The 72,089-nt window shown below is 39.1% G+C and overlaps 1 protein-coding gene across 2 annotated transcripts; it reads right to left on the bottom strand.

Moving 5' to 3' along the window:
- Nucleotides 1–23,295: 23,295 nt before the first annotated feature.
- Nucleotides 23,296–69,202, bottom strand: LOC146697183 (E3 SUMO-protein ligase ZBED1-like). Of its 2 annotated transcripts, XM_085475744.1 has the most exons (4): nucleotides 67,799–69,202; nucleotides 24,637–24,789; nucleotides 24,208–24,460; nucleotides 23,296–24,044 (listed from the first exon to the last, which is right to left on the bottom strand). In XM_085475744.1, exons 2-4 carry the CDS (start codon nucleotides 24,768–24,770, stop codon nucleotides 23,628–23,630), a joined length of 804 nt encoding a protein of 267 aa, XP_085331870.1. In that variant the 5' UTR covers nucleotides 24,771–24,789; nucleotides 67,799–69,202; the 3' UTR covers nucleotides 23,296–23,627. The 2 variants fall into 2 exon arrangements, with proteins under 2 accessions (XP_085331870.1, XP_085331869.1); XM_085475743.1 differs by lacking the exon at nucleotides 67,799–69,202 and having other exon boundaries at nucleotides 24,637–25,984.
- Between the last annotated feature and the right edge of the window lie 2,887 nt (nucleotides 69,203–72,089).

Here is a 72,089-nt window from a genome sequence, read left to right as displayed (position 1 = left end):
ATGCGACCCATATCCGATCATGCTATGACAGTGTGAACGGCGCAAATCCGATATTTTCAAATCCGATCTGGGTCACTTTCGTATGTGGTACTGAATCCGATACATATCCGATGTTTTAGAAAGCGACTGCTGTTTGAATGGTCAAGTCGCATTAAATCCGCCTTTTACGTCACCGACACAAGACTGAAGCCAATTATCAGCGCCAGAGAAGCGCCCGAGAAGACATCGCGAACGCTTCCTGGCCATCCAGTGTAGATGTCAGTGAAACTGTTGGGAAGACAACGTAAACATTTTATTTGTACTGTATAATCTGCAGATTCTGACAGAAATCTACAGCTATCCTTTGAAGCACCGCTCCTCTCTTAAACGGCAATAAGGATCATTATTAGGTTATTTACATTATTATGTAAATAACAAAATAACTTAAAGCAAAAATTGGGAAACGTGAAGACCGAAGTCTTTATATTAAGGGCCATCAGTCAAACAATACTGTTGCTCTGGGTCTAAACAGAGCGCGTTGTGTGTGACATCTTCTTTTGCGCATGCGGGCCGCTTTGAGCGTTCACACTAGAGAGCGTTTGCTGTCGCATTTTAGTGTGAACGAGCAGATAAAAAAATCGGATTTGATCAAAAAATCGGAATTGAGCATTAAGACCTGCAGTGTGAACGTAGCCTTAGATTCTTTGACTATAGTTAAAGGAAGAGGAGATACTCCACAGTAGTAAACATGGCCTTGTCCCAACTTTTTTGACATGTGTTGCTCCCATCAAATTCAAAATGAGCTAATATTTTTCTTAAAATGATACAATTTCTCAGTTTAAACATTTGATATTTTCTCTGTTCTGCTGTGAATAAAATATGGCTTTCAGTTTACATTTACATTTTACACTGTGTCCCAACATTTTTGGACCTGGGTATACAGTATTAAATATTTTTCATTTGGCTCACTTTTTTACACATCTTTGAAAACAAAAATTACATTGCAACAGTTTGAGTACGTTTATTTTGGAAGTAGAATTGAGGCACCCCTTTTGTTGTCAGCTGTAATGTTTCCTCCCTTTTTTCGTCTTCCTCTCTTTCTTCTTCACCCACCCGCTTAGTATATATGACCATCTGTTGGAATTAAGCTATTAATGTGTTTTTCTGTTCCTCCAATGTGCCTGTGGTTACAGCTTGTGTGTTTCCTAATGTTACTTTACCGGGAATTTGAGTAAAATATTGTGCTGACGTGGCAGCTTGGAGTGACTCACTGGATGTAACCGCAGCATAGTTCGAGCCTATGACATGAGAAGAAATCCAAACTGAAACACTAAGTTGTTGCTGAATTTTACTCCAACTACAGTAAATCCCCGCTCCCACCCACATTCTACTTTTAAAGCATGTTTCTGAAATGCTAAACCAAACCGAAATGTAGCTTAATCAAATACAACACACGCCTCCATTAAAGCATGCTGTTTCCAGAGGTCCACCCTGTCTCGAAAAGAAATTACATTCACTTTACTAAACTGTTTTCCATATATGTTGTGGTGGCAAAACATCATCACAGATGGAATCATTTCAAAAATGGGACAATTGCTCAAGTATAAGCACGACAAATTCAAACTTTCAAAAATAATAAAATGTAATCAACAAAATGAATGATTTTGTTCGTTTATTTGTTACATATTTGATGCATATGTAACAAATAAAATACAAATAAACTATCTATTTTATTTATTACATACGTATTGCTGTTTGGGTTATTATTTTATTTCCTTTTATCCCAATTAGCTGTTCTTTATTTTCTAAAATGTATTTTTCTCTAAAGCATTATTATCAACTTTTATTTCTATATTTATTTCATTATATATATATATATATATATATATATATATATATATATATATATATATATATATATATAACTACATAACTAAATGACTTGACAACAAATACAAAATTAAATACAGTCCGAATCAAAGGTTTAAGACAACTTCAAAAATGGCAAAAATTCATATGTTGCATGGTTGGACCTTAACAAGGTTCCAAGTAGAACTTCACCATGCAACAAGAAGAAATGGGAGTGAGAAAAAAAGATTTTTTTGATCATGCAATTTATTGAAAACAACACTTAAACTGAAACAGGCTGTTTTACAACTAAACAAAAGTTTAGGACCACATGCCTTTAAAAGGCCAAATCTGTGCAAAAATGTGGATTCAGTATCATTTTCTGTCAGGCAGTCACACTGTCATGACGTTCTGATGGCAAAGGAAAAAAAAAGTTCCTTTTTTGAACGTGGTCGAGTTGTTGAAGGTCAAGTTGTCTTTTGATTGGGACTATATATATATTTAGCATGTCCAACCTTTGCTTTATTTTCACACATTTTTTTAAGTAATTGCCAGCCATTTTTCGCACGTCTTAGATGCTTCACAGGTTGTTCCACCAACAAAATTTCTATGGCACAGGGGTCCAGATGATAAGGTTACAATATACTGAATTTACATGTTGCTAGACAGGGACCAGCCGTCTAATCAAGACTTTACGTACTGACTCATCCATCCATCCTTGCCTATTTCCTCTTATAACCTTTATATGACTCTTCCTGTCATTGAGTACTTTTTTTCCTTCTTTGTACATTTGAGCAATTCAACTGCCATTTAGGCCATAGAAATATGATGTCTGGTGCTCTAATGATTTGCAGACCATAAGTGGAAATGCCCACCATGAATCATGAAAATGCATTTTTCGATTTCCATTCTGGAGGAGAATACATGCTCAGCAGAGAGATTTACACTGTCATTGCTTTCTCATTCACTTTTTTCTTTCTTTTTCTCTGTCTTGCATCCGCCATCTCTTCTTCGTTGACGGTCTTCCTCTTTCCAATGCATTTTCATGCTAGACCCATTTATATTCTCAATGGTTTTGTATTTTATGTGTACCAGTAAAAGTCAACTAAAGCCCCGTAGTGCATATGTTATGGACAGAAGTGAATATCTAAGACACCTTAATGAGTTCTCTTGAGTTTTCCCAATGTTTCAAACTGATTAGTTTACAAATCCATCACAGAATCCCTTTTTTTCAGTTCCTAAGGGATCTACATGCAACACAGAGACGCCTGTGACTAATTATGCTATACTATAAAAATTATGGCCATGCAGTTTCAATACAAGGCCCGAGCTATTGCAGCACAACACAAGGTTTCTATTTCAGAGAGTCTAGTGATCCTGGTTCAACATGAGGACATTTACATGCTTATTAGCACCAAAAGCATTATGGCTCTGCAACTGATTAAAAAAAAACAAAAAAAAACAAAAAAACCCAACATATCCCAGGCTGAAGCACGGTGATTATAAGAAATAAGGTAATCTTGAGTTTGTGTTAAGTTCTAGAAATGTATTTAGAGTGAAGATGCACAGCATACTGTTGCCCTTACAGTTCCCATATCTCAAAATAAACCTTGTTTTCTGCAATTACAGAAAAAATAAATAGATCTCATAGGTGAAGATGGCTAAATGTACTTTAATCTCAGATTACAGCCTCAGATCAGCTGAAACATTCAGTTTATTTAAATCCAGGTTGAAGACTCACCTATTCTCAGCTGCATTTGAATAAAACACCAAATACACACTTTTAAGCTTAAATTTCAAAACTTACATTTTAACTACTGATTTTATCTACTGTTCTGATTTTATCTACTGTTTTTTTAATCAATTTTAAATCGTGCTTTTTATTTGTTTTTGTTTTTAATGTCTCTGTAAAGCACTTTGAATCACCTTGTTGTTGAATTGTGCTCTATAAATAAACTTGCCTTACCTTGCCTAATCTAACCGTGTTAGATAAGGAGTTGTCACTGATTTGACATTATGCAAGTCATTATGTAGGAGGTTTCACCAGAGAAAAAAATGGTTAAACTCTTAAAGATAGCCTGTGGCATATAAACCATTAACCGCAGCTATTTCAAATCATGATGTCTCTTAATATTCCTAATCTTACACGTTTAATCAGAGTCATTCAGGGGAATTGCACATGTAAGAGTTTTAAAATATTCATTGCAGCGCATTGCGTTATTCTTGTATTGAATGTGACTGTGCACTCAGATTTTTCCTTTTTTCCCCTTTCGCCTTCTTCTCTGGATGTGTCATTCCTTTGTCTTTTTACTTTCTCTTCCCCTGTCTGATTCTTTTCAGAGGCAATTATTTGGGACAGATCATGTACTTTCAGGTAGGATGTAAGTGGAAATGCTTCTTACGCAGCTAACCAGAGCTCTGATTGGTCTCATAGCAAACCTGTCAGAGATACAGGTCCAACAAAATGACTGGTTACCTAGCAACCAGTGACCAACATTCCTAATTCTGGAGATAATTCTATCCGGTTGTTCAGTGATGACGCGACGAATCCTACTTCCGGGTCTAAAGTAGTCTGCGTTTAATATGGCTTTTGTGTTGTTAACATGTTTAATGTTATGTATTTTCTTCTATTTGATCTCAAAAAGCTCCTAAAACAGTCAGTGATCCCTGTTGACCTCCCTCGGCTTTTATTACCACTAATCATTTATTTAAGCTCAGTCTTTAAAACCTTAGGATGTAACTACAGCCCAGCCCATGCAGCAGTATATGAATGACTAACCTCGTATTGTGGATGGATTATCTCAGTTGTTCTCCTGGCTGAAGTTTGGTCCTTTTACAGCATCCTGACATGCGATTACATTTGTTCCTGACCACCGAGAACACTCACGGTAACTTTTATCGAGTGGAAAAAAAGTTAGCTTGTTTATATTATGCTAACATAGCTGTGTCGCTAGCGGTCACCTAGCACATCATTATATACCAGCTAGCCCAACTTAAGTAACCCTACAAACGTCACTGCTGTTTAGTTTTCTGTCTTCATTTATGCTGGAAGTGATAACAGAGCTGTACGTTTTAATTTGTTTCCAAAACCCCACAGTCAGGACATGCTATATTGTATTTAGATAGAAGCTAGCGAGCTAACTCCCTGCTAACTTCTAACTCCGTTAAATGTCATAAATTCCGTTTTCATGGATGCCTGGATGTTAAACTCAATTGTTACACCTGGTAGAGCAGAACGCTGATCATTTTATTAAAGATGAAAGACTTTAGACAGTTTTTCAACTCTCAGTAATGCCATAGTGATCGTTTGATATATGGACCTGCAGCGGAGTTTAGACCCAGACACGGCTAGTGACGTCAGACTGAACAACCGGATAGGTTCAGGTTTCATAGACACTGAATGCTTGGCCAGATGATTAATCTTGTTTGCTTACTCTTTTATCAGATATTCTTTTATTAGTAATAACTAATCATATTTAATACTAACTTTTAACGAAAACACTCTAAAGGTGAATGAAATGTGAAATACTAACAAAAAACAGTCTATGTTTTTGTGTTGATGGACACAAATGTCACGTTTTGCCCTTTTAAAACTCTAAAAGTGTATTTCAGTGGAAAGTACACATCTGAAGAGACACATTACTCTGGCAACCAGTAAAACAGAGACTGAAAAGAAATGGCAACTGTTGTATTTTAACCTAAAGGTTGATCCTTTTCTCAGTGTAATCAAGAAGTTTTTCTTGTCTGAACTTAACTGAGTTGTTTTTACAGTACACCCTAGCCCTAACCAAGTCATTTTAATGTAAATACAACTTACTTTAAATTAATAATAATAAAAAGAAAATACATATAAAAATCTTTCACGTCTGTGACTCAAACTGTGGAGTGAGTATTGAAATGATGTAGTCCACCACTGACCACTCATGTGCCAAAATGTGGCACTGGAGCCCTTTAAAAGTGGAAAAGATTAACTTTAAATAGGTATATTATAAGCTCAGGGACAATAAAATAACATGGAACCTGGAAAATACTGTAAAAATTCATGTAAAAAACAAAAAACAAAAACCCAAATCAACAGATTAGAGCTGATTGTTTGACAAACTTGCATGAGACTACTGAAAATTTTAAGACCCCCTGGGTTTTGAGCCTTAATTTTGTAAAACAAAAAAAGTGTTGCCATGATTATATTATTTGAAGGGTAGCTTTATTCATAGTCCTTATTTAATTTCTGACACTAAACACTAAAAATATTTAAGCAATACCAACACAGAAGTAGCATGATTTTTACCATCTTCTTACTTGGATGTAGACTGATAAAGACTCCATATTTTGCATTGAATAATTATAGTAGTATATAGTAGAGTTTCTTCAACATTCTTACCCTTTCTTAAACGTGCACATTTAAACTGAAATTAAAATTTAATTGAAATTAAAACAAAATATTGTGCTAACCCTTCTTAACCCTTTAAAGCCGGTTGGAGCGGGCACGCTCCGTTATCCCTGTAGAACCGGAACTGCGTAAGCTAGCGCAATATTTTTTTTTTGCATATGAAACCGGAGGAACAAAAACATAATATTCCAGAAACACGCTTTGCCGATCCGATCAGCTGTTCGTAACACTTCCCACATTGAAACAGACATCAGCGCTAACGATCGCATGTCCGCCATTACCTGCCCGAAACCGGAAGTGATGTCATTTCTGCAGAAAATGTAGTTTTTTACTTGTAGGCCTTAAAAGCTTATTGTTGCTGGGATGCTTAGAAATTGCACTGCTTAAAATAGTTTATTTTGATGCACATGCTTTTTTCTTTGCAAATTTGCATCATAGGATTGTTTTTCGTTTTTCCTGCAGTATATAAAAATTGGTGTATCTCAAAAATAAAACTATGAAGACACTCAAAATAAATTTCCTGTTGTTGTAAACTATTTTTTTGCAACTCTTTTGTATTTAAAGTTTTGAGGGATAAACCTCTTAAATTTGTAAAAAAACAAAAAAAAACAAACAGAAAAACAATTTTCAATTTTTTTGTAGTTTATTGCACTTTTGCAATTTATGTAGTTACTATGGACTTAATGCATACATATTATTAAAATATGGGCTATAACAGTTGTATTGATGTATAGCAACTTGAAATGCTCCCAAAAATGGCACTACAGCATGTAAGAATATAAAGTAAGCTCTGGCAGCCTTGGTTCTATGGTAGGTCTTAAAGGGTTAATAAGGGGTTTTAGTAACAAACACTATGCAGTATGTCAGTGACGGGCTTCTTTCATCATTTTTGGTGAATCAAAACCATTTTTTAAACACTGAAAGGAATATAAAAGAAGGTTTTTGTTAGCATCTAATACAATTTACAACAATATCTTCTGTATCAAATATTGTGACATATTCTCAGTTTCACAAAAGTTATAAGCAATAAGATGCAAAAATAGACTGTGACTACACACGATGTAATATAATAGATCTTGATCGCCGCTGTCACAGGGAATGAATTTAAATCTTTGCTAAACCTGTATTTTGTGGATGTAGTGGATTGCGTTACACTGAAATGCTTCTTATTTTCTGTCTAACGATACAAGTACAAGCAAAATGCTTAATAATAAAAAAAATAGCACAATCAAACCTGTTGCCAGAACAAACACTACAATTTAATATTAAAAGCAAGTCGATGCAGTTACTCATCTCAACTTTCAATTTCAAAATACTATATTTCCTAAACAAGAAAAAAAAACTTATGCTTGACATATATTACATGCAGCACATTTGATGAAAGGGCCAAAGCACTATAGATTATTTCAGAGTAACTATATTTCTTCGACATATCAGTTTACTGTTTAAGTACCTGAAAAGAAACTTCAGCCACTGAACCCTTGAACTGAGCATTCCTTCTTTCTCTTGGGTCAGAGTGAACCTTTCACTTGCTGTTCTTCTTCAACTTTGGCAGGAAATGACTACAGTTCAAGCGAAAGCGCTTAACAGCTGGTAGCTGTGATCCAGAAACGCAAGACAAAGGTCCTGATTGGAGAAGCACGCTGCACAATATCAAGCTAAAATTTCTGCCTTCTGCCTGAGACTTTAAAACACACAGCGCACGAAAACAGAATGGCAGATCACTATTCACCGTCTAGCTTTCAATATGAGTGCATGAACATGAGAAAGTGTACACTGTAGGGTTACGCATATATCTAATCATTTACTATTTAGTGTGTATTAACGTGCACACTTCATGTATAAGCACCAGTTGTTTGATGCATTTGATATTATAAATAAAATCAATTTAACCATTTTGGCTAACCAGTAAATGTACACATACAGTAGTGAGAAAAATGATCAGATTACTATCTTTATCATCTAACAGTATTACAACTAAGACACCAATCAGCTACTTTTGAACGGGATTTGAATGTATCGGTGAGGGAAAACTGGATTTCCATGAATTTGTAGAAGTTGCAATAGGAGGACAATGTGCCTCAACATTGTAGTAAATCTACTTAAGAAAAGCTACAAAGAAAATTTCTGGTAACTAATTTGTTATTCGACTAAACGAGGAAAAAGAAACTAACCGACTAGTCTATATAAATGATACATGAACGCGCTTACTAATCAATAATAAGCAATTTACATCCTAAGGCAGAATAAAGTGTAATAAATGATGAATAAAGGACTTACTAATACCTTAATAATGCCTAACAGTGTGACATTATTATAGAATAGCAATATAGAATAGGCTTTTATTATCATTCTACATGTACAACGAAATTATAAAATGTTAATTTTTTTAAATAAATATGTTTAACTTGATGATTTTAGGGGGGATTTTTTTTACCCATAGCTTGGAATTGGGTGTTGAAGAAAATGTAATTTTAAGGTATTTGTGCAGCCTGCAGAATTTCTGGTAACGTGACATCCCTGCGCTCTTTATTTCATCTGGCAAATCAAGTGAAAGCCATCGATCATAACTGTAGTTTCATGTAACCATATTTCTGTGAAACAAATGAAAGTGCTCTCATGGAAAATCTATGGAAACATGAAAGTGAAAAGAATCACAGTGCTGATGAAGCGAGATTGGGCCAAAATCATTTCTCCCCCACTACACAACTGCCGCTCTACCAAAAGAAAAAGAGCTCCACTTTCTATCATCATCTGTTAGAGGTTCATGGCTAAAAGTATTGTTTTAGAATAAAATGTATGGCATTAATGTTATTTCAGACATAAGCATTTGCTTTGGGAATGCAGTCCTCTTCCACCTTTGATCCCAGTCAATTTTAAGTGTAAACATGGTTCACAAGTACTGGCTCATGCACATCTGTTGGCAACTGTGCGGCTGCATCCATACTTGGAAAAACACTCACAGATTTTTGAGCTGACTAAAATAGCATGTGATCAGGGTTGTGGCTGTTGGTTCATTTTCAGAAGCAACATCTACTGTAGGGCATGGTTTACAGCCCAGCAGGAGAGCATCTAATATTTCCTGTCTTTCATGTTTTTTAAAGGGAATTTCAGTCACTATCCATTGGTGTTTCAACTCCTTCTGGAAGAAAATTATAGGCCCGGCATTTGTTTTTAGTTGTCGCTTTTAACCTGGGCCATTTGTGAGCTCCTTTATAGCAAGTATCACAAAAAGGAAATGCTAAGAGAAGAAATGAATGTAACAGCCTGTACACACAGCGGGCACGTACATATTATTAGTCCTGACCTGAGTCTTTTACACCAGCCACCACAAGAACAGAGCTAAGCAAAATCAGTTGTAAAAGGTGGAATAACCTAAATCCTATTTGCTTTCCAAAATAGTAACTAATTACCTTTGCAAAAAAAAAAAAAAAAAAAAAGAACGCCTTTCTTATCTGGCACTGCTGTGATTTAGGTTATTTCAAAAACAATGTTCTCATTGTTCAGGTTAAAGGACTTCACCTGTTAATGTTGGAAAAATAACCTATTTAGGGTCTGGGTAAAGGCTTTGTGTCTTCACTGTCTAATCTCCCAATCATGTTATTGTATTTAAAATTATAGAAAAAGAAAATTATAATAATTATGTGACAGTAAAATAATTACTATGGCTTTGTCACTTGAATGTAAACAAATGCAAAACATATCACTTAAGTGTGATCAAAAAGTTTTGGGAAGAATCCCATGAATAATCAAAATCTCTCGATCTTGGCGAGTCTCAATTTCATGGTCATCTTCATGTGCCTGTGCAGATCATATTCAGCAAAACTATAATACTTAGCTTGCTCCCTGGAAGTCCTGTTATGAGCGCTTGTACTGTGAGTTTTAGAATTTCACCATGGATCTCAAACTTGCACAAACAAAAACAGAAACCTCTTTTTCAAATTTTGTGTGAAGGATCATCACTGGTAATGAGAGCTGGGTCTACAGTGCTGTCTGAGCACTTTTCAATTGAAAAGTCCACTGTTTCCAAAGGCAGCACGTCAGGTGGACAGCGAGACTAGGACCGTGGTTGTCAATTATTCTGACATTTACAGAGCCTTACATTACAAAATCCTCCCAGACAGTGAAACTGGCAATGCAGAGGTCTACTACAAAGTCCTGAGGCATCTGAGATACACACAACTGAACTGTGGCCAGCATACCACCATATCCCATCACACACAGCAGTTTTGTGGCCACACCTCCACTCATCACCTACCCTACATACCCAGTTTTACGTCATGCTAAAGAAACTTCTTTGGCTGAGCTTCAAAGAGATTACTCTGATTTGATAAACTCTCTAGGTCTGCCTGCTCGAACAAAAATTCTATCATACTCTAATTGGTTGGGACAGCCACTGTACTGGCCATTAACCAGAAATCCCATCCTGTTTGGTATTATGGGGTGTGAAAGGTAGAAATGAATACTGAAGGGGAGAGGCAAAGATAATTCTGGTGACAAAGGTTGTGTAAAAGCTGACAGGACAACCCAATGGAGGAGAAACAGGCAGCTGACAAGATTCCAGCCATCTGAGCAGAGAGAGGGTATAGATCTAGAAGCAAGATCAATCAGCATTAGTCAAAAAAAAGATCAATAGAAAGGCTGTTATGTGGCTGAAGAAGCAAACTACAGCGGCCCAGTCTCTGATACTCAGCTGAAATTGTTCAAACTAAAATACTTCTATTAGTTTTTTGTAAACAGAATAATTTGATATTTGGAACGTAACTAAAGATTAATATATAAAAATAAAGTAATGTTAATCTGGAGTACTAGAAATTTTCATAATTAGACACATGATAACTGAAAAGCTGTTTTTTTCCCAAAAAGTCATCTCTTTGCCAAAAATGCTGCATTTGAAGGATTTCTATGCCAGCCGAGTGTAGGTGCTGTGTTTGTGCTCTCCTAAACCTGGAAATGGAAATTGCTGTCAGTAAAATCTAGTTCACTGCTACCCAAAGCTGAAACTACAAATGCATTTTTTTACACATTTCCACCAACCTCTGACGCTTTGTCTGGAAGCCTTCGGCTGGCGTGAATTTACCCATGGGCAATCTTTCCACTCTGGTGCTCTTATCTGTCTCTCTTTCTGCCCCTTTGTCTACAGTTTCTTTCCTTACTCAGTCTCCCTCTCTTCATCTAACTCTCTCATTTCCCTCCAGCTACTCCATCCATCTCAGAGGAGATCGTCAAGCCAATCTTCTTCGGTGACACTTTTACAGGATGTCCAGGTTGAACTATGACCCAAGATCTACTGTTGCCCCCGACTGCCACATGATATAAAGCAGCAAATAAATTAGCAGCAAATTACCTGTCAAACACCTGCTGCTGAGGATGCTGGAAGTCTCTGACTACCACTGAGCAGCTGGTAAAAGAGACTACATGGGGCATTTCCATTTGACCAGAAACCACTACTTAAAGAAAATGCCTCTTTGCACCATCCGGAGAATGTATCAATATTATAATGTATCATCTGTGGCTGGATGTGAGGCAAATTCTAAGTGACATGTGAGCTGTCAAAAGCGCTGTTCTCACTGGGACAAATAAGTTCAATGTTCAGCTGAATTAATCAATGTTGACAGGGGAAGAACTCCCTTGGCTGTTTCCTGTCATGATGCATTGTTTGCCTCACCTCCTAATTGCTCTTGCTTGTTTAATTAACTAATTGTAGCCCGTTATGATTCTAGAAATGATTGTTTAATTTAGTGCAATATGGGCGAGGCTCATGAAGGTGGCATGGCAAATTGGGACACATTAGCCGAAATAAATAAGGGTGACAAAAATTATTTAGACTTAACATAATCACTTTAGGACAGCATCAGCAGGAATTACCAATGATGAGATCTGTGGCTTGGGGCAAACCAAAGACAGCCTGAAGACTTCTATATACAACAAAAACTCAATTTGTTATCATTAGTTGTATGATTTGCAATTAAAGGAATATTAAAATGTTGAAGATGTAGCTGTAATATTCAAATGTAGCTCCCTTTCCCATTTGTGTTTTAGTCATTTTATTTTATTTTTTCTTAATGATACCAGTGAAACTAACTTGCCGCCTGTAACTGTGAGAGATTCTACATCTCTTTATTCGGTTCTACCTGAATGATTCTGGAGAAGCCTGCTGACTGTACATTGTTTTCAATAGATACCACCTGTTTGGAGAAAACACATTAAAGCTCAAAATGAAAGGTAATATCCAATGACCTTTTCGATGAGACCTATCTGCATTATTCAAGCTGAGCCCAACAAGATTTGATGTGGAATCGGCTAAACGATGCACCCAAGTCATGTTTTATTCATGTGGCTCATGAGCCGCAACCACCCGGAGAAAAATGTTGGGATGTTTTTGTAGAAACAGTGAGATAAAACTGCAGTTCAAAGTAAAGTAATAAGAGAAAAAAGAAGAAGAAAGAAGAAACTGTCCTTTACAGCAAGGAATTGCTTACTGGTTTCTAAACTAGATGTCTTCAAATTTGGTCATTTTGACATGGATGAAACAATCTCTTAGACTAATCCTTACATATAGTAAAAGAAAGAAAGAAAGATATGTTACAAGAAAATCAAGCAGTAGAGACCAAACATATTTATGGCAGGTTATACATATTACATACTGTATATACTGTCACACGGTAGATTTTTAGGTACTCATGGTTTTTCCTAGATTGTGTCATAAATCTAACTTCATTCCCCTAAAAACTGGCACAGATCAACATCACAGAAGTTCACCAGATGTATCTTAGATTTGCGTTGTCCATTAAAGCCAATCAAAACTTATGGAAAAGCAGCCAAAGAGGAAGAACAGTCATTTCTCAACAATTCTACAAGATTCTACAATAAGCAAAAACACCTTATTGCTCTCTGGGTTCCTTTCAGTATATCGGGCACACTTAACTCAGGTTTCTAGGTGTATGCAGATATATTATTCTAAGCAATGATATAGTCTAAAGGCTTCAAAGAGGAATTTTTCATAGATAATTTGCTAGAGCTTCAGTCGGGAAATAAAGCTGGCACCCATTTTTTAAATCTTTTTTTTTCAACATATTTTTAATTTTTCTTTTTATCCTCAATTGGAGTCAATGAAAGCTACTGTGGTGAAACGTTTTTAAATGTGACATAGTGCCTCGAGACAGTATCCTGATTTTTCAAACAAAGCTTTATGTTTGTACCTAGAGCACGTTGGTGCCATCAGTGGATCATTAATATTTTGCTTATTAATGTAGGTTTTTAACCATATGTCTTCTTATTTTATTTATTTACTTGAGGAGGTGCTGTTGGATTACTTCATCTGATTCAGAGTATCCTGGCATCAATTTGAAACTCATTGACTTTTTGGGGTTTTATGAAATAATTTTGGACTCGGGAACCTAGCCAACTTGTTGGTGTCATGGTCCTGGGCCATGTTGGCTCAGTGTTCTTAGTTTCCTTGTATGTTTGTATTTTGTTCCTTGCTTAGGCCATGTTTTCTGAGTTGCCCTGTTGTGTTGTTCCCTAAGTGTTTTCCCTTCATGGCTTTTACCCCCTGTGTGCCCCTCTGTGTATCTGTGAGCCCTCGTCTCTCCTTATGTTTTATTCCATGCTTCCCCTGCCCATTATGTCTAAGTTCTCCCCGTGCTCTCTCTTCCCCCTGTGTGCCCTCTATGTATTTATGAGCCCTCGTCTCCCTTTGTGGTTGTTTCATGTTTCCCCAGCCCGTTATGTCTGTGTTTTCCCCGTGCTCTCTCTCCTCCTGTCTGAACCTCTGTGCACTTCCTGTTTACTTTGTGACTCTCACGCCCGTACATGTCATGTTCAGTTCACCCCGCCCTGTCTCGTTATGATTATCAGTGTCACCTGTGTTCCCCGTGTGTTCCCACCTTCCTCGTTAACCCTCTGTGTATTTCTGTCTGCGTCTCCCTCTGTTCAGCGTGACGTCGTCCCTCATGCTGCGTGGATTTCCCTGTGTCTCTCTCTCCGAGTGTTAGTTTACTTTTCCCAGTTTAGTTTTGTATTTCCTATGTCCTGCCTCTTCAGCAATAAAGCTGCCTTTTTGAGTTCATTCCCTCGTGCCTGTGAGTCCTGCATTTTGGGTCCTCCTCCTGCCTGCCACACAGCCGAGCCTTGACAGTACGACGTCACCAGATATGGACCCAGCAGCACTCAACCCACCTGAAGAACTGCGTCTGGACATTATCTACTCCGTGGAAAGACTCCTGCATCTGTGGCTCGAACATGAGGGAAAGGAATTTCGCCGTGCTGTGGAAACCAAACTACAGCGTTTAATCTCTGGTCTTCCCTGGCTACTCAGTGCGCTCCACCCACTCGAACAGGATTTAATCCGCAACGAGCTCCACCTTCATCCCCCAGCTGCTACTACCCACCTGCCTGAAGGGCCGGATGTGGAGCCGCTCGGCCCGTCAGAGCCATCATCAAAAAAGAAACGGCATTCACGCCGCCGACGCGCCACCCCACAGCTGGACATTCGGCCTTCTAATTCACCTGCTGTGCTACCAGAAGCTCCGTTAGCTCCCTCGCAGCCCTTCACAGCTCCGTTAGCTCCCTCGCAGCCCTTCACAGCTCCGTTAGCTCCCTCGCAGCCCTTCACAGCTCCGTTAGCTCCCTCGCAGCCACCCTCAGTTCAGTTAGCTCCCTCGTAGCCACCCTCAGTTCAGTCTCCTGTGTCCCCGCTAGCTCAGCCATTAACTCCACCACAAGCTCCATTTTCACCTCTACCATCGCTTCAGTCATCAGTTCGGTCTGCCACTCAGTCGCCCTTAGCTCCATCATCCACACTACCACCTGTTTCTCTTCCACCACAACCGTCGCTTCACCCAGCCACTCAGGCTGCTACTCAGTCAGTCATTCAACCCATAGCCCTGCCGTTACTATACCCTGTAGCTGAGCCACTAGCCGCCCGACCCACAGCCACTTCAGCCACTCCTTCACCTGTTACACCTCCACTACAACCATCACTGCAGTCTCCAGTGTCCCCAGTGCAGTCTCCAGTGTCCCCAGTGCAGTCTCCAGTGTCCCCAGTGCAGCATCCCTTAGCACAGTCATCCACTCAATCACCAGCTCCACTTTCCCCTCAACTATCACTACCACCTCTAGCTCAATCTCCTGCGCACTCACCTCTGGTTCATTCTCCTGTGAAGTCATCTACTCCACTGCCTACTCCACTCTCACCACCTCCGTTACAACAGACATCAGTTCAGTCCCCTGTGCCAGTGCAGACGCCCTCAGTTCAGTCCCCCGTGCAGTTATCTACTTCACCACCATCAGTAGCTCAGCTCCCACTCTCATCCGCCTCTCCAGTAGCTCAGCTCGCACCTGAACCATTGGCCCAGTCCCCGATAGCAATACGGTCTTCTGTTCGGCTTAACATTCAGCCAGGGGTCCCAAACCTCTCTGGCTCTACATCAGCTCCTGCTGGAAGCTCGGATGAGCTCATCCAGGACTCCGTGGCTCCCACGCCACCATCTACCTCGTCCGCTGGGGGTTCCAGTGAGCCCGGCCAGCACCTCCTCGTCTCCGCTGGAGGGTCCGAGGGGCCCGTTCAGCCTCCTGTCTCCGCTGGAGGGTCCGAGGGGCCCGTTCAGCCTCCTGTCTCCGCTGGAGGGTCCGAGGGGCCCGTTCAGCCTCCTGTCTCCGCTGGAGGGTCCGAGGGGCCTGTCCAGCCTCACGCCGCATCAGCTGGAGGGCCCGAGGAGCCTGTCCAGCCGCCATCTGCGACCGCTTCGTCATCGCCTGGGCCAGCCTCTGCCTGTGCTTCTGCTACGCCTGGTCCGGCCTCAGCCTCTGCAGCTCCGCCTGGTCCGGCCTCAGAGTCTTCGTCCTCGTCTGGCCCGGCCTCAGAGTCTTCGTCCTCGTCTGGCCCGGCCTCAGAGTCTTCGTCCTCGTCTGGCCCGGCCTCAGAGTCTTCGTCCTCGTCTGGCCCGGCCTCAGAGTCTTCGTCCTCGTCTGGCCCGGCCTCAGAGCCTTCGTCTGCTGCAGCCTCCTCAGAGCCTTCGTCTGCTGCAGCCTCCTCAGAGCCTTCGTCTGCTGCAGCCTCCTCAGAGCCTTCGTCTGCTGCAGCCTCCTCAGAGCCTTCGTCTGCTGCAGCCTCAGCCTGTGCTTCGCCTGGTCCCGCCTTGACTGGTCCCGTCTCGACTGGTCCTGTGCCCACCGGGCCTCGGCCAGTACGCCTGACACTGGAGAGTCGTCGCCGCCGCCTCCCGCGCGGTCGGCCTCCTGAACTGCTCCGTCGTCTCCTTCACCGCCGCCGTTGCCTCGCGCACGGCCGGCCTCCTGAACTGTTTCCACGTCGCCGCCGTTGCCTCGCGCACGGCCGGCCTCCTGAACTGTTTCCACGTCGCCGCCGTTGCCTCGCGCACGGTCGGCCTCCTGAACTGTTTCCACGTCTCCGCCGTTGCCTTCCGCATGGTCGGCCCCCTGAACTGCTCTGTGTTTGGGTTATTTTCTTGGGCTCCGGTGTTTGCTGTGCTCTTTTGTTTTCTGTTCCGAGCCCTCCGTCCTGGGCCCCCGCCGCCCGCCCTGGGTTGTTTTCTGTTTGGTTTTGTTTTTCTGTGTTTGGGCTGTCTGGAGCCAGCCCTTGAGGGGGGGGTACTGTCATGGTCCTGGGCCATGTTGGCCCAGTGTTCTTAGTTTCCTTGTATGTTTGTATTTTGTTCCTTGCTTAGGCCATGTTTTCTGAGTTGCCCTGTTGTGTTGTTCCCTAAGTGTTTTCCCTTCATGGCTTTTACCCCCTGTGTGCCCCTCTGTGTATCTGTGAGCCCTCGTCTCTCCTTATGTTTTATTCCATGCTTCCCCTGCCCATTATGTCTAAGTTCTCCCCGTGCTCTCTCTTCCCCCTGTGTGCCCTCTATGTATTTATGAGCCCTCGTCTCCCTTTGTGGTTGTTTCATGTTTCCCCAGCCCGTTATGTCTGTGTTTTCCCCGTGCTCTCTCTCCTCCTGTCTGAACCTCTGTGCACTTCCTGTTTACCTTGTGACTCTCACGCCCGTACATGTCATGTTCAGTTCACCCCGCCCTGTCTCGTTATGATTATCAGTGTCACCTGTGTTCCCCGTGTGTTCCCACCTTCCTCGTTAACCCTCTGTGTATTTCTGTCTGCGTCTCCCTCTGTTCAGCGTGACGTCGTCCCTCATGCTGCGTGGATTTCCCTGTGTCTCTCTCTCCGAGTGTTAGTTTACTTTTCCCAGTTTAGTTTTGTATTTCCTATGTCCTGCCTCTTCAGCAATAAAGCTGCCTTTTTGAGTTCATTCCCTCGTGCCTGTGAGTCCTGCATTTTGGGTCCTCCTCCTGCCTGCCACACAGCCGAGCCTTGACAGTTGGAGCCTTTGATCACTAGTGCTGCAATCAGCAAAACGGCATTTTGGCTCATAAATGCTGATTTTCTTTTTATGAAAACATATTTGTCGCAACTTAGTTTGTTGCACACTTGATCATGTCACCTTGGGAGTTAGAACATTATACTTATCAGTTGATTAGCTAAATACACATAATATTTCCCAAACTTGTTTGAACAATCACTCATTCAACGCATGTTTGGGCAGATTAATCTAACTGATTGCAACAAACTTGGAAGTATAAAAATAATATTTTATTTAACCATTAATCAGTTTGATCTATTGGCAAAAAATCTATAAAAATAAGGTTGGTATGTTCAGCTGGGGGTCAACACAAGAGCAGTTACAGAATACTCAGAAACTTGCTTTAGAGAAGTAAATGTGGATCACCCATGCTTAGCATGCTGTCACCATACCACAATATCAGACGAGAAGGAGAAAACTAATGAATGACTAAGAGAGACAATGATTTTGATAAAATGACTATCTGATTACAAATTAGAGATGGACCGATCCGATATTACGTATCGGTATCGGTCCGATACTGACCTAAATTACTGGATCGGATATCGGAGAAAAATAAAAAATGTAATCCGATCCATTAAATATCACGAAAGCACCTCACAAAACTTGCAACACGCCGTAACTCACCTCAGAACGTTAGCACGTCGGAGCAGTATGCATCACGTGATAGAGCGGCTGTGGCATGCGGGACCTGTGGTGGTCTGGATAGCATGTGGAGCTTCGCTAGCAACCTGGCATTTCATCTCCGACAAAGTTATCCCCGAGAGAAGTAAAGCAAGTGTGTAAGTCCATCTCTGAATGTTTGTAAAGCATTCCTGCGTTAAGCTTAACAAGCGACTGCCTCTCGCTCTCCGGCTGCTACTTCAATCATGAAACTGCTTAATGATCAGCTGATCGGCTTTTCTGTCGCGAGTCCGTCTCTCTTGTTTGTTTTTGCCCCACTTTGCACCAGAAAGAGGAAACCAGCGGCTGAACAACAGCAGCACGTTTAAGCTTGATAAGCTGTTGTTAGAATTTATTTAATATTACTTTCTACTCGAGGATCTTTTTCTATGTAGCTGACATAACTGTGCAGGGGCGGATCTAGCAAAGTTTAGCCAGGGGGGCCGATAGGGCATGAACAGGGAAAAGGGGGCACAAAGACATACTTTTCTTTCTTACTCTCATTTAAAATGTCGAGCTTTTAATAAATAATTATCTGACAGCCAAAGTTTTAATTTGATGTAAAATGAATAGAAGTCAATTACTGTATATAGTGACTATTAAGTCTAATATATATACCCTAGTAAGCTATAGTACTTTTTACTTTGGGATGGTACCATCTGTGCTGTCTGCAATTTTGTTGAAGAAAGATGCTGAATCTATTTAATATTTCTTGAAAAATAATTGATTTCTGTGCATTTTTTTCACACTTCATCAAATTAAGGTTGATTACGTCGATTAAGCATCATGAGGTGGAGCGTGAGGGGTGGTTCCCTATTTTTTATTTATTTATTTTTGTTGTTGCTGGGAGTTGGAACCCTATTAGTTAGGTTGCTTAATATTTATGCTAAGTACTCTTTAAAATACCAGAATAGTGAGGATGGTGTAGGTTTAAGTTTATTAGATTGATCAGTATTGCTGAACTATGAAATATTTTTTTTGTATACAGGTATAACAGAATAGCTTTAGTGTAGTTGTTGTTTTAAACTTGAGTATGAACTTGCAGACTTGCAAAATGCAGCAAGATATTTTAAAAAACAGTTTTGTTGATTAAAAAACACTATATCGGATTCATATCGGTATCGGCAGATATCCAAATTTATGATATCGGTATCGGTATCGGACATAAAAAAGTGGTATCGTGCCATCTCTATTACAAATACAAGTTTTTTTTCCCAACATTTAGTAAAAGTCTCAGTCAAAACAGGTGAAAAACAAGCAATTGCTCTAAAAAGAATCACAAAAATAAATTCAGGTCAGCAGTCCAAAGTTAAGAATGACTAAACACTGTCCTAGAAGTTAATATGAAAGAGTGTGTCTGCTTAAAAAAAAAAATAAAGGTCTCTAGAGGTACCTTGTCCCAAAAAATGGCTTTTCACTAGCTTTTAAAAGACTAGAACAGAAAACAGATTTTGTATTACATACTATGAAATGTATTACAGTACAAGTAACTTAAATAACACACTGTGCTATGAGGATGCACAACACGTTATCTCTATCAGTGACTCAGTCAGGGAACTGATATGCATTCCAGTGCAACTAGCAGCTTATTGTTCTACAATGAAACTCCCTTTGGGGCCTGCACTGTCTCGGTTTGCTCCATGTCATCTCAGACAGTCTGTAGAAGATCTATTAATTTTCATCTCAGTTGCCTGGTTCTGTACGACTTTAAGCTGGTCTCCACGGGGCCGAGCAATGCAGCTTTAGTCCATATCCGTCCTGTCAGTCACTGGCTATGACCCATCCATCATCTGGTATATAATTACTCTGTACGGTTACCTCTCCACCTGTCACTGTAACTTTCACAGGCTGTATTCAAAAGAAGGGTGAGTCAAGCAGATGTCTATTCTCAGCCCGTCTGCAGAAGTGATTAGAGCTGCAGGCACGCAGGCCAAATTCATCAGCGACAGAATTAAGACCTCAGAAACAGTTTAAAGTATAACAGTATCAAACCTCAATGCTATATACCTTTGCAACTTTGTTGATGCTGTATAATTTCTACATATTATATCACAGGAGAAGTGAGAGAGAGAGAAAAAGTAAGATATCAATAGGAAGGTAGAAAGAAACACAGGAGGAGGGAGGGAACGATAGACAGAGGAAAAGACTGTTTTGGCTGAGCAGTTGTCTCACATGAAGAGCAGCATGCTGTGACCATATGCTAGTCCAGGTGGACTTGGTATCCAGGCAACTGTATCAAAGCAGTGGGGGCATTTGTGACTGAATCCAGAGGACTTTTCAAACAGAGGAGTCAGGGAGAACAATGCAGCTATCATCTGTCAGCAGGTAAGATCACCTGGCCTTGCCGAGCTCAACTCTCCTTGTGGCAACTCCACAGGGAGTTCATTCAGACTCTAACCTGCCCACGAAAGAAGTTCAAACAAGGTGTCTGGCAGGAACACTGGCATGTTTGTTTCATTTTGATTTCAGCAAGAGCGAGTGTCAGCACATTCAGAGTACTGACCAGGTGCTTAGCACAAATTAGCAAAAATTAAAATGGTAAGAAAGATGTAAGAACACTCAACTTAAGTTTGCAGTTTTGAGGTCACACATTTTTATCCAGTTGTAAAATTATTACTAATGTTGAAAATACACTAGTTAAAATGCTTGTGATTATACCACAGCTATAATAGCTCAAATAAATCAAGGAGCAGAGGTTTCCTGCACATAAAGACTATGTTTTAACATTTAAAAAATACAAGATCTCTCCAAATGTGTTTAATTAAACACACACTGGTTAAACAAGCAGCATAAAATCTTAAATACATCTTTGACTTCCAGCACTCATGTCTCCTCTCATCCACAACTGATTTTAAACAGACGCAGGATCAGTCAGCTAAGCTGCAGTGTTTTGGTTTCGACTGGGTTCGGCTTTTACACTATCTGTGGTGTCAGTTCTCCACAGGAAATGCTCTCAGTTAGAGCCCAGACTCTCCCAGTGGTTTTATTGGTAGGTTTTTAAACACTTGTCAACATTAAGTCGTGTGCGACACATGCCTTTGCTTTGTGTCAAGTTTCACATTTCACCACCAGCGCCATATCCAAGAAACTGAGAACCCATCGGAATAACTTTAATTTTCCATTTTCGAACCTTCAATGCTAAAGCCTCGATCAACACTTAAAATGACTATTCAGAGACAAAGTTTGAAGCCATACGTGGTGGTTAGAGCGATGCTTCACAGCACATAACCAGCCTTTTATGAGGCCTTGCCTGCCTTGTGTAAGACAGGCTGCACTAGATCAGCAAAACAAAGTGAGATGGCAACATAAGATGCTAATTGAGAAGGATGTAAAGCCAAGGAGAACTACAGCTGTCAAAGAATCTGTCCCAGTGGGAAGTATTTTTGCTCAAAATGTCCATCTGTCTGTAACGCCACAAGTCTTTTGCTAAAAGCTTTGCTGTGAACTGGCTCCATCTGAAATAGCTCCACTTTGTAACTATAAATGATTAAGCACAAAAAATGCATATTGTATCAGTGCATACACTGCAAGGATGTGTGCCTACCAAGGCATGTCCTGTATATGTTTGGGTCAAGCATGAGTCATCTCACAGAGGGCCCCCGTGTGCAGCAGGGGTGTGCCAACAGGAAATGAGCCCAAGGTCAGAAAGCCACGTGGAAACCTTCCTGTAGGTAACCACACTCCTGCATCTGACCACCTGCCATCACTACTGTGCAAATACAGCAAATAATATGTATTTACATCTACAAATAACATGTATAAGTCCTTGTTTTACAGCTCTGGTGGGAAATGTCACTGATATGCATTTCTTTGTAAAATTGTGTTTTGTTGTTTTTATTGCATTGAGACATTGTAGAGCTACATAGCTCTTAATCATTTTTATCTTTAACCACAAACACGAGTTAACACGTAATGAAACGTGCAATATAAATAAAACTGGCATTGATGTGTTTGATTTATAACGCTTTTTCATTTACATTTAAATCCAGTGACTCTCAAAAAAAGAGCCTTAAAATAAGACAGTCCAGAAATAAGTCCGGCTAAATTAGACAATAAAGCAATTTTCTAAGTAAACTATGTAATGCTCTTTAAAAACATCTAAGACAAAAACATCTAATTTTATAAACTTTATCTAACTCATTAACTTTTGTTAAATAGTAAGTTCCTCAATAAGGGACTTGCAAAAATTCCCTTCTTAGTCACCTTTTCAGGGATTTTTAAAAAAATGTTTCTGACTTCATGTTGTATCACTTTAAGTTATTTAAGGCTGGAAAAGAGGAAACAAGGATTTTCTTGTGGGTTTGTTTTTCTTTAATAATGTGGACAATATTTACAACTGTGATAAGAATACATTATGGGATCAATGACTTTGCATTTACTAATGCAAAATATGAATGCTTATGTACAACAATAAAATGCGCCTCTATGGCTTAGGAGAGCATTGTTTGTTAAATTGTTATGTAATGATCTTTCCAGGGAAGGGATTGTATTACTAAATTGGTTTGTACCCTGAGTACTTATTAAACCTGAATAAATTGAATACTTATACTGAGATAGAAGTAGCCTTCCAAAGGAAAATGTCTAGCTAGCAAAAGATGCAATAAATGACTAACTGTGCTGATGAGGGAAACAAAAACGCACAAGACAAGCAAGATTTTAATGGGAAATTGTCTATTGATGCATAGAACAATTTTCAACTAAGACACAAAAGGTAATTTGGCTTACAGCATATCTGACTCTTGTATACCAGCATTCAGCAAAGCATTATTAGCACCCCCATTAAATGCTTTACATAATATTGATACTAGTACAGCTCATTTTATTTAACTCAGTCCATCTGACTCAAGCAAGCAGCTCGCTTGTTAATGTTAATGTTAGTGCTGTCAAGAGATTAAAAAAAAATAGAGATTAATTAATTATGATTTTTAATTAATTGATCTAATTAATCTCTTTTTTAATCTCACCTAAAAATAGCTGAGGAAAGCCCTCAACTTATTGTGGCAGACCAAAAGACTGATATAACAAAGAAAGTGACTTTATAAAGTCATTTATTGTTTAACAAACGTTAAACAGATGCAACCATTTACATACTGTTGTATTCTTTTGTAAAATAAGTGGAAAAATAAATACAAATAAAATCAAATAAATTAAGTGCTGCAAGTTAGCACATCAGAGTTGCTCTTTTCTGAGCAATACAGCACTGAAATTCCTCTGCTTCAGATAATGAAAAATAAAACTGACATTGCAGTGCTGCAAGTTAGCACATCAAAGTATTCTTCCATCACAAAAAAAAGTGCTGAACATCAAGCAATCTATTCTAGTAGGCTACAAATGACACAGCAGCTATGCTGACCACATGTGTCTCATTTCTTCTTCCTCAGCCAGTCGCTAAGACACACCAGCCTGGTAACATTTTCTGGAAGCAAGGCTGCCCTTTTCTTTTGCACTATGTGGCCTGCAAGGCTAAAGAGTCTCTCACAGGGTACAGAGGTAGCTGGGGAGGCCAGGTACTTTTGTGCTAGGACTGACAGCTTTTCATAGACTCCTGAGTGAGCATACCACCACTGCAGGGGACAGTCATCAATACTGATGCTGGGTTCTGCTCTGTAGCGCTGCAGCTCTCCAGACTCAATTCCATCTTCTGAGTCAGAGTCAGACCCCAGAAGGAGTTCGCTCCTCCTCTTCTTCTGAGCTGGTCCATCATCCTCTGTGGAGGGCTGGAGACTATCTGCTCTTCTGGGCTCTGCTGCCTGGAGCATATTCTCCAGAATGGTCCACACCTGAATGAATGAATGAATGAATGAATGATTGTGATTAAAACTAAGTGCTTTTTTTTTTTTTTTTATTTAATCTTGTAAAGAACTTTGTGTTCCATATAATAAATAAAAGTTTGATTTGATAATGAATTGGACTCATTAGTCCAGCTTAACCTTATTGTCCTACCTGTTCCCTCTTTTCTCTTGGAAGACATTTCAAATCCTTAAACCGTGGATCCAATGCTGTGGCCACCTCGAACCATATCTCGTTGCCATTAGCTCGTCGTGCTGCCAGATCCTTCTGGAAGGCATTCTTGAACTTCACCACGTAGGCAGGATCATCATCAGTAATGTCCATGACACGGTACAGATGGCGAAAAGCAGGCAGCACTACAGAGCAAGAGACGTAGGCCTCACCACCCAGCAGCTCTGTCACATACCTGCAGAGGTGGAGAGGTTTGCTAAATAAACCCAGCTGGATTCATTTAAATCAAAGTGTAACTGATTTCCAATTTAATTGTCCTTAAAAGTTCCTTGTTATGTTCATTAATTTTGATTTTACACATGTAACAGTAGTTTATATAATTAAAATGGGAAGGTGTTTATTTGAACTTACTTGCATGGTTCAAGCAGGAGCTCCAGTCTCTGCAGTTTCGCCCACTCAGCTTCAGTTGGCAAGACCAACCTGTGGTTCTGTTGGTCCAACGTAGCCTGGACAGCCTCTCGGTTACATAGGAGGCGTGAGACCATTGCGAGAGTCGAGTTCCACCTGGTGGGTACATCCTGTATAAGTTGATCACTCTTCTTTCCGAGTGCTACTTGTTGTTGGTTAAGTTCTGTGGTACTCGCAGGGCTTTGTTTAAAATGACCAACAATCTTGCGGCACTTTGCCAGTACACCGACAAAACCACTGCTATCGAGACATACCGTGATGGTCCTCTGGAGAATGTGAGCATTGCAGGCGATGTGCTCATATGGAAGTGCTCTCATAGCAGCCAGCATGTTTGCTGCGCTGTCTGTGCCAAAGGTGGATATCTTGTTTTCAATACCCCAGTCATTTGCTACCTTGAGGAACTGTTCGGCGCATTTATCAGCAAAGTGCCTGGTTTCTGTTCTCATGACGGTCAGTGCAAATGAGTTGAGGTTCCACTCACTATCAATAAAGTGTCCAGTCACCCCAAAATAGCTGTGGTTGCCAGCTGAGGTCCAGTGATCTCCGGTTATAGCAACACAGTTGGGAGAATCCTCCGCCAAAATCTCAAGTTTGTTTTTCTTTTCGCCGTCGTACATTTTGCTGATTTTGGTCGTTACTGTAGTCCTGCACGGCGGCTTGTATGACGGGTCATTGGACGCAATTTGCAACACCTCTGTCAATCCTTCGTCCTCTACTATATTTATCGGCCTACAGTTCATCGCTATCCACTTGGCAATAACATTAGTCAGCCTGTCGGTCGCAGACTTGCTCATACGAGGGGTATTCTCTAGTTTTGTTTGGCGAAAAGCTTTGCTCTGGCTTGCTATATTGCTAACGTCTTCACTGCTAGCTGTTGCTGCACTCGCGGCTGGGTGCTTTGCGTTGAGGTGATAGGCCAAACTTGAGCTGCTTTGGTGGTGAGCAAACTCCTTCTTACACTCTAGGCAGACCACTTTACCTTTGTCAATGGTGCCGTCGGGGCGTTTATGAAATACAAATTTCCCGTTCATTGGGCCAACAACTCTCAGATGCGCCTCCATATCCACACTGTAAGCTAATCACCACTTCTCACCTTGACCTCACGACGTGACTCCACCCCCAACAAGTCAAGCACAAGGAGCCCAGCACATAAAAACGGATTTTACAACATAGCAACTCTCATACAAAATCAATGACGTCAAGAGATTAAAAATTAGATTAACGAGATTAAAAAACATAACGCGCTAAATAGCATTGTAATTAATTAATCGCAATTAACGCGATAATTTGACACCCCTAGTTAATGTTACGGTTCAAATGGACTTTGAAATTTTTGGAGCATTTTGGGGCTTTCTGGAATCGAGCCCAGTCAGTACCAATGCCAAGGTTTGAGCATTATATTTATCAGACAGGAAAAGCCAAACCTGAAATCTCTGCCTTGGGGATCCATGCATTTGTAAAATGCAACCATTCCACAGAGATTAAATATGCTGGAAAATATGAAATGAGAATTAAGGAGGATATTTAATCTTTCAATTTGCTTGTTAACTCCTTTCCATGAATTAAATAGTGAATGACACATTCCCCTGTTCATAACAGAAACAAATCTTTGTTGTGTGTGTGTGTGTGTGTGTGTGTGTGTGTGTGTGTGTGTGTGTGTGTGTACAGGTACGATTATTGCAACTGCAGCCCAACTTAGCAACGTATTTTGATCCTCCTGAAAAATGGCAAACCAAAAACATGCTGCTGAATTATGGTCTCAATCCTTTTCTTTAGTTGGAAAATAAACAGTCATAAAAAAAAAAAAAATCAGAAGACTAGAGACGATGATTGCTCCTTGTCATTTTCTCAATACAGAGAGGCTGGAGTCCCAAGCTGCAATCTGTCTCTAATCTTCCCCAGTCAGGGGCTAGCTAATAGGGGGGAAAGGAAGTCAGTGTAGGCAGCTGTGTCGGCTGGTAAGCCGTACACACTAACACCCTGAATCTGTTGCTCTTTTTCATGGAACTTATTTCAGATGAAATGGAGAAAGATCAAAATGTGGATGGTGCATATAGTGCTGGGCCTTGGTATAATGAGTTACAGGTGGGGTTTGAATTCCCCACTGCTGTGGCCCACAGCTCCAGATGAGCCTGAGTGCTTTCACAGGCAGCTAGCTAGAGCCACTTTGTGATTTCAGAATACTTTTCCATTTCAATTGAGCTGCTGCTGCTGCTGCCGGCATTGACACTGAACATTTCAAGATGCAAAAATATCTATGTACATGCTGAATAGCAAAACTCACAAGGTCTGTTGTAGGTGCAAACAACTTAAAAAAAACCCTTCATATTTCTGTTTTTTTCCCCTTTTATAAATTTTTCTCCCCCTATGCAACATTGGCATGAATTGATAAATGTATAACATAAGGTACAGAATAAGGGAATGGGCTCAAGTACTATAGTCTGGAAATACGTCATGTTGTATGTGGTTAGTCGTTAATCTGAAAGTTATGAGTGAGGCTGCCACCTTTAGTTTCAAAGGTCTCAAAATATAAGTACTTCCATGGCCCTGCAAGGTCACTATATCCCTGAAAGAGTACAGAGTAATACAAAAAAGAAGAAACAAGCACTGGCAGAGGAGAGCGGGCAGGCATAACGAGAGCATACAAGAAGGCACTGACCACAGGTTATGGACGCTTGAACTTTGTGGTAAACTTGGGAAATGAGGTTGCCATCCCTCTCAATTTTCCCCTCAACAAAAACCCCAGCTCATATGGTAGAGATTGATTGTAGATCAAAGAGAATTCCCAGTTAGACACAGTCATCCATTTCATTTGTGATCTTCCTCTGATCACCGAATGTGTACAGGAAACACTTAAGTGACATCTGCAGGTGCAAATTTTAAATGTTTCCTTCAGGACTTTTAAAAATAAGATATGGTCCTAATGAAGATTTCACTGCACAGACACACGCCTCTTTTTAATGGCTGGTGTTGCCATGTAGTGCATTTTAAAAGAGTCTAGACATTGGAGGGTATAATTTTAAAGTCGTTTCAAGTAATTTAGGCCAAAAAAAGCCTAGCCTTTCACTCTGGTTTGTCCCCCAGGACACCCAAGAACTTTGAACTCTCGTAGACCCCAGTGTGTATATGTTAGTTCATGACAGGGAAACTCTATATGGGTGTGCTTCTGTTACACTGATACACTTAGAGGACAGCCAGGTTCAACTTGGATGTAAAGAAGAAGTCACACTGAGGAGATAATGGACAAGGCATATTGTCAGTTTGGGGCATCTAGGGAAGACCATCTGTGTGTTGATTACTTCATTTAATTAGAAATTTTATGTAAGACATTTTAATAGAAATATATTGGGTTTTTTTTTATTGTGCTCACACACTCATACAGTAATCTATGCTTTTTGTGGTTTTATGCTATATATCTTAGCATCAAAACACAAAAAGCATAGACAGATTTTTTCCCCCCACCAGCTGTTACATGTTTGCTTCTTTAGCTGTAACCATATTTTCCTGTGTCTCTTTGTCCGCTGGAAAAATTCAGTCTTCAAACTCCTGCGTCTGGCACACAGACCAATAAACTTGGAGATTATTGGGTTGTCCCTTTAGAACATCGCATGTCACCACACGCATAAAGGATATTTAGGAAATCAAAAAGTGAAATTAGAGGCGTCATTCTTGGAACACTGGTGAAACTAATACAGATACAGCATGTAAACCACATGACGTATGTATTCATTTTGGGTTTACGCGCTGGATGAAATTACCATGCCAACGGAGCAGACTGGAAGCTATTATTGCAGGAACAGAAGATTCAGAACTGCGATTCATTATATGGGACTGAAAAATTCAAAACAGTGCTACACTTATCTTTTATACAAGCAGAGTATTCATATTTATTTTTGGCAGTCATGTAAGTGCGCCTGATTCAACACGTATTAGTCACAGCATACCACAGTGTTAAAGTAGAACATCAAATTTCTGTAACAGAGCTTGTTTTCTTTGATTTTTTTTCCTAGACTACATGTAAGTAGTAATAAACCGTGTTCTCCCACTGCTGTAGAACACTGAAGCATTTAAGGCAAATTCCTTCTCTCAGGCAAAGTGACTGGCTTGTGTCGTATTCTTAAGAAGATTTTTGATATACTGCACTGCTACTGATGATATCCCCACAGAGGACAATGCTGTGCTGACATGCTCACTGGGCCAGAAACAAACTGACAGCCTATGCCAAGTATACAGTTTCTAACATCAGAGCACATATCTCACAATACAAGTTTCCCCTCATCCTTGTTTCGCCACTACACCCTTTACTCGTCCTCTCGGGTTTTTTTCTCTCTCTTGTCTTAAGGAAAAGGACTCTTGTAACCCAACAGAGAGACACTGATCCCTAAGCACAGCATCTGCTGACAAGCCAGCCTCCCATTCAGCCTTGGCTGGAAGCATGGGCTGCCGAGAAACCCGATCCAGCTTGGCAGGGTCTCAACAATCGCTTCCTGCCCCATCCGGGCCCACACAGCTAAGTACTCTTAATTAAAGAGGTTAACTTGTCTAAGATGTGACTGAAGAAAAAAAGAGAAAAAAAGAAAAACCCTGAACAATCACATCACTGTTTCCTCCTTTCCAACAAAAGAAGTTTCCTCTCTGACATGGTGTGATGTGAGCTCTGATACTTAAATAATTACATTAAGGGAGAAGTCGGTAAGGTATCCTCTAAAACGTCTCTTAAGAAAAGCCGACCACCCCACTTGGTTCAGAAGGATCGAGAAGAAGACAGGAGGAGATGATAGAAGAGGAGAATTCATGATCTACACTTGGACAGCTTTTGACGCTCCCTGGTGCTCCGGGAGCCCAGAGAAACTGTAACTGGAGAAGGGCAATTTTATTATTCTTTTTGGTTGGTTGTCAGCATACATATTAATGAAGAGTTAGGTCATTGCCAGAGACATCTGTATTGGCCTGTGGGGCTGCCTGCTAAACGCCAGAGAAATTAGAAATGTAAATTTATACCCAGAGATACAATATGAGAGATTCTTCTCTGTTGTTTTAGGCTTTAGAACTGTATGAGCTTCCATTCTCTGGAGGCAGCCCTGCGGAACAGGCTATTCATTGCAGATCGACCAGATTGCAAATGACAGACTGTGTACAACAGGCCTGTTGTGTCTCCACAGCAAAACATGCAAATCTCATTTCATTCAGCGGCTCTGCCTTACCGCGATCCATGTTACTGTCAATGTATGCGACACACACCAAAAAAAGCACAACCTCTGGTGTCTCGGTTGACAGTTGGAATTTCAGAAAATAGCGAATTTCTGTGTGTACATTTTATATTTATGTAACAGAAGGCATGACTTTTTAAAATTTTGATTACAGTAAACCACATTCTGCCAAAACCCTATTTTTTATTTTTTATTTCCACAAATAAAAATGTATCATACAGCAATTGTACTAGGTTGTCTACACTCCATTTAAGGAAATTTGTATTTTATTTTCATGTGCTATTTTCTCCCATGCGTGCATCCTAGGTCTCCTTGTTGCTTCAATGATTTCTCCACAGAGATGATTTCAGTCTTATCTTTTCATATTTTATCTTAAATGCGTCTCCATAATTACATCAGATATCATTTGGGAGCCTTCTAATCCCTTGAAGTCATGTTTGTTGCAGTCGAGCAGCAGCACATCAAAACACAAGTACACACAACATGATGAAGACAAACCTTTCTTCAAGTGTCTATTGAGAGCTTTCCTGGCTATTCATCAATAAAAATGATGCCATTTCTCACTTGTGTATTGGGATATCGATTATGAGATGAAGTGTGTTCACTTTAATGGAGCCTCTATGGATTCAGACCTACACTACAGGTTCAGGCATCAAGTCAAACATATAAAATTGCCTGGCAAATTTTCATTAGCTCAGTCAAAACACATCTGGCTGAAGAGTGGGTCCTGAGGGGGCAAGGGGTACTTGGCTTTGTTATCATTAGCTGTCAGGACATAACCCATCTTTAGCATTCCACTTAGCGACAAGAGCCAAAACCTGTGGAACAAAAAACAGCTGTGAATAATTCCCATTTCCATGCTGGGATTTACATTCATCTAATGAAAAGCTGGTGTAATTCAACTTAATTACCACATGAGGCGCACATGGGATGAGGATGTGATGCCAGGGTAGAGTGCCATGCTGTTTTTCTGCTGCTGCTGCTGCTGCTGTTGTTGGTCACCTTCCTCTTTCCTTCCTGCTCTTACCCTGATAGGATCAATCTCCAGAGGAGATGGTAATCACCACGACAACATGCAGCAGCACAGCTCATTAGTCTACATACATAGCACACACCAGGATTCATGTCTGCAATTTTAGAGGAGCACATTAGTCTTTGCCACCCTTTGATAAAGCACTATCATTGATCCAGCTGTAGGGAAAGGCTACAGAGTAGCTTGAGGCAAAGGTCCCCAGCTGCAACAAAGACTCGCCACTACGCCATCCACTACCTCCTTTCTCTGTCTACCATCCAGCATCAGCCTCCTTTACTCTCTAGTCCTTCGGTGTAGTCACATAATAAGCCATGATTGCTGCTCAATCTTTGTCTTTTTTTTAGAGACAGCCCATTTGAAATGCCTATGGCCTAAACAGAGCCTGTATGTAAAAACTCATTACTGGTGGGTGATGGATGAGTCGTTTTTTTTTCTTCTCATAGTGTGCAGCTGTAATAAACAATCAATGAGGAAGCATGTGCAGTACAAATCATCCTGTATACTGCCTTACTGGCATCAATATTCTGTGAGGGGTCTTGTTTTCCACTCTCAGTGTCAATACTAATAGACCAGTGCAAAGATTGGAGATCCTTAGCGCACAATCCATACTAAAGAAGTGTGGTGATGTTTGCACAAGTAAAGCTCATGTCCTTGAATTGTGCAGTTATATTTTACCTGCAAAATTCAATGTTTTTAACTAGAGGTTAAAACACCTCTGACACAGCAAGCTTTCAAGATTTTAAATATCCAACAAAAGGTTGTGTACAACCTTCACTTTAAAAAGCTAATAATATCCAAAGACTTCAAAGGAAAACAGGTGGAATTTTGTTAGAGTAAGATATACAGTAGTAGAAGTAGAGTTTGTCTCATTCAAACACTGTATCCGTGATTATCAGCCAATACATTTCAGCATTTCGAATTGTCCAAAAGACAGCACTGGTGTCCATCGGAGATAAGCCAGGGAAATGACTCAAGACAGCAAAAGCCTTCTGGTTTCATATGCAAGTGATGCCGAGACAAAAAGGCTTAAATCCCCTGTTAGAGAAACTCTGGTGGGTCAAAGTTAATGAGAAAGGGTACATTGTGCAAGTCACATGCTTAAACCTGCAGGGAGGTGTGCTTCACTTCACCAGACATCCTGAACATTAGGCACCAATTAAGTATAATAACTTAAAAGAAGCAGAAGAATGATGAAGGACCAGCACAGATTCTTCTTTATGTATCTCATAAGAAGGAAAAGCATCTAATTGCTACTACTTTGACTAAGGCAGGGGAAATGCTTCATAGATCTCAGTACAAAACAGCTAGTGAAACAGTCATATGCACACACAACCTGTGATCAGATAGCTGTTAATGAAACTGCTAATTAGAATATTAATGAACTGCAGCACCTATTAATTTAATAACTGTTGGATAATGTCAAATTGGCATGGAATATCCTGCTTCTAAATTAGTTAATTAAAAAAAAACTTGTTAATGAAATAAGGTAATGCAATGACTTTAAAAGTTATTAGGTGTTATTCGTTCTAAGTCTTTGTATGGTGAAGTATGGTGCACGGTGGGTGCACACACAGCATCACAGCATCAATATATTTTCAAGAATGTTAAATCCACCGTATGAAGCAACTCATGAAAAGGATCTTTCAGATTTGAACTGACCCGAAGGACGTTGCTGTATTTGGCCCGTTGTAGCTCTGCCTGTGTGTAAAATGAAGGGTACAGGAAACATAGTATCAATATATTTTCACAAATATTAAATCCACCTTCTAAAGCAAATCGTGTAAAAGATTAACAAACGTAAAGGTCGATGGTGTATTTTGCCAGTTGTAGTTGTGGACCACACATCATTGATATGGGACAGCCCAAAGTCTGTAAGCTGTAACAGTCAAACCAGATCAATTTCTGTCTTTAACCTTAGAACTGCCAAGAAAGCCATGCCAGTGGCCTTAAGACAGCACTTTGAGTCAAAAGGGCTTGTGCTGAGCAGAAATGAACAATCAGTGCTTTTGTACTGATTGCATTTGGGGCTTGGTACATCTGCAGGGTTGTGCTGTACTTTCAGTAAATACAGTCTGTTACCCTATGATAGGAAAACTCATCTTCCCCAGCATACCTAGGGTGTCTGTATAAACAGTGTTAGAGATGGAAACTGCAACGAGCATTATAAACTTTATCTGGAGTTTCGTTTAGTAGTGTGGATGATAGCACATTTCAGAGTTTACGGTATCTGTACAAACTCTAAGCCCCGAGTCACCGAGATAACCCAAGAAACAAAAGGCCTGACAAACAGTGACTGGTGTGTTGCACTGCATATAATGCAGCTGTGTTTAAAATCTTTGCTGGGATCACATTTAAATTGAACATTTAGTTTTCAAAAAAACATCTCTTAATTTTGATGTTAGGAACTATGTAATTAATTATTTACTTCTGTATTTATTTGCATTTTATAGAATGGCCCAACTTCATGCATAATGGACCTTCCATGTGTATGGACATGTGCAGGTATATATGTCTGTATATGTATACATATGTATATTTAGTGTGTACATGTGTGTGTGTACATGTCTATAAACAGGAATAGTAGTGGTACAATAGCTATATCAAGCTATATAGTTTATGGCTTCCATATTTCCAACAATATCCATAATCACATACTGTGTATGCTACCATTGTATATAGTGTATTATCTTACTTTTTTCATTGATTGTACTTATTTGTATTTCCTTCTGATATCTGTACCTGAGCTGAGGTGACGCAAAAATTTCCCCGTTGTGGGATCAATAGTCTTATCTTATCTTATCTTATCTGATCTTATCTTAACTTTTTGGGGAGAATGAAATAGTGATGAATTTTAAACTAAACATCCTGCCTGCATAATGGTAAAAATGTAACAAATACATTTTGCAGTCATGTCATTTCTTAAAAGAGAAAATGGCACTTTCTGTCAAAACTGTGGAAATACTTTTGTTTGGGGAGTGAGACACCTGTACTTTAACTGAACAGAAGATTACTTAGAAAGGAAAAGAGGGAAAATTCAAAACAATGCTATCAGTAAAAATGAGATCATTACAATGATCCCATTGTTTTTTCCATTCAGGTTACCTGTAACAGAAGGCAAACTAAGCAATAAACTTTAGCATTCAAATATCATGCTCTCTTGAAGCCTAAACAAAAGCTAATTGTGTTTACAGCTGATCAAACCTAATGTGTACAAAGGAAGGAAATGTGGTAAACATAATTTGACATATAAGAGAACACATGGCAACACAGACTGCAGACAAGAGACTGTAATAGGTACCACAGATCCACAGGTTACAACTGTGTATGCAGCGCTCTTCTGCTGTTATTTTCTCAAGAGTCTCATAATAAACAGCTGGCTCTAAACGGGTTTCATCTGGCTTCTTTCAAATAATGCTTGTAATAAAAGATACATTTCAGTAAAACACTTTCAGTCTACACAACAATGTGCTCTACATCCATTTACTGCTCTTCTACACTTTTACTCAGTGTTGTATTCCCAGAACTGTTTGCTAAGCCTTTTGTCAAATTCTGTCTTTTAGAGGTAAATCTGATCCGTTATCAAACAGACAGCCCATTGTGACGCCTTGAGCACAGTCAGCGCCAAGCTGGTCACTACCTCTCTCACGCGTACTCTGCTAAATCACTGCATTTTTGTGGTCAAGATAAGTTTTTGTAGTCATAACTTTTCATGAACACTGTCACAAATGAAAAAAGAAGACTTATTGCTTTCATTTTCTACTGCATCTTAATATTGCAAAGATATGTAATAATAACACTGTATAACACGAACATACAATCTTAGCTACCAGTCAGCCAAAAATCCTAGGAGGACAAAAGAAAACAGTCACTGTTTTTTACTGAAGACAAGGCACTCATGTAATTATGATGCTTCCTTGGAGATGCACAAGAGGTATACTGTTGGCCCAGCGCAACTTGCATGCTTACATACGGTCCTGTCTAATTTTTCTTTAAATACTAATTATTATAATATTTTGGCCCTGAAAGATTTAAAATAGAATAGTGCCTTTCTATTAAAGAATTTCTGTATATTTGCATATTTAAAGCTGTTCAGTTATTTTTTTATCCATCCTATTTTTAATATAAAATATGCTTTTCTTTAGGCTCCAGTAATGCATCTCATCTCCATGCACAAATGGAAGAAAACTCAGGAGGGAATCTTTGTTTAAACACGATAAACCATAAAATTTCACTGCAAATATTTCCTCTGCCAGTAATGTGAAATGCATCACATCCCATGTGCCTGAGCGTTGTTGATTTACAGTGGAAAAATAGACACTTTTTTTATAATTATTACTTGAAAAACATATTTGACACTGGGTCCCACTGAAACTATTGAAGCATATGATATGACTCATTACAGGGTATAACAGTTCATTGCCTTGTTTACTTTAAAAAAAAAAAACTGTTGAGAGCATTTTTCTCTGAAAGTTCCCAGTGCACCTTGCTGTTTCCCAAATCAAACCCACAAAATTGTTTGTTCATATGAATAAATTTAGATCAAAATTGTGAGAACAAAATCTCAGAAGTAAGAAACTTCTCATAAGATTAATGGCACAAAAAAGGGAGACTTTTCCTGGGCTAAAGCAAACAGCTAGAGCTCCCTTTCCCTTGGCCTGGTTTTACAGTCTTTCTCTCTGCGTGTGTGTGTGTGTGTGTGTGTGTGTGTGTGTGCAAGATTACTCTATACAAGCAGCCCTCTTCTTCCAACAAATACGCGCAGGCATGCACCATCCACACAGAATTGTGTAAATGCATGTAAATAAAATATAAAGCTTTCTGTGTATTTTAATGAAATATTTGTTGCTTACATGTCCTAATAAATAAGCATGAATGTCTTTTAATGTCTTTCAAAGAGAGATTTCCCCAGTGTCGGCTCGTCCTCGTAAACACTTATTATTATTATTATTCAAACATCACCTCCTTCCCTGCAGCCAAAAGGCTATTTTGCCCTCTCGCTATCTCAGATAGTTGATGGATATTTATTTGGAAGCAATTACGACACATGTGTTTATATATACACTACAGAGGTGTTTATATGTACATATTTATTTGGTTTTTACACGAATGGGTTTTACTGTGCTCATAGTTATGTCTGAAAACATTTTGAGAATGCAATATGTCTCATTTGTATTTCCACAATTTTGGTGCTGAGCATAAGCACAAACAGTAAAACCTCTCTGACTACAATAGTTTATGACATAAATATTCAAGATGGAATATCTATGAATTTCAACAATAAAACTCCGTATTTCTGTGCTTAGGAAGATTTCAACCAGTTGCTGTATTAGAGATGGATTCACGTGTTTCTTTGGTAGTCACCAATATCAAGAAAAAGGAATGTGTCCTGGCCTAAAACTGTAACATCATTTTTCAGTTTAACGGTATTCTCCTTTAATTGAAATAAAAGAAAATGAATTTAAAACAGCATCTAAATGAGTCCACTGTGCTTCTGTGGGCTGAACTGCAGTAAATGACTTGTCTGTAGGAAATTATGCCCACAGTAAAAGTAAGAACCACTTTTACTGTTTTCTCTATAATGACGTGCACCCAGTCCTTCTTATTTCAGTGATGATTTGTTGGTAGCTGCAGAAATGGTGATGCTAAATTGAACGTCACCATTTTTCAAGCCACAGTTGATGCAAGAGTATATCCTTCTTTATGTTGTTTTTTGTTTTGATTTTTAACATATGTGGCAAAATGACATTGAACATACATTCAAATGTATGTATGCACACAAATCCCTTTCTGCAGAGAAAACACTTCAGACAAGTGAATTTTTACGAATGTCTCAAATCCGTGTTGTTGTGTGAACAACAGTCATTGTGTTTCCAAAACACGAGTGACCTACTGTGCCCGAAGGTCTGCTGTTGCGGCTTTGTTAGTGTGCTGCTCATGTGTTGCGCCTTCTGTGCAGTCACAGTGTAACTTACAAACACTCTCTCGCTCAGCTGTCTTTCAGAATTGTCCAAGTTTTGAATAAGCCTGTCATTTGCTCCACTACAAGAGAGTGTGCGTGTCTTTGTTTGCAGATGTTTGTGAAAGTGCTGGGTTGTTGTTGTTTTTTCCCCAGAAGGGAATAAAATCTGTTACCTGCCTGTTCTCTATTTGGTCATCTGAATATCTAGGCTAGATAAATTTAGAGACTGTTGTTCAAAGAACAAAAAGCCATATGCGGTGAAGTGTTGCTACAATTTATTTATGAATGTATGCCCCATAAACGTTTGCAAATATATAACAAATTAAAGTTTTGATCTATAAATTTAGCTTGTCTAATCATAGCCAACTACACTGATTTACTAAAATGGTTCACATCAATTACTCTAAATCGAAAACAGATCTACCCCTGTTTCAAATCTCAGTACATACGGCAGTAATATTTATATTGTAATATATGATGTAGTACACACAGCTAGAAAATTACATTGACACCTTGGGCAGGTTTCTTGTGAATAATCTTTTAATGCACATGGGACAACCTGCTCGCTCTAACTGTTTTCCTGTGGGCAGCTTTTACAGAAATGTTAACGAATGCTACAGTCATTGTTTGGCTCAGTCAGAAAAGGCTAAAATCGTGTTGTTCTCCTAGTTTTACATACATAAATAAAAGTCCCCGTGGCAACACATTTTATTGGTCATTGTGGAATACGATTACTGAAGCTCAAGAAGACAACTGAAACCATAAGAGAGGGCGGGGGGAGACTTGAACGTTTGTATGTCTGCATGTGTGAAAACACACGTAAGAGTGCATGCATGCATATGCGTGTGCGTTTCTGTGTGGGTGTGTATGCGTGATGAATGTGTGCCGTGGCAGACCTGGCTTTGATTAGAGCCTGCATGATAAAATGGGAGGCAGCTGAAGGCAGAGCTGGAGGTGGTTAGCGGCTGCCGACAAATGGAGAGAGACCAGGAAGATTTTTATCAAACACACATGAGCGTTGGGGGGTTGCCATTTATGTTTCCCTGGATGGCAACTCCAACACAGGCAGAAAAATGCAAACCAATAGGAGTGCCCATAAGCGTGCTCATTTCAAAGTAATCATACAAACAAAAGGAACCTACAGGGAAAGGCGAAATAAACACAGAATAGGGAGAACTGTGCAAAAGCCCTGAGAGAGGTTGTGAAATATAAACAAGTGTAAGCAATAAAACAGCAGTAAAACTCTTGCAAAATGCTATCTCTGACTTTTCCCATTGTGCTGTTTAGCCACCAATAAGATGTCGGGGTTTCATTGGGGCTCTAATCTGATAAAGCTTTATGGTCCTTCTTGCTATTAGCATCATCTATTATCATTTTAGGTGGCAGGCTGGCAGCCTGTGGCACCGACCTCGTGCGGAGACCACATTCTCCCGTGGACAGCCGATTGAGTTAGGAGTCACGCCTCTTTCTGACATCAGAATTCATCTAAGAGGGTGGGCAGGTGCAGCGGAAGCGAGTGATAGTTGAATTTTGCTGCTTACTGGAAAGAGAGAGGAACTGATGAAGTTACATCACGTTTTGTCTCCCCCGTGAGGCGGGAGAATTTTATGCTTTGGTTTACATTCAGAGGACCTCCCTCTGTGTGTCTTCCTCTCTTCTGCCTCCCTCCATTTCATCCCACATCTCAAAACCAAAACAGACACCACATGTGGTGCTGACGACCTTTCCTGTGTTTAATGTACATCATCCCTTGAATGAAGCTTAGTTAAGTTTTTTCTGAACATGCTCTATTTGGCTTTATAGGCCATAGTTGTAAGGTTAATTTAAGTCTACAATGTATGTTTATTTCACAGCACATTCTCCAGATGAATTCTAACTACAATAATGTAGCACTCATAGTTTCTCTGAAACTCAACCCATATGGTAATGATTTATGTCTTGTCCGCTTTTTTGTCTGCTATAGTACCGCCATGAAATTTTTAAATAGACATATTTCCAGAGTAAATGACTTCTCGTGACCAAATCTTTTTAATCAATGATAAGCTGAACAAAGGAGGTTAATGTATCACTACAAGCCAGAGAACAACATCTGTTAAGCTGCAGTAATGTGGCTTTTATTAAGCTCCAAAGAAATGTGTATACCCTCACTATACTTGAGCGGATAAATGGGCAGGGCACAGGGCAGCATGTTCGGTTCCCTAATGTACTTCCTAGCAGAAATTAAAATGCATATGGATTATGTTTCAATTCCTCTGTCTGGTATTAATGCATGGAAATTGGGGCGCCCCCACTCATCTCACTCTCCACCACCTCCCCGATCCACCTTTTGCTGGTCTGCATTAACTAAAAACATGTTTCCACCACTAATAAATATCATAGATGACAGACCACAAGATTACTTAGGATCTTAGAACTGCATCTTTTGTACTTTGCATTTTGGGCAGAAGATAAGAGGCACACTACCGGCAGACTACCGAAGGAAGGTCGCATACCTCTGTTATTCCACCGAGGGGGCTCCCACAGAAAGAAAAACAAAATTAATTTGGTACCACTTAACTCGATCGCTGCAGAAAAGAGGTTAGGGGTTTGACGTTAAACTTCATATGCTTGTATGAAACCCAAATGGATCCGGCGAGCTCTGATTAATATTGAAGCAATGGAATTCTATATTCCGGTGATGGATGTCAAGGATGCATTATAATGATTACTGAGATACAAGCATGCAAAACACATTTACTAATGCTCTAACTGCTAAAAGCTTTGAACTTTTCTGCCCAGTGCACCATATCTAATGGCCCTTAATGAAATATTACACGGCCCTAGATGGACCACTACAGTACACTTTTCAGACCCTAATTGAAAACCCTACTGAAAAATTGGAATACACTGTAAACATTATGGAGTAATGACATGCGGATTTGTGTTTGTGAGAAGTATTTTAATTTCATGATATCTGACATTGTGGATATTAACCCTTTAAGACCTACCAAAGAACCAAGTTCGCCAGAGCTTATATTATATTTTTACATGCTGTGGAGCCATTTTTGGGAGCATTTCAAGTTGCTATACATCAATACAACCATTATAGCCCAAACTTTAATAATATGTCTGCATTAGGTGCATAGTAATTACATAAATTGCAAAAAAGTGCAATAAACTACAAAAAAATTGAAAATCGTTTTTGTTTTTTTAACATATATTTCTAGTTAGAGAAATTTAAGAGGCTTATCCCTCAAAACTGTAAATACAAAAAAGTTACACAAACTAGTTTCCCACCACAGGAAATTTATTTTGAGTGTCTTCATAGTTTTATTTTTGAAATACACCAATTTTTATATACTGCAGGAAAAACGAAAATAAATATTATAGTGCAAATTTGCAAAATAACAGCATATGCATCAAAATAAACTATTTCCAGCAGTGCAATATGAGTCTTAAGCATCCCAGAAACGACACAGAAAGTCATAAAGTCAAACATAACTTTTTAAAACACATAACAAGTAAAACACAAGCTCATAAGGCCCCGATCGTAAAAAACTACATTTCCGCAAAATTACGTCACTTCCGGTTTCGGGTAGGTCATGCGGTCATGTGATAGTTCGCGCTGATGGACATAGGAAGTGTTACAAACAGCTGATGGATCGGCGAAGCGTGTTTCTGGAATATCATGTTTTTGTTGCTGCAAGTGATTTTTATGCAGTTTTTGCAAAGCTATATGTGGAAGGAAACTGTGACCTAGGACAAGCTGATGGCATAAGATGTAAGTACAACTCCTCCAGTTTCATATGCAAAAAAAATTATTGCGCTAGCTTACTTGGTTGCAGAGCTACCGGGATTTAAAAATAGTTACGCAAAACAGAGCGTGCCCGCTCCGATCGGCTGTAAAGGGTTAAGACTATTTTGATTTTGATTGATTCAGACTAGGCTGTAGCTATTGATTAATCAGGCAGTGATTTTTCAGACGAAATGAGTGAAAAAATTTTAGTTGATTATCTTTTGATAATTATTAATAAAATAGACTGATTTTAATTAACCAATTAATCCTGAATTAACACTTTTATTGTAATTCAGATTCATTCACATTTTGTTTTTACAATATTTAACAGTATTGAATTTCCTTATTGTAATAACAATGACAAAAATGGCAGTTTCAAAATGATCAGATATGATATATTTGCTTGTTTCACTTTCCAGTCCCTACAGTGGACCTAACCAACAGAGATACATTTTTACAGATAATTTCAATGAGGTTAAAAACTTAAAGTTTGAACAACTAAATATAAGGGAGCTGTTAGAATACCTCTCAAACACGTTATCACCTAGCATTGTATCGTAGGCTTTAATGGGTCATCTGCCATGTTGATCCCTCAGGTGAGAAGGTCTTGGGTCTTCAGCTGTTTTGCATCACAGATAATGAGATGCTCTCCTGACCCGGGCAGTCACTTCTAGTCTGGAACTGATCGATGAGAGTCCCCTTTTGACCCTTATCTGGTGTTGGGCTTTGCATTACGGCTTTACATCTGGAAGAGACATCAGGGCTTTTGCATGGAGTTCTGGATAAGGACGTGACCAGACTCTATTGGTGTGTTACTGCCAAGCCACCAAAGTTGCTCACTTCCTCCACAAGTTTCCATCTGGGGAAAAACAGCCTCTGATGTCTGACATGCCATGGTTTGCTGATGTATGAGCTACGAGACAGAGACCTTAAAAAGAAGAATGAACTTTTTCGTTTTTCTCTCTATCTTGTGTGATAACATCACAACTTATGTTAGGCTCGGGTAATACACAAACTTTTTACCAACTTACGTCAGTTTATGTCACTCGTGTGCGTGAGCCCACAGCACACATTTACATCTGCTGTACTTAACGATATCAATTTTTCAAAGTGAGGGTTTTGGTAAGAAGACTATTAGCAGAATCTTACCGGAAGCCTTTTCTCTAAGTCCCCTCAGTGCTGCTCTTAAATGGTCCTCTGTATCACTGAAGAGTCCCATGGGACTATGGATAGGATAATGACAATCAATGTTTTTCTTTCATAAGCACAGCCATCACGGACACCAGCTCTGCCTGCTCCACAGTGAAATACAAGTTTATATTTCTCTCTTTCTCTTAAATGGCCAGCAATTACTGGGCTTTCATTTCACCAAAAATGTACTGGCAAAGTCCATTTCTTACCAAATAAAATATGTAGATGAAGAGAAAATTCAGCAGTAATACCATGCTGCTTTTTCTTAAGTGTTCCATTTAAGAAAAGCAGTAGTGATGTGCGATACCACTGATTTCCTTTCCGATCCGATACCAAGTAATATTCAGGGTGGTATCGACGATACTGATCCGATACCGATACTTTGTACAAAACGGATTTTATTTATTGTATCTCAAATTATAGCGTCATAATGATTACAGGACATCAGAATACCTTCTTCTTATCACTTAATAATGCAGAGTTCATCATATAGAAATAAAAAAACTAAAGTTGTGTGCTATTTGAACACCTTGCCTGCCTGGAGGACTAAAGGACTCCGTGAGAGACTCTCACCCTAGCAGCACCTGTCCCTCTCCTCCTCTTCAGTTCGCCTCAACATACGCTCGTCATATTTTGTGATATGATTTACTCTGAGGTGTTTGACAAGGTTAGTGATGTTGCCACAACCATACATGCCAACCCTCCCGATTTTTCCGGGAGAATCCCACCTTTCTCCAGATTTTCCACCCGGACAACAAAGTTGAAAAACCATATCGCAGAATTCATAGCGCGGCCCAGCCAATTCCAGTTTCCAACAATGACGGCAGCGACTTAGTTTTAATATCACTCTTATTTCTCTTTCTGGGTCGCAAAAAAACTTTTAACATATTTTCAGGTGAGAATGTAGCTGTGTAAACTTCAAATATCTGAGCCGACCGACACATCGTCTTCAAACCCCCGCGGTCTTTCACCACTCGGGTTAAACATGATGTACAAGTCACTTTGATAACTTAAAAATGTTCTTGTTTGGCTTTTTCAGTGTTTTATTTGTTCGTGAGTAAATCGGTTTGGCTGAGATTAAAGTTATTAGATTAGATTAAATTAAATTAAACTTTATTATTCCCTCGAGAGGGTTCCTCCGGGGTTTTCACACAGCTGAATAAACGTCAAACAGAAAACTGATTAAACAGAAGAGTTTACGTCAGTGTCCGGTTATATTTTAGACAGCAAGGAGCAGACGGCAGAGTTTCACTCCACCGAGGGAGCTCGTGACGTACTACCCGGCTTTCTTTAGACCGCGAAGGCCGGTCCTCAGGTGGAAGCAGCCTCTGAATTTGGACACCCCCGCTGTTTCCGGGCCGGCCAATAATAACGGTGACATTTAACGTATTTTATCCGATAAATAAACCCTGTAAAATATATTTATCCACCCAAACAGCCCTTTTGAATGTCTCCCTAATTCTGAGGTCTCAAGGTTGGCAAGTATGGCCACAACACCTCACTTTTTTTGCCACATTTATTGCAAACCACGGCTCAGCTGTTTGTGGAGGTAAAATATATCCGCACAATTACGCTCAGCCATTGTTGTGAGTGCGCACGCCAAGGGGCTGCGAGACATTTATACAGCCGTATTTCGCACATGACTATGAAAGGCGGAAGAGGAAGTAGTTCCTTTGAATGTAGGCAATCCGAATGTTATAGTTTCTTTCCACTGTGTTCCTGTTAATGATAAACTACAAATTTACTCTAAATTACTAAAATATCGATATTTTAATGTGAGAATCGATTCTAGAACATAAATGATTGGTATCGGAGGAATCGATATTTCAGGATCGATCCGCACATCACTAAAAAGCAGAACGTTTCCAATAAATAAACAGAGCAAAGGACTTCTCCAACTCCAGATAATGAGTATACATATGTTAATTACACATATACAGCAGGCCCAGCAGGAAGCCTCAGTGCTTATCCCACAACTCCAATCTTCTTTAGTGACTCTGTTTAGGGCCATGAATATTAGTAATTAGGTTTCTTGGATTAACAGTACGTGTGATCACCAGAATAATCCTGCATCCAGTGTCTCTTGGCAAAACAAAAGGCTCCCTAGGCTGGATTTTCCAAACTTGTCTGGGTTCTGTTTCAGTAATAAAACCTAATTTGTTGTCGTGCCTTGTAAAAGTTCAAATAAAAGCCTGAATATTTTGTTCTTGGAAAAGTAAAAGTGCTTGTTGTGCAGCGCAGTGGATCTGGGCATAAGTCATAAAACAGAGTACTGGACGTGATTAAGGATTTATGTGGGAGTGGTTGGCCTTACTGATAATTCCGTGTGTTGTGTGTGGATATAACTCACTGAATGAGCCATGTCCAACATATGCATAAATGTGTGTGTGTCCTTCGATGTACTTTTTTCCTTCTAAGCAAAAGGGCCAACAATGTTCATTTTAACACCACTTGTCTAACCACTGACAGCCAACTCCCATTTTCAATTAGGGGTTCATATTAAATCCGCAGCAGGAGGTCTAATTGGTGCTGTTGTACATTATAGAATTCAACTATAAACTCTGTCGAAATTCTAACATTTTTCTTGTTTTGTGTTTATGTCTAGACAAACGTCTCATAACATTTTAAGAACCACATTCATGATAATGCATGTAAATTACACATGCATATGTCATATTGTGTTTTTCGAAGCATACCTACTATTTTAGATCAACACTGACATACGTGTAATCCGTTACCTATGTCAGACAGACTTAAAAAGTTTACTTTTTATTGAAAATGAAAACTCATATATGTTTTATTGTTTTATTTATATTTTCATATTGTTAGGGATGATGCACTGATTTCGTTTTACTTGTGAAAATGATTCTGATTCTCGTTATCATAGCCAGATATGATGTCAATTAATTGTGAAGTTTCTATTAATTTGAAGATGTAGAATACTTATAAAATAATAATATACTTTCATTGACAAGATTGGGGTTTGTTTGGTTTTTTTTGTACACTTTAGTTTGCAGTAAATTATTTTTATGCTTAGTTTTGTTTTATTATTACTATTATTACATTTATTTTGCTTTCAGTCACTACCTAGTTTAATTTCAATTAGCACAGTGATTACATATATTGTTTTGACATTGAGTTCTACAAATCTTGTATTAGTGGCGTTAGCAGGATAAAGTCTTTTTTGTGTCTGGTCCAATCGTTTCATACATTTGTGTTGTCAAACATCATATTGCTCTTTCAGGTAATGTCTAGAAAAGTTCAGAGATACGTCTAAATGGCTTATGGTATTATGGTATGAAACCAGCACTGCTGAATGATGTTGCAATTTTATATTAACTGTTTTAATTACAGCCATTTTTACACACAGTACAGTCACAGTATTGTCTACCCACAGGTAGGCAATGACTAGCTGAGGACTAGACGCTAACACCCAACACATCGCTAAATGCTTTTCCTACCGTGGGATAATCTGCCAGGCCTTTACTTTGCTCGTCTGTGGGATTTTCTGCATTCAGTGTTTTTAATAACTACAAAGCATACTTTATTGGGTTGAGATCAGGAGAATGATTTGGCCATTCTTTGCTATGAGAAACTCGTGAATTGCTTTGGCAGTATGGTTTGGGTCAGTATCCATTTACGCTATGCATGCCTCCTGAATTCATCCTGCTACTTTTATCAGCAGTCACATCATCAATAAACAATACTGCTCTGGTTCCACTGGTAGCTATACATGCCCGTGTCATAACATTGGCTTCATCATGCACTGTTCCAAAAAATAGTAATGTCAAAGTATTTTACTGTGTAGTTTACAGTTGTGTACTGTTTTTCTAGAATATCATTACATTTACATAAGTAGACTGTGATCTGACACGTCAAATGTAAAATAACATAACATCACTGTAAATGTAATAAAACACAATTTACTTGTTTGTTAAATATATTTTGTTGTACATATGCATATTTAGATCGTAAAAATACATCCAGGAATGTCTCCCATCATGCCTTGGGACATGTGCTGCTGTTTAGATGTTCTTGTTCTATTGTTTATGGTTACGTTACTTTTAACTGTTATCTTGAATGTTGTGTTTACGCCGTGGTGCAGCGTCACTGACAGTTGTTGTTTTGTAGAGAGAGTGCTGTACCATGAGTGACTTCTGTTGTGCTGTTGTTGAACCTTGAGGCACATTGTAGCACAGCAAGTGTTTTAATAAGGAGCTCTCCCTATCAGCTTGGGGTTAAATAACAAGCTCAATCTCTCTCTGTGAGCTTCTTTGTTAAGATTTCTCTGCATGCCACAATGTAAAACATTGCACGGACACGCTGTGCTAATTATATATTTTGAAAAAGAAATGTAGAGGTAGGAATTGCAATTAATATAAATAACATGACGCTAAGCATCGGCCAATGAATGTGAACTAACAACAAGGTTGCGGGTAACGCTGCGACCGTAGGAAAAAAACCCTAATATGAAGGTATTTTACTGTGCATTTTACAGTAATGTTCTGTTCTTCTAGAATATCATTAAAGTTACGTAAATTGACTTTGACTTCACATTTTGAATGTAAATTAACGTTAAATCACTGTAATGTAATACAACATAATTGTCATGATTATTAAATGTATCTGTCTGTACATATGCATATTTAGATTGTTAAAATACATTCACAAATGTATCATGATTTCACAAATATCTGTCCGTTATTTGAAAGATCGAATTCAAATGTAATGCTATGGAAAAGTATATAACATGATCCCTATAAGCTTGTGTTACATCACATAAGTATTATTATCGCTGCTAGTTAGGCCGTTCGTCGCTCAAGAGTTGGCAGTTCGCCTTGTGATCAGAAGATTGCCGGTTCGAGCCCCGGCTCGGACACTCTCCGTCGTTGTGTCCGTGGTCAAGACCTACCGCCTACTAGTGATGGCCAAAGGGGCCGATGGTGCGATATGGCAGCCTCACCTCTCTCAGTCTGTCCCAGGGCATGCAATCAATTATTATTCAAACCAACTGTTAACTGTATATTTCTGTACATTTACGTATTATGATTCATATTTCTACATTCATTGACCTTGTTTATAGGTAATTTCATTGTTTGATCACGTAAAAATGTTCCTAATTTAATGTCTAAAAGCACTTGGAAAAGGCAGAATCCCATGTCAAATTAGCGCAACAAACTCTATTTTCATTACTGAAAATAACCGTATTTTTATGGGACAGTTATTTTCTGTTATTTTACGGTCGTATTTTGGCACCCCAGCTGCCGGAATATTACTGTTTTTTTAAGATGTTTTTTTTTTCCTATTTATAGATGATTTCATTGTTTTATCACATTAACATGTTCCTGATTTAATGTTTAGCGGCACTTGAAAAAGGCGAGATCCCATGTCAAATTAGCGCAACTAATTGTATTTTCATTACTGGAAATAACCATATTTTTATGGGACAGTTATTTTCTGTTATTTCACGGTCTTAATTTGGCGCCCCAGCTGCCGGAAGATTCCCGTTGTTTTACGATGTTTTTTGTAACAGTGTGTTTGGCAGATAATGTATTATGTTTTGGATCGCGAGGCATTTATCTCTTTTTCATACTTCACATACAGGTTAATATTGGTGTTGATTGGATTTTTTTCACTTTTTTTGTTGTTGTTTCAGAACTATGCAGACTTTTTTAGACATTTTCTGACAAAGTCTAATATGTCTTTCTTGTTCTTCAGTGTAACCAGTGGTTTTCATCTTATGGAAATGAAGGCATCTTCTAATTGTAAAGTTTGACAATGGTTACGGACACCTCCTCCAGGGTGCTCTTGACTTCATTAGATATTGTTAAGGGGTTTTTCTTAACCATGGAAATAATTCTGTGAACATGCATTTTGGTCTTGTGTGATCCCTCAGGCCCCTTCCTGTTGCTGAGCTGCCAAATGGATTGATTCTTTTAAAAAATGCACTAGATTGATAATGTGGCCACTCCTAAAGTTACAGTGAAAATACAAAATCAACACTTTGAATTAACTCCAGATATTATGTCTGCCTTGAATTAACAGGGGGACAGGCCTCACCTGTCCATGAAACTGCTTGGCAGTAAAACATGTTGAAGTAAAGCTGAAAGATCTCCACTTCAATTACGATTTGATTTAAAATCTTCCACAAATTACAATAACTGTCTCGAGAGTGACCAACACCCCACATACCGTTTAAAATTTGCATTATACAATGACAGAGTTAACATTCTCATCACAAACACTATTCACTTCATTAATTTTCTATGATCAGGTTTTTAGAGAATCCATTAAATATAATTACAGATAATTATGAGAGCAAAGAAATTATCCTATAAAGCATATGAAACCAATTACTGTTGAAATTTAGTCAAATATTCCCAGTGTTACGACTGTGAAAGCAAACAGTAGCATTATGGTGAGAAAAAATTACATTCTTACTGATCCATGGAAATTAGATCAAAACAAAAATAGTGGAGTCACCAAGTATGATTTATGATTGGGAATGTTTAGCACGTACAGTATTAGGTTTAAGAAACACCATTACTAAAGCAGTATGTGGCATCTCAGCTCTGACACATTTAGTAAATCAATGGCTTTTGGGGGGCTGAATAAAAAAATGCCACCTGTGCCTCGGTAGACCCCCTGCAACATAATGAAGTATCCACAACTTCTACTAATTTACTTTTATTACACTACCTAAATGGGCTTGAATTTTACTGTTGCGTGAAAAATAATAAACACTGAGATGAAATTGGAGGCCACAGCAAACCAACTGCAATCACTTCTTCCCTCCAGTCACCCTCTTTCTCCCTAGTTTCTTCAGTCCTGGTCACATAGATGCTTTTCCAATTAGACCCATAGAGTAGATCAGCCTAATATATATTCATAGCTGGTATGAATGACAGAGGAGTGATGATAATGATCACGATATCAGCTGAGAAAAGCAATTACACTCACCACCACCATAAATAGTAATTGCAAAAATCTCTATCATTACATGAAAACCCACAAAACACTCATTTTACGGCCGACATTCAGCACAGAGGAGAAAAAGTGGAGAGAAGATATAGCCTTAGCTACTCTTTAAAGAAAAAAAGAAAGCACTGCTCACCAACTTTTCCCAACAAGGCGTTCAATAAGCCCTTCAAACGAGAGACCATGCAGATGTGTTATTGACTCTAATCAGTGATCAGTCTTTTAATGGTTTCTCTAAAATTGACTTTCCCTTCACCGTTTCAAATAGTGCGCAAATGGCAACAGGAAACCGAGTCAATTGCTTAAGTTACTGCAAGTTAGTAATTACTTTATTCTGAGAACAATTTAGCCACAGTGGTTGAACCTTTTGCTACTTATGCACACTACGTTTCACAAAATATAGGCAAGCTTGTGTACATGTGTGAATGCAGCCAGTGTTGTTTGTGTCACAATGCACAGGCCCACCCATGTGCTCCAGAATTCAGGGCTGTAGCAGTGTTTTGCAGACTGTGTGTGCAAAGCTGAGGCGCAGCGAAGTTTAGGGGGATATGATTTATAGTGCTCTGCAGATTATAACTCATTTCACTCAGAATTTCCTGCTTGTGTGATTGCATCCTTCAGTAATGCCCTTGACAGAATGGCAAGCACAACTGATGTTCCATGTCTAAAGACAGACATTTTTTGGGTGTGACTTTCAAATCTGGGCTTATAAATTACCCCCTTATGTGAGAAGTGGATTGTCAAAAGAAGACAATAATGAATTATAAAATTTCTGACAAGCCATTTGGACCTATTATCGGATATCTTACCAGCAAAATAATTTATGAATCAAAAAATCAGACGACTGAATTATGGAAAAATAAAACAAGGGGCAATGCTGGTCTGTACTTTTTAACTTTATAAAAGTCTTACAGTGGTTACATTTAAATATGGTTAAAACATGCAACCAGGTTGCTTACATAAGTTACACATGGTAAACCTTTTGTATTGTGCCAGAGGTTAACTGTTAACTTTCAAACTACTAGCCAACAAGGAAGAATACTTTCTCAATTGAAGTCCAAATTAACTTCTACAAGCAAAGCCAACTTAATCCTGATAATAAATCTTTTAAGTATGAGGTGTGTAGCCTTAGAGTACAGCATGTGTGCATGTGTGGATCCACTGGTATAAGCATGACTATAATGAAAATCTGTACACAAAATCCTCAGCTTGTAGAAGCAAGAAAATGAGAAATGTGTGTTTACATCTTCTGTCATTTTAACTAGTTTTAATGAACTGGATTTAATGCCTTACAAACTGGTAATGTGTGTCTGGGTTTTTAGAACTGAGCAAGGTTGGTGAATGTCCAGTGCAGGTTAGATTGTTTCTGTACACACACACACACACACACACACACAGACACACACACACGGAAATGAAAAAGAGAGCGAGCACGGCACTCAATGAATTTCCAGTATGTCTAATTTCTCAGCACATTACAGAGTAGGTGGCCTTGTAAGAGTCCAAATAAAAAGCCTAATGTCCCGCTATCGATTTTCTCTCCTTAAAACTACACCTTATTTATGACTATGTCTACTTTTTTTTTCCCAAAAGAGGAAAAAAAATGTGGAGCAAAACGTAGACAGAAAGAAAGCAACAAGCTAACAGACAGGCAGACAGTGCAAAGCACCAGCAGGTGGATATAGAATAAGGAAGACAAACAGCTGCGGGGGATATAGACAAACACGCAGAGAAAAGCGACGCCTCACTATCGTCATCATAGCAAGATATGCTCACTTCCTTAACACACTCGAAACAGCGAGAGCTGCCACTCTTCCTCTCTGCATTCAAAAGCTTTTGGAACAAATAAATACAGAGGAAGGCTTCAACCTTCCCCAAGTCTTTATGATAAGGACTTGGCAAAATCTTACATGGAGTATTAAGTCAGTGATTCTCTGGGTTCATTAAAGAAAGAAAAATCAATGTCTTTATCGACATCTGTTTTTCAGTTTTCTAAAAGATTCTTTCATTCATGCACTGCAGCTCAAATCTTTCTTTACTGAAACCATCTGCAGGTGCTTTTATCTGTCCAAGAAAGCCAGCTCAGCATGCCTGTTCTTTTTGAAGCCTCACCTTGCTAGACACTCATGTAGTGCCACACTTTCACACTGGGCACCCTAGTATAATAAGAATCTAACAGCTAGTGGTAAGAGAGCACCTCTGTTATAGTCGGAAGGTTAAATGCCTTGCTCAGGGGCTGCTGTCAAAAAGAATGTCCAAGCTAGTTTTGTGAGATTTCACAGATTTTACCCTGCTAGGTCCAACATTTTAACAACTCACCTTTGTAAACACATGACCTTAACCTTTTGTTAAAAAATAAATCATGGTGGGGAAAAAAAACAGGTGGAAAGCATGTGTTATTTTCTCCGCACAACAGATTGTCTTCTATGGTGTAACAAGACCATCAGCGATTTGTTGAGCCACGATACTGTGCTGTGACACTCCTGACCCTTTCCTGTAGTAGGAAGTTTATATGAGATAGAGACACCAGGGAATAACAGGAATGAAGCTGAAATCAGCTAAAAACTATTTCACTGCAGATAAAGATTACTGTGTGTCTCACAGAGATTAAGAAGAAAGATTAGGAGAGCTTATGAGAGACTGAGTACAGTGTAGCAACACAACTCTTTTCTAGCACACGTTCTTGTGTGTTTGCATGCATGTGTCTGGCCATATGTGGGAGATGGGTGCAAAGTTGCCTAAAACAACATTTAAAGGAAGTTAGAATGACCCCTAAAAGCTTGTGTGAGGTCACATAATATTTGGACAGCCTAGTCCAATTTAGCGAGTCATATCTCCATCTGCTTTTCAATGTATTTACTGCAAATGGGGATTGAAAACTGAGATGCCAGCTGTATGTGTTTAGAATATGGCAAAAGAAGGCAGAGTCAATACGCTACGACTTACTCAAAATTGTCCCTTTTAGCATGCCAGTTTGCCTCCTGCACCCAGCATATCCTGAGTCTGTGTACGTTGTGTCTAAATGTTGAAGTCATTGTTGGCTGTTGGATAGAAAACATTACTATATATAATTATTAGTCTGTTGAATTAAGAAAAAAATACTCAATCTGATCATTATGTTTACTCCGAAGCAACTGAGTCAGTTTTCACCTCCGAATTCTGTTCTCACCTGAATGAAATGTAATACCTGGTGTGTGAGGAGTTAAAAGTCATGAAGATTTTTAAAACATTTAAAAAAAAAACAAAGATGACTTTAGATGATAATTATTTGCAAGACTTACAGCATATCAATCTGCATTTATTTCTCTGCTCTATTTGTGCACAAAAGGTCAACCACTCAAAATGATTGTGGAACAATTTAGTGCAGGTGTCCAAAAAGCCCCCTGAAAAGTGTGTTTACATAGTAATGAAATGCATGACACATTCTGACTCGCCACGAGCACACAAATGTCACATACAATAACACGATTTCAAGCTCCACACTGCACAGACGTTACTGGCTAACAGCACAGCCAAATAGTGACAACACAAGGCAAACAAATGTACCCTGTTGATGCCAGGGCTGACACCCAAGGTCTTCCGTCACTAGTCTGAGGCTACTGCTCTACTATAGAATAGCTGCAAAATGATACCAAATGCCTGACGGTATACAAATGAGTATTAAAAAGAGAAGGAGAAATGGAAAAAAATTAGAGTGAGAGGACTCCGTGTGAGCGCTTGTAGGAGGAGAAAGTGAGACAGTCTGCTAAGCCACTTTCAGTGGCATTGTGACATTTCTGCTGAGCAGTGGTCACCCATGGCGGCTGTCGGTGACGCAAATGTGACAGAAATGCTGACCCCCTTTGGTCAGTCTAACCACCGCTCTGCTGACATTGCAGCTTCTGGAGGTTTTTTTGCGAATTCAAACCCGCATCTGTGATGCTCAATGCACAAATCATTGACCTCATAATGCATGTCTAGACAGCAACCTGGAACTAAACAGTTCTAAGTCGTTTTGGTATAAAGTGCAGTGATAAACCTTTGCACAATGATCCTGATTTTCAGTTCTTAAAAGCTTCCACGGAAATCTTCAGCTGTTTAGATAGCAGTAAATCAGAAAATCTCAGAGGAAAGCTGGCTAATTCATCCAACATCACTATGCGGCTTCCACTCTGTACTGAATATTAATCAGTGAATGTTCCCAGTATCAAGTTGGCATCCAATCCAAACAGATGATGGATGAAGCACCAACTGGGCTATCTCTACCCTCGTTTTTCTTCCAGCCTCTCCTTCATCCAGATATAGGCAAATGATGTATATTTGGACTATTTCACCCGATTGATTTCATTTAAGGTTCCACCGCGCCACAGTATCTATTTGTTTCTCCTCATAGACTGGGGCACGCATTTGATTTCGATCCCACAATCCTCCCTTCAAATCATTTTAATGTTGCTTTTGTATTCACAAAGGCATTCATAAGCAGACATAATGGCGATGGCTCATCATCAGGTTTTCTGTGGTTTATTTCAATTGTCTGATAGTAGTTCAAGCAGTTCATGCACAAGGACACAAATGTCCTATTTCTCATAAGATTTAGCCCAACTAATAGGCAAGTATAAAATGCAAAATTATCCTAACAAGAAGACTTTTGGCTTAGATAAGCATTTTTTAACCCCAGGAACAGCAGATAACACATTGCAAGTTATTAAAATTTGGGCCTTTCTGAAAAGACAACAAAATTCACCTACTAGATCAACATAAACACTAATGAAATAATGACAACGCGCTTTTTAAAAGGGGTGCCATGTCAGAATTTTATAATCTGTTTTTAATACTGTAGCATGAATTGCTTGCTAATACACTACAAACTGAGGCAAAGTACTTGCCTGCAGACTGAAACCCCATTCTGCAGTGACCAAGTCACTAACAGATAGAATCAAAAGGCTAAACTAAAACTTGCAGAGGAACATGAACAGAATAAAAGTGGTCCAAATATCTCTTTAATGACAGCAAGTTTCACTGAGATAGTTCTGATAGGAAACATCATCTTTCACCAAGGTGAGTGGAAGGATCACATATCGGGGGGACGCTATTTGCAGCAAACTACATGGCAAGATGAATACTACATTGAATTTGATATAGGTCCAACTCTTCTGTGTATGTTTGCAAAATCTCAATTGAACTTTAAACTTGGGTCAAGCGAGTAACATGACTGAAAAGCTCTGAGACCAAAGCTTGCTCTCCGTCTCTATACAAATGTATAGAGGTGCATATTTTCAATTTAGTGCTTAAAGCAATATTCAAGTGCACAGTTGCATATATTTATAAATGAATACAGACAATGTGAAAAGAGGATAATCCAACATAAGGCAAGCCAAAACCTATTAAGATAAATTCCCTAGCAATGCCCTGTTGTAGAGACTTTGTGTAGGGACCCTGCTGTATAGTAGTATTCGATTAACATGTCATATTTGCTTATCCTATGCTTATGCTTATCGTCTCATGCAGACACAAAAAATATGCTTTAGTTGAAATGTAATCATGAACCTTTTCTTTGAAAGATGAGATAGGAAGTACTGACAAAAAAAGTTCTGGTGACACTGCTCCTTTGTTTTACTTTTATCTTAGTCTGCCTGCTCGCTGTCAATCCTCCTTCTGTTGCAGACTTACAGTCATATCCTTCCTTCCCTGCATTCCTACAGCAACCTGATTATATTCTAGACTTTGAAGAGTGGATGCCTGTACACGAAGAAAAAAAAAATCCCAAAAAATAAAGGAAAAAATGAAACCCAACATCTCTGGCTTTGACCTTTTCCTGCACATTATCGCTCATTCCAACTCGAGACTCATTAAGACCGATTTACTCTGACGTGGAGTTCACATAGCACATATCCACATAGACACAAATGCGCATTCCAGGGTCTATGGTGGTTATTCGTTTGGCATTCTAAGCCAGAATGACATCATAAGGCAGGCGGCGTAAACACCCTTGATTGGTGAACAGCTGAGACTGCCAAGAGAGCGGTTGTCAGTGTTGGTGGTCTACAGTCTCTTTCCAGAGTCCTGCACGACAGGGACTAAACGAATAAGGTTGAACAAGCATGTGTTAGACTGCTGGGACTGATTAAAGCGTTTGGGTTTGTTGTGTTTGTTTGAAAAGCGGCAATCACATCCTCAAATCCTTTTTACATGCCAACCTTGTCTTCCAGCAGTAAATATATCATAAATATATGGTTGTGTGATGTTTGGTTTGCTAAGGGAAACATGCATTCAGTTGCATGCTGCTGCTTATTTTTCTTTTAATTAAAGTTTGTGAATGTGTGTAATCAGTGCGTGTCCATGCACACATTTGTCACCATACAACATCAGCCCATTTGCTATCTTTAAGCTGAGACTTTGATTTTTTGGGGGCATTTGGTAATATATAATTGTGTTGTCATTTTTATAAGCTTATCCCACCGCAGCTTAGTGGGTTGGAAGAGAGCCAAGAGAGGTGTACTGTACAGCGGCAGGAGTGATAAGAGAGGCACGGTGAGACTGCGTGCATACACCTGTGTCTATTCCACACATACACATGCAAATTGACTTTATTTGTATATATTTATCTGAAGATAAAAAGGTGCTTTCTGCTGCTCCTTTATTCCCAAGGAGTTGCCACAACCAATGAATCCACGCATTTGATTTGGCACAAATTTAGATGCCCTTCAAAATGTGTATTAAAGACATGATGCAACCCTCTCATTTATCCGGGCTAAGGACCAGCACTAGTTTTTACACTAGCATGTGACACTCTGAGGCTGTATTTGTGTCTCAAAACAGGCGATCTTTCATTTTTTGTATTAATCACTGGAGCCACATATATTTATCTGTAGATGCACAGTATATCACTCTATAAAGCCATCAATGCAACTGTGTGTATCTGGACCATTAGTGTGAAAATAAAGGTAGAGACATTGAGTGCAGTGCTCCATCAAGGCCAGTGCCTTACCTCACAGTTTTACAGTAATGTGGATTTGCACTAAAATTTAATAAATCGTTTCTATGTTATACCTCTCTGAGGTTGAGGCAAAACAGCAAACACATTTGATCATAAAAATATGAATTAAGTTATGCTTTGAAATGTCATTTTAAGTTGGATAGTGTTTTCAGGTGTAAAAATGCTATATCATGCTATAACAATGGCATGTTTTCAAAGGAATGTGGCAATAAGCACATAATGGATTTCACGCCGATACAATAAATGAAGTCTTTTACAGAAAATATGATTACTTATCCAAGGTGGCCATATAAGCAAAGTCTTCAATAAGATCAAATAAATTATTACTTCAAGAGATGTAGCACTTGATCCAACCAGGACATGCACCTTTATCTTTTAACTGGTGAAACGCACACTATAGTTTGTTGGCCCACTTTTCTTTTAAAAAAAAGACTATAAATCTATTTGAGCTCTTTAAAATCCATAGAAACTTCATGAAATGCTTCCTAGGCGGCATATTCTTGACTTTTTGCTTTATTTCTGCCTCAAAATACATTTTATAATTTTAGTTTCCAGTAAAACAAAAGAATTTGCAATGCCTGCAAAAGATACTCCAAGCCTCAATTATCTGGAGAGACTTCCTCTTTGTTCTCAAGCTCCGTTAGGTTTAGGCAGTTCAGCAGCAATGTGCCTGTGTTGGTGTGTTATTCTTACATTTACATGAGCGTGTAATTGTTGAACTTAGCAGTGTGTTCATTCATTAGTGAGTGCTTACCTCCCTGGTCCCTCTCCTCATCTCTCTACATTAGCTCTGACAGTAATGACTTGCCAGACCTAACCTCTTAACTGGGCTGATGCATGGTTGTGGGAAAGCCACTCTCCCTGCCTAGCTAAAATGGAAACATGCCGTTTGAGTGTTTCAGTCTTGTGCCCTCACCCTCAGTTTCCTTCCTTTCTGGCCATTTTATTCTTTCTTACAAGCAGAAAGTAACATTTTATATTTACCTAAACTTTACATACAAGGCAATGTATGCTGTTTATTAATTGTTTTTTTAAGCGCACCACTTTCCAAATACAGGGAATGCTGGAGAAATTCCATTTAGAGTGCGCAAAGGCAAGCGTTATCTTTACCGTTTGTACAAAAAACCCGCAGTTGCGCAGTGTTGTGCAAAAATCTTGAGCCATCCCTCATGTTGTCGTATTTTGTTTCCAAGGAGCCAAACTTTCTTGTAAATTTGGTCTTGAGCCTTAGTTTTCCAGGTTTCTAAAGGTCTTTTAGTTTTCCTTTGTTACTCATTTTCAGTCCAGTCCTTTTATCTGCCCAGTTTAAGAGGAATTTCTTTTTTGTTTGTCAAGCCACTTACTGCAAACCTTTGAATCATTCGAGCATAAAAAAGCCACCTAACTACAGGAAATACCCCGTGTTGTGTCTACACATAACAGACAATTTAACAAAGAACCAAAGTTAAATTGTACTCTAGGCACGTTACAACCAGTCTGTCGCCACATCATTCGTTGTCATTTCTTTAGTGGAAGTGCCAAAGCCAACACAGTTTGACAGCTATAAAATAGCATTTTTGTACAAGCAATGTGATTCCCAAAAAAGCTGTTTGCCAAAAACTTTAAATATCTCAGCATGGTGTGCAGTGTGTCCTTAATAAAGGAAGAAACCACTGGACAAATGAAGGGCAAAAGAAGTTGCAGGCATAAACACAGATGAACTGTACCTGAAACTGAAGTCATTAAAAAAAAAACAAGAAAATATGCATCTGGCGCCCTAATGTTTGCCTAAGACCACTGACAAATGGTCTCAGCATAAGGGTGACTGTCAAGAAGCCATTTTTAAGGAACTACTTACAAACTGGATTTAAAAAATAATTGTAATAGCTGTCTTTTAGAGTGACAAATTTAAAATTAAAAAAAATCTGTGTTCAATATGCATGTAAGAGGTCAGAAAAGAGTGAACTTCTATAGTACAACAGTGAAGAAATTATTGTCAGATTTTGATCTACCATGCAATACCATCTGGAAAGTGTCTGATTGGCAACACCTTCATTTTTCAGCATGACAATGATCCCAAGCACACTGCCAATGCAGTAAAAGCATAAAAGGATAGAAAAAAAAAACCCACGATGAAACACTATCAGTCATGGATTGACCTTACCAACATTACTTAAGCAGTGTGGGATCATCTTGATAGAGAATGCAATAAAAGACAGCCAATATCCAAAGAAGACCATTGCAGTTTATAGGCAGGGTAAAAAAATGTCCAGTTTTACCAAACCCCAAATAAAGTTTAATGGAGTTAAACAGGGCAGCACGGTGGCACGGTGGTTAGCACAGTTGCCTCACAGCAAGAAGGTCCTGAGTTCAATTCCACCATCAGGCCGGGGTCTTTCTGTGTGGAGTTTGCATGTTCTCCCCGTGTTTGCGTGGGTTCTCTCCGGGTACTCCGGCTTCCTCCCACTGTCCAAAGACATGCAGCTTGTGGGGATAGGTTAATTGGTTAATCCAAATTGCCACTAGTTGTGAATGTGCGAGTGAATGTGAGTGTGAATGGTTGTCTGTCCCTATGTGTTAGCCCTGCGACAGACTGGCGACCTGTCCAGGGTGTACCCCGCCTTTCGCCCTATGACAGCTGGGATAGGCTCCAGCGCCCCCCGCGACCCTGAAAAGGATAAGCGGAAGCAAATGGATGGATGGAGTTAAACAGTTATTAATAGATTGCTGATATAAAAAATAATTCCACAAGTTTACAAAACTATTCTATTGTGTCAACCTAAAGAACTTATGAATAAATTTGCTATATGCAAATAAGAGCACATATAGCTGCTATATGCAAGATGATGCAACTTCTCAAAATGATATGATTTCACAAAAAGTTTGAAAGTATGACTACTTATGCAGTCTATCTTCACAATCCAGGATTAATGGGAGAAGAACAATCAGTAGATAACTTAAGAACTTTTATATCAATTAATATCAATATCAATCAACTCCTATGATACAGGAGTATCTGCAGTAGTAACCTTCAGTTGTGATTTCACTAATTTTAGTTCTCTACAAACTGCAGTGGAAAAATAGAATTTTACTTTCCAAAGACAGAAATATATCCATATTTCTTGCATGCAGTTAGTTTTTTGAGTGCAGTAGACTTCTTTTTATGTTATCAGACATATGCTGCAGATTTGTGGAACATATTCATGAAGGACTTTTAGCCTTTAGGGCTCTTTTACCCTCACTCCATCCAGAGGGTAGAAAAGATACACGAGTTCAGCTATGCGATTCCTGACTGGACTGCAGAGATAAGAGAGCCCAAATAAATCTCCATCCTCCCAAATAGGTTCCAGTGACAGTGGAAATAAAGAGGTTTTGGTTGGCCAGCCAGATGACTGACGTCTCAGTGCTGTTCCCACCTCAGTGACCAGTAGATAAACCCCGGATTAGAGAGAGAGAGACACTATTAGACTGCTGCCATCACACATGCATATACACACACAAAAATGTATAAGCCTAAATCCATGGGTATGGTGTGTCCTTGCAAATACAGACAGCATTCAAACACATTGGATTCATTCAGGAATTTATAGAAATGAAATGTTTGCCAGGCACACTTGACACTTATACAGCCCCAGTGAGTATATTTAATTCTAAAAGTTCTGAATTAAGATTCACACAATCACTCCATGATATCACTCTTTTGTTGAGCCAAGCAGCCACTAGAGTGGTCTAGCAACAAGGAGATAATCCTTCACTGGTTTCCCATCTACAAACAGTGCCAATTATGCTTGCTGGAATGCACAACCAAGCTGGAGGTACCCCTACCTGGGTTAAATCCATCTCTCTGTGGTAGGCGGTGACCGTTTTGCCCCTTCGCCATCCTTGCACCCCAGAATTAATTATTTATCAAAAATGTTAGGCTGCTGAAAGCTTTGAGTAAAGAGGAGAAGAAGAAGAGAACGAAAACAGAAAGAGAAAGATGAAGGGAACACCAGAGCAGAGAGTGGAGAGATGTTATCGGGGATCAGAGAGTCAGTCTGAACTGTGGACCTCTCTGTGTTGTGAACTCCTGGAGTCCTGACCTAAAATGATTTCAATCTATCTTTGGCTGAAGGAAAGATATCCAAACCAAGATAAAGTCAATAACAGCTTCATAAAGCATACACCTGTTTCCTATGTACACTGAGAAATGGGATGAAACAGATTGGTCATATAGAAAATGTACTTCCATATCAAAGAAGAGTGTGTGACATTTAAAGAGGACATTTTGCTAAACACAAACTCAACCTCAGTTTTGGGGTCCATATTTTAAGTTGCTTAAAGAAGTTACTTTTAGGTAAATGCCTGCATGTATAATAGTCTGTGTGTTTTAAAAACTCAAGAAACTAAATCTAGCAGTGATTTTTTAAATTTTATCTTAAGAAAGAAATTGGCAATGCTTAAGAGTGTACGCAGAGCTAAACTAGCCGTAACTGAAGCACACCATTAGAGCAGCAGACATAAAACATTAAAACTACCCAATTTCCTTCAATATATAGTCTTGTTGTAAGACCTATGAGGTGGCTGTGCACACAAGGCTCAACAGATCTAATGCAAACACCATGGACCCATGAGAGACGCAATCATCATTAATGTGGTTATTCTAATGAAATCATCAGGGCTTTCTGCTGAGCTAGCTGCCTGCTGTTTGGTAGTTTCCCTGATAGCTTGTCTAGCAAGGTCTCTTTAACCATCAGTCAACGACTAAAACAGCCTGTTAGCCTGTTACAGCTGGGTCCTCAAAAAACAAGTATACTAGGACATTATTATGGCTCTAGGCCCCGGTATAAAAGTGTTCCAGTTTGCTTTGTTCAGATATAGATGCTCCTGGATGAGGATGGAGGGTCAAACTGTACTTGCTTACACTCCTGACTAGAATTACATGTGATGTGCAAATCCTGTTTGGATTTAGGGGTTACATATTGCAATGGTACACTCACATGACGGAGTACTGCATCTATTAATCGTCTACAACAACAAAAATAAAGGCCGTGCTCTAGAGCTACTTGATCTTTGCAAGCATATACCAGTTTGAGGACAGCTCTTCCTTCACTCTGATTTGCATTGTATTGCTCTTGGCTGTTGATTATCCCTTGAGGATAATGTGGCGCAGTTATGCAAATGCTGCACCCTGGAGAATGGCCCTTATCTTCAATGGCTCTGCAAAACTCCAGCTGTTTTTTAATTGGTTGCCAGGGTGGGTGAACAACAAGTACCTCCCAGCAGTGCTCTGGTCGGTGATGGAGAGGCAGTAATGCATGGCACGTGGCCAGGAACTCAGAGGGCCTGCCTGGGTCAATATAAGCAATGCTTGCTGTTGTGGTTTTGAAACTTTTTCTCCAGGGGGGAAGATAAGATAAGATTTGTTTTCATTGCCCAAACGGATTTTGTGGGTGATTGAGTAAGATAAACCAGCATCATTTATTTACTTGTTTTTGGCTATCAACCAACAAGGCTGTATCATTTAGCTTAGACTAGAGGGACTTAGATTGCCTTAGCGATAGAGGAGCAACAATGAAGAAATTTAGGAAATGTAATGACAGTCGGTATTAAAATAAAAGCATTTTTATTTATATAACACTAATATTTAGATAAGCTGTTTAACTCTTAAAGTGTTCAAATCAAATCCTTCTGTATGAGTCTCAATTATGGACCCTGAACAAAGTGTTTTGTAACAACTCACAATTCTTGCCACCCTTAATGTTTCCTGGAGGAGCCACATCACCAAAATGCAGCTATACAGCAGCCTACTGAAGCTCTCAAGGGCCATCCGCAATCCCTGTCTCACATGCTTGCCATGTGATGTGTCAAGATGAGATACAGTAGCTGCGAAGATCTCGCTGTGAGAGCCAGACGTTAAGAGGATGTGTGGTTGCCCATTCCTGACCCTCAAGAAACTGATCAAAGAGGGCTGCAGAACGAAGGCCTTGTGTCTGCCATGCCTAACAGAAATGTCTGGAATGACTGGATTAATGACAGACGATTGATGATGACTGATAATGATGGTATTTACCATTCATAATATAAAAGAATATCTATTATTTTGTATGCTGCTACTGATAAGTTCTGTTATCTTTAATAACTAAATAAATCTCAAATAATATTTACTTTTCAGTGGTTACGGAGCTCAATTCTGTTTTCATTTAAGCTTTAATCAACGCAGAGAGCGGAGAAGAGAGACAAAAGTCATCAACCAAAACCATTTTTCACACCCCATCTCATTAGCACGATCTGGTTATTAACCAAAATTCCCACTTTGAAACGATAACAATTATTTTAACTTTTCATTTATCTGCTAAGAATTACCAGCTGTCGATATACTGCATCCCTAGAGAGCAACGCAACATTTAATCAACAACAACAAAAAAAGGAAGCAGTTTAATACTGTTAACAGAAGAAAGTGCACCGTTTTTAGATGTAAGTATCTGGAATGTGTTGAAGGTACATCAAATTTTAAACTTGGCTCTCTTCCTGCCGGTCTTGTTTTGTAAAATAAATAAATAAATAAATGAAGCACTTGCTGATATTGAACTTGATGTTTTGCGAGTTTCACAAAGCATTTAATTTTTTTTACTTCCACTAGATGTCCGCTTGTAATATTAGTGTGACTTGTGCAATGTTGCCTCTACTCAAACAACACAATAGATTTTGACCTGATATATACTCAGGGGGGAAAAAAGCACTCAAGTATCCCTTGCACTAACCACATGTCAAAACTTAGGGATACACTACAGAACTGAGTTACTGGTGAAAAGAATTTGAGTGATTGGTACTCAGTGTCGCCTCTAGCACTCATTTCCGAGCAGTGTTTCAAATCTTGGTAGAGACAGTATGACACTTATTCTTTTGGATTGGATGTCTAGGCAAAAACAGGGCTGTATTCGTGTAAAACACTATTACCATTAGTATCACTCCAGGAGCTGCAGCTGATTTATAACCGTTTTTGAACGCTGAGATCTAACTGATGGATTAACCAGGATTTTTCTACCTCGCTTTGAAGGCTTGTCCATCTGCCCTGGTGGGAGGCACTGATCCATCCTCGCCCTAACACTTGGTTCAGCATCAAACCACCAAACTGAAATGTCACTTTAACTCTATGCAAGCACTTGTCACTGAAGGACTAGCTTTGTCCCCAGGCTACAACTCGAAAGTTTCATACAGTTTAATGTCAGAAAGGCTATTCCCCCTCCGTCTCACATTTGAATCATATTCACCTTCCTCCTTTAATGTGCTATTCCTGTGGATAGGTGGGAGAGAGCATTCACTCAAGGGATGCCAAAGACAAATCATTACACTACTGCCCTTAGTTAGTCACCCATACACACACACAGACACACAACGGCTTGGGCAAATGTGTACTTTTACAGTATGTGCACCTGCAGACACACCATCTTCAGGAGGGAAGGTGGCCAATTTCAAGAGGCTTGACACATACAACCACTTCTCCCCTCTTCTTCTGCCTTTTTTTCGACCACTTCCTTTCTTCAGCTGCCTAACCTGTCAAGCCACAGAGAAAAATTCATTCACACTCAAGAGAGGAACCATTTGCAGGTCTGGAGAGAAGATCCTATTCTGGTTAAAGGTGCCCTTGTGAGAAATTCTCACCTGACTTTTGAGGCGACAGATCAACTATGATTAGGATTTGAGTCTTTAAATTTAGAAGAGTTACAAATTATAAGCAGAAATTACTGCTATGAGAGGTTGCATGAATAATTTAACTATTACCTGGTAACTGATGGAAGTTACTAAATATTGAATCTCTCATATGAGGGACTTTTATGTCCCTGTTCTGGTGCTCTTGTGTCTCCATTGTGCTAAAACAACTGTTCATCTGTGTCAGCTTAATGCCGGCTCTTATGTGTTCCTGAAGTGAAGTGAAAATGACATGATATGAACATATGCTCAACCCATCTTTGAGTGTTTCATCTTGCCACTCTATGCTCTTAAACAGACTTGCCCCATGCTGCAATCTGTGAAGCATATCGTAACATATGGCAAGTTTACGATGACTGTCCAGTCGCAGCCACCAGCCAATATCAGTTTAGAAGTGAGGACATGCCATCTGTCAAAAAGCTGATCACTGGTGCACAACTTTATGTTTTTGTGCCATAACTGTAGAAGCACACAAACACTGTATGCATATAAAATATGGAGAAACATAGGGCTCATGCACAGAGAGATGGCAAGGGGATTGAGCAAAAACAGTTGAACAAATCTTAAACTTGGAAGAAAAACAAGAGCAATACACACACACACACACACACTTATCTGACTCTTATCACTGAGAAAAATCAAATCTTCAACTGTTGTTTGGGATGATTGTGAGCTGTTTGTGGAGGAAATTACAAGTCTGTTTATTCTGTCAAGTCAGCACGGAGAAGGACTTTTCCTTCGGAGATTGCAAGGATGAAGATTTGGCAAAGAAATAATACGTGACTTGTCGTGGTTAAGTGTTAGAGTGCAGTGATATAATAAAATTGTCTTTTTACGTAAATGAAAGATGTATCCTGAACCACAGAAATGAAGGAGGACATGATCATCGTAAGAAAAAACTGTTTCCTAGCGAGTAAGCAAACTTCTCCAATCTCACTCATGAGCTCAGAACTGTGAAGATCAACCACAGAACAAGATGTGGCAGCCACAACTGGGCCATGCTGTAAAATTTCCATAAGAGTTTCATTCCACTAGTTCATATGTTTAAATTAGTGGTAAACAAAGCAGTAACAAACGGTAAAATGACCAGGCTTAGTGACAAGGGTATTATACTGTGGAAAGACATTTCTACAGTCTATTATAATTACCACAAACACACACAGTGGAAAAATTGAAAACACTGACTGTGAGATTGTTCAAATGGGAAGTAGGACAAGATCTTAATGTGCTTGCTAGACTGCTTTGTCTCTCTGATTCTCACATGTATTCACATGTATAGTTATATTTCAGCATTAACACTCACACAACAAAGTGAGAATATTAGGAATGGGCATTTCAATCAAAAATACTATTTTACTTTAACTGGGAACTATTCCATTAGTCTTCAAAGATCACTTACCCCATCTCCAACTGCACTCAAATGACAGTGCATATCTGTGGTAGATTCGTGACATACTTGCTTTGTTTTCATGTATTATTTGAAGGAGCTCTATATCGAACTATTTGAAGGGTCCAGTGGTCTTTGGATTTGTGTGTTTCCCTGTTCATATGGTATCTTACTGTCTCACAGAATTTTAATGGTCTGTTCCCTGGGCCATTTCTCAAAATGCATACTTGAGTGTATTTGTATTCTTGTGGACTTGTACTTGTGAAATGTCATCAGTCACAATCTAATTACAAGACCAACTCAATGTATGAATCAAGTTAAGTGCACTTAAAAAGGATAAACCGAGTTGTGACATGTGTGGACTTTCCCATAAGGCAATATGACTGAAAATCAAAAGTGGCAATCTTTGAGGAACACAACCAAAACTGCAAGTAAGGTTTTGAAATACTACTGTGCCACAAAATAAACCTTTAAGATGTTTTTAGAAGAGAGTAGAGTTGTGCAAACTCCAAATAAGTGGTTGATTTTTCAAGATATTGCCTGTTTGCAAATGTGTTTTGACATATATATATATATATAGATAGATAGATATATTATTCCTGCTAGTTTAATAGCCAGCTATCTTTTTACCAGATGGTCAGAATTTCTAAAGCCCAACATCATTTTCAGAATCTCTACTGGCCCTCACCTGTCAAGGTAAATAAGAGAGATAAATCAGTTAGGTTATATCCAACAGGTGATGTTGCTTTATAACTGGATCACCTTATTCAATTTGAATGTCTTACTGTCAGTATATTTTAAACTGAATCTTTCTCTCATCTTTTTTTGCTTGATGTAGAACTACTTCGTTCTCCAGATTTTTTAGAATTAAACTGACATTAAAAATATTTGAATCCAGCCTTCTCACTGGGAGTAGAAAGAGCTGGACCAGCATGTTAATAATGTTTCTAGAGATCCTGAGTTTCAAGTGAACTTGCCAAGAACGAACTTGGCATACTTGGCTTTGACAACAGAAGCACTCGAAAAAATGTTTGAAAATTAATATTTTAAGGAAAAGAAAGTTCCATAACTGATTCAGTTTTTTGCTTTCAATAACTTAATTACTATTTGAAAATTATGCCCATTTCTAATAAATATTAGAAAAATGTTAGATGACAGGGACATCTTTTATTCTCTGCAAAACCTTGCAACAGGGCAAAGAAGCAATTTGTGTTATTCCTTTTTTTGAATTAATCTAATCTTAACAATCCCTCCCATCAAATTCAAAGATAGATAGAAGTCTATTCTGCTTTGAATAATAATTCATGTCTGATTAGTTTTATTCAGAAACAGGTTCAATTACGTGCTTAGAAATGATTAAGTCCTAGCATGACCTCCATGCTTCTTCTTTCTTTGAAATATTTTTCATTTTAAAATTTTTCCACAAAAGTCTCAACACTGACAGTCCATTGCCATTGTATGTACACTGCAGGCTAGAGCTGGGCAATATGAGATTTTTTCATATCACGATATGTTTTTTTCATTTCAGGCGATAACGATATCTATCACGATATAAGCCAAATAACTATATTTGTAAGATTTAAATGTGCCGTTGCTCACAAGTAAAATGTGAAATAATCAGCAGCTTGTTTTTATTTAAATATTTATTTCCCATAATAAGTTCAACAGGGTAGATGTACTTAAGGAACATGAGACTTTTTCAGATAAATAAAGGCAAATATTGCAAACTACACAAAAGGCAGCCACTAAAGCGTTTAAGTTTCAAAAGAGAACAAATGAAACAGACTAAATTGTCAATTCCACTTAGAAACAAAATATTAATTCTAAAAATAAATCTTAGTTTGTTTTACAGAAGAACAGACAAAACTGACTAACTTTTGTCAATATCAAATAAACTGAGAACTAAAAGGAAATTCTCAATCTCTCCTTGTTGTATAGCTTAGCTTTTCAAACAGTTTTAACAGTTACTTTAGTCTGACAAAAGCCGAATGACGAATTAGCGCTTCCAGTCAGAGACTGAGGCTACGTCCACACGTACACGGGTATTTTTGAAAACGGAGATTTTCCGTTTTCGTTTTAAAAATAATCCCGTCCACACATAAAGGCAGAAATGAAGGAAAACGCTGCTATGAACATGCCAAAGCAGCAGGTGGCGCTAGATTCCTAACCGTGCAGAAATGTTGGCCAATCAGAAGTCTAGAAGCCTCGGTGGGAAAAAGTAAACAAAGCTGGGGCACAGAAGCAGAACCGAGTCGTATGTGTGGAGGGACAGTAACTGTGTGTATATGTAAGCATTTAAACACTGCAGAGAGTAGAATTAACAGTAACAGTATTGTAGAAATTCATTTCACCGAAACAATAACGTGGCGCACAGTGTGACGCATGCACCAGTTTATTGTATTTCCAGACTTGCTTTCGGCACAATTTACAGTGCACGCTACTCTGTTTTTTGTCAGACTTGAAATAGCCGAAATACCTTCACACTACGGAACTTCTATGGCTCTTCCGTTCGACAATCTCTCCGGCATTGCAACCATCATCTGTTTTCTCTTCGGTCACGCTCGGTTGATTTTTCTAGTCGGCACACTCATTTCCTCCATTACGCGCTGGCTCCATTACCCGCTGGCTGCTTCCCAAACAAACACATGTGTGGCTTGGCACTTGTGCTGTACGTAACAAGTCACGCGACGTGACGCTGCGGCTGTGATTGGTTCGGCTCTGCGCTACTTAATTTGGATTGGCTGACCTTTTTTTTTTTTTTTTTTAAAGAGGACAAGAGCGGCGAGGTCTATCGCGATAGCTTAATTTCTCTATCGAGTAAAAGTTATATCGCGATACATATCGTTATCGTTCTATCGCCCAGCTCTACTGCAGGCTTCATTGTCATACATCACATTTGCAAGCTGGTTACTGGAACAGGATCACCTGTAGCTGTAAAGTAGATGTGATGCCACTCCTCCACTGTTGCTCTCTCTGCTCCCTCATTTCCGCCTCATTCTCATCCTCCTCACTTCAAGCCTCATCTCCTGAACTGAAGTAAGAGCTTTGACAGACAAAATGTGCACAAACATCCTTATTTATTTCCAAAATTCTCACAATTACTTCTGATCAACGATAGCTGGTTATAAGCTAATATTCTGACAGCTAATTTTAGGCTCGATTGTCCCAAAAATCACATTTTCCTGTCTGATAAATAGTTCGATAATAGTTCTCATATGAGATTATGAGAATGAGAGTTTAGCTGCCAAGTTTCTGCATGGCAAGTATAAAGGGCCCCTAAACATAGCTGCTAATGGAAAAAAACAGCAATGCTTACCAAGCAAAAAGTTCAGGATATCCTCAAAAACTCACCTCAGCATCGCTGTCATTGGACAAAAATGAGCTTCAGTGACTCATCGTCCTGTGTCGGGCTCCTTTCACAATGTATTGCACCCTTATTGATTAAAAAGATGTGGAAACCCGACATCTGAGATAAACAGTGGACTACAGATAAACAACGGACAGAGTTGTTTGTTCTACGGTGGCCCTTGAAGCAAGGGTAACACACATGAAGAACTGGGAGGGGTAAGAAAAAGAAATTAATTTGACTGCAATCTACTGATATCTAGTGGTGAGATCTTACACATTGTACCCTTTAAAGAAAACAATTTTCACTCATCAACTGGTGCATGTGTCAAGAACAATCTAAAAAGAAAGTTAGCTGTCTGATTTACAGTTTTCATATCTATTAATTAATTAGTATTTATGAATGTGTTGATTTTATTTAAAAGAAAGAATCTCAGACAATATGTTCTCATTTTTTCTCTCTTTTTGCTACAAGGTTTTAAACCATCCATTTAATAAATAAGTAAATAATTAAAGCCAACATCTGCCAGTGAGATTACTTTGATTACTGATCTGCCATCTCGCTCTTCAGTCGGTACCCAGAACTTGCGACCAGTGGTAAGAGTAGGAACGCAGCTTAAAAATCGACAGCACTGCTTGCAAACTGCTCTGTTTTCGACACAATGGAAAGGACAGCATCCACTCTGACGTGGCACCAGTCCATCTGTCAATCTATAAAGATATAATCTATTCAAATGAAATAAGGAGAACAAAGACATCCATCCTAAACCCCTTAGTAACGGCCATTCTTTTATTCAGACTTTTATAGGCATGTGTACTATACTCTGCACCAAACTTATTCTAATTGCCTGTACTCCCTCATGTTGTAGCAGAAGGGGAGAAGCTGCACTTTATGTTTTAGTTGTGCCTAAGATGTAAATAAAACATCGTCTGTCTCAGATGGTAGTTATACTGCTGCACCTTCATGGCTTCATTTAATCCTTTCCTCCTCTCACTCTTATAGCCTCTTATCATGGGTGAAGAGGGGATACTCCTCGCTCTCATCATCAATCATCGCAGCCCGTGCCCTGTCACCCACGCTGGCAGAGGTGCTATGCCGTGCGCTATTGTTTTGTTCTGTTTTGTTTGCTGCATTGCACTGGCTCTATTTTTGGTACCAAAGGTCTTATGGGCTGACTTGGCACTCATAAAAGCTCTACAGCCATCTAGATGGATGTTTACCTTCAGAAATTCAGAAACTCTTAACAAAAGTTTCAAAGGCAAATCGCTTGCGTGAAAGTCTCCAAACCAGGACATTTAACTTCTGGGTGAGACAGGCACTTTTGTGAAAGCTGACCTTGTATCTCAAGTTCTAAACAATAAATGTGCAATCACAATGCTGTTCCCAAAGGCCTTGAACAAGGTGACACACAACATGTACCTTTTGAGAAACGAGATTAATTCTATAAACTTAAGATATAACAATCCTGGAGTATTGACTTGCAGATTTACAGTCATAAACATTTCTATCACAGTCTCTGTAATACTGCATTAAGAATGATAAATAGATTACTATGAGTACCTGGACAAAAGGCCTTGTGAAGAATGTTACTGAGTGTAAAGGAGTTCTCTGTAAAGTGTTGACTTTATTAAGTAAAGTTCCCTGAGATATGAATTAGCTTTAAGTGTAGCTCAGTGGCATAGTAATTCCTCCTGAATGACCAAACTCCTCAATGCAATAGTTAATCATGATTTAATATTGGCTGAACCAGTGTTTGAGGAAAGAATGAATATGACAACGTATGTAATGTGCAGTGGAAAAGTCTTCAGCCTCATGTCTTCAGTCTGGACATTGTTGTCCTGCAACTACCTATTTTCCTACCAAAATCTAAACAAATGAGGTGTGTCTCATGACACAGTACTGTATGAAACTAAGCCAATGCAACAGTTATATAAGAATGTGATCTATGCTGCTCACATATGTCAAGATCTTATTTCAAAACTAGAAAGAACCACGAAACAAGCAAAACCAGTTCAGCCAATAAATGTAGCCTCTAACAATTCACAGTTACATTTTCATTAAAGGTCTAAAGGCTGTAAAACTGTATCATAAACGACGCCAAAAAAAAAAAAGACAAGCAGCTTAAAAGGCCCACCTAAAACAACCAGCAGTAGCTCGCTGGCCAAACACTGGGGAAACTACTCAGCACATACAGCTAGCAAAAGTGGCAGTTACTTAACTTGTTGAAGCGAAGAAGCGATCCTCAGTGCTCGGGACTGGAAGAAGTCTATTTCTAATAAGGTGAATGCAAAACTCGTTCCACAGCAAATATCCCACAGCACAACATTCATCCCTGCTGAAAAAACAAGCTATTATTAATTGCTCTGTCCGCAGCGGAACAAAAATGTGAGTAAGCTATGCGCCAGGCTAAACTGACCATCATACAGAAGAGGTACGTTGTACTATTAGCAGTTAACTAGCTGTATTAGCTTGTCATGAAATATAGCCATACAGGACCATTATATAACAGGGAGCCTACTTCGGGTATTCATATGTATCAGCTTCCTTCAAGTACTTTTCTTAATTAATAATGATGATAATAATAGTAAATATTGTTTTTATTTATTTATTGATATTATTATTATTATTATTATTATTATTATTATTATTAATTTATTTTTTGTTACTGAGAGGAAATAGCTTTGAAACAATTGCTATACTAACAATACTATAGTAATGACATTATGAACACTGTGTGGATTTGTACTATACTGGTGTAGGCCTCCAGTCTGCTGAGTGTATTAAGTCTGTACACCATTCAATTGGTATTTCACATGTGCTGAATGCCTTCCTTTTAATTCATTCTGTCTACATATGGAGCAACAATGTGATCATATACTGATTAATGAAATAAGCTTATCTCCATAGTGCCAGCAGGTACTGATATGTTTGTTTTTATTTATGCAGTGATTAATAACACTATAAATCATGATCGCTCCAAAGGAGCCACAGTTGTTATTGTCATTGTTGTTGGGGGGTTTTTGTTTTGTTTTTTTAAATGTGATGCCTCCTCCCATGGAAAGGTTTTTTGCCACGTTTTAAAAGATATTCTCTTTCTTTGCCATTTGTCATCACTTCTTGCAGGCTTGTGTCCAAGGTGAAAGAAGTGTCCCATGTGTTTTATATTCTCTGTTTTGGTAGACAATCCAGTGTGTACAGAGACACATAGGGTAAATGCAGATTCTTGGTCACATCCTGGTCAATTTGTGTAAAACTATGCAGAGTTAAGGATTATAGGAATTCTAGAGGTGGCAGGGATGTGTTTTTGCAAAGTTCCTAAACAAGCTTACAGCATGTGAGCCGTGTACAATATGCTATGTGTAAGCTGAAAGTTGTCATCTAAAACAGGGACCACTCACGGTGACTTTTACAATAACAAAGAAGTGCAGAAAACAAGCATGAAAGAACACTAACAGACAATAGCTGCACTGGACAGATTTATTATTTTTTATTTGTTTGTTACCTCCACAGAGGAGGTCATGTTTTTGGTAGTGTCTGGAACTTTGCCTGTTATTCTGTCTGTAAACGTGGTAGCTCAAAAGGTTTTGAAATAATTCTGATAAAGCTTTGCAGCGTTGTATTGGGGGTCATGTTAACAATTCATTATAATTTGCCTTACATCCCAAAAGTCTTCAAAGTCAGTCTAATTATTTATTGTTCAAAAATTAAGCCTTATAATATAGAAGCTATGACTCTTAGTGGCATGTGGTGTGTATTGTTATCTCATAGAAACTACAAATAAATAAAGTATCCATTAACCATAAACAGGTTGAGATATTTGTCTCCTGATATTGTCCTGATACATCTCTCATGCTACCTTTATCTGCACTT

Source organism: Copadichromis virginalis, linkage group LG12, assembly GCF_057382275.1.
Source record: "Copadichromis virginalis isolate Kocher_CV1m ecotype Utaka linkage group LG12, C_Virginalis_male_GT1.1, whole genome shotgun sequence".
Lineage (NCBI taxonomy): Eukaryota > Metazoa > Chordata > Actinopteri > Cichliformes > Cichlidae > Copadichromis > Copadichromis virginalis.
Note: the sequence above shows the minus strand (reverse complement) of the source record. Positions and strands in the feature narration are given on the sequence as shown.

Coding starts and splice junctions, on each gene's coding strand:
- LOC146697183 (XM_085475743.1), bottom strand. CDS start 25,754: ATGGAGGCGCATCTGAGAGTTGTTGGCCCAATGAACGGGAAATTTGTA. Junction 24,461..24,636: donor CTCCTGCTTGAACCATGCAA/GTAAGTTCAAAT, acceptor CCACCTCTGCAG/GTATGTGACAGAGCTGCTGG. Junction 24,045..24,207: donor CAAGAGAAAAGAGGGAACAG/GTAGGACAATAA, acceptor TCATTCATTCAG/GTGTGGACCATTCTGGAGAA.